The 72089-nt window shown below is 45.2% G+C and overlaps 1 protein-coding gene across 1 annotated transcript; it reads left to right on the forward strand.

Moving 5' to 3' along the window:
• The first annotated feature begins 22812 nt into the window (after window positions 1-22812).
• Window positions 22813-27974, forward strand: LOC144374610 (cerebellin-4-like). Its single transcript, XM_078037374.1, has 3 exons — window positions 22813-23132; window positions 26110-26226; window positions 27777-27974. Exons 1-3 carry the CDS (start codon window positions 22842-22844, stop codon window positions 27972-27974), a joined length of 606 nt encoding a protein of 201 aa, XP_077893500.1. The 5' UTR covers window positions 22813-22841.
• Window positions 27975-72089: the final 44115 nt, after the last annotated feature.

Below are 72089 nucleotides of genomic sequence, written 5' to 3' on the forward strand. Positions count from 1 at the left end.
AATCTGGTCTTGAGGTCTCCCAGGCATGGTGGTGTGTACTATGTGTGTTGCTTCATTTACTACAACAGTGTTGATATATATTATCTGTTATGTTAAATATATATTGTCTGTTTTATGAATTGTGACGATGGGGACTGGATGCTGTTGTTGGAGTTACTCAAATCAATATGCAGCTACAAGATGGTGGAATGGAGAAATGTTGGTCTTTATAGTTATGGTAGACTACAAAAATGATTTTAACAGTCTCTTCTCCATGGTGACAACCCTTGAATTGTAACGTTGAAACCTGTCCCATCGTGGGGAGGAGTCCACTATTCCACTATAAAATAGCTTTCTGGGATTTTGATTGTAATTACATTGAATATACAGTTCAATTGTAGCGAATTGACATTCTAATGATAGTCCATTTTTCAATGCTATCGTCTGAATATTTGTGTTTCTCGTCTTTGGAAAACCCTATGTTGAAAACATGACCCTCCAATATAATGTTATTAGGAGGTGGGTATTTTGGGTGGAGCCCTCATTAATGAGATTAGTGCACTTATAAGAATAGTCCCAGGAGAGCTTTCTTCCTTCTCTATGCTCCCTGACACGTGAGGACACAGCCAGGAAGTGAGCCCTCCGCAGGGACCGCTGTGCTGGCACCTTGATCTTAGACTTCCCAGATTTCAGACTGTGATAAATAATTATTGTTTGAGCCACCATCTCACTGTTACAGCAGCCCAAACTTTGATGCAATCCACGAATGTGGGATATCTCTCCATTTATTTATATTTATTTTATTTACATGTATTCCAAAGTATTTCATTTATTTTTGGCTGCTCTTATAAGTGCTATTATCTTTTTACTCAGAGTCCAATTGTTCATTGATGGTGTCTAAAAAAGCAATTTGACTTTTGAATATGAACTAACTGTATCCTGTAACTTTTCTATTATACTTGCTATTAGTTTCAGGAAGTAATTTTCTTATCAAGTCTTTAAGATTTTTCCATAGACAATCATGTTATTCCTGAATAAAGGCATTTTTTATTTCTTCCCTTCCAGTCTACATACTTTTTATTTCCTTTTCTCATTGCACTAACTAGGACTTGTAGTATGATGTTGAGAGAAAGTATGTAGACTAATCTCACCCTGTTCTCATTTTTCAGGGATGAGAACATCCACTTTTTCCCAATCAGCTCTGGTGTACATGTTCTCTACCAAGTTGAGAAATTCTCTTTTTACCTTAAATTGCTGAGAATGGTGATCATGAATGGATGTTGGAGTTTTCAAATGCTTTTGTGCATCAATTTATGATTATGTGAGTTTTCTCCTTTAGTGTGTTGAAGTGATGAATTACATTAGTTGACTGATTTTCAAATGTTCATCTAGTCTTCCATATCTGGAATGAATTTTATTCTTTTTATACATTGTTGAATTTGCTAATATTAGGTAAAATTTTTGCATCTATGTTCACAAGAGTTATTGGCCTATAGTTTTCCATTTTTATAATTATTTCATTTCAGCACTAGGACAATTCTGTACTCATGAACAAAGAAAGTATTTCTTCTTATTCTATTTTCTTGAGTAGATTTTAGAGTTTTGGTATCATTCTTTCTTAAATATTTGATAGAACTTACTAGTGAAACCATGTGAACCTGGGCTTTCCTTTTTAGAAGCTTATTAACTTTTGAATTAATTCATAGTTATAGACCTGTTTAATTACCTATTTCTCCTTGTGTAAATTTTAGTAGTTTTTATCTTTCAAGGAATTGGTTAATTTCATCTAAGTTATCATTTTGTGAGCAACTAGTTGTTCATAGCCGAAAATTATATTTTTGAGTTGATGTTTAAATGTAGTTTTTTCTCCTGTATTTTCTGTATTTTTTTGCATTTTTTTTGTTTTTTAAACTTAATTGTTTCTTCACTTATTTAACTAGCCATCATAGAAAAGAAAAGAATTTTAAAAAGTGACATAATAGTGGAGGAGAAAAAAAAATTGCTTTTAGTTAGAACATTTTTGAAGGCAAGTGCCATAGAAAAAGTGTCTTGCTAATCACCTCATTGTTTTACAGCTGTAAATTTAGCTTAGATTAGCCACTGCTCTGAACTCATCCAGAATACCAATGAATAAAATGCATATAAACTGGAAAGCAAAGGCAGTGCATTCATTTCCCAATCCATCCAGTCTTTGGTTTTTGACATCTCTGTGGCCACCCTATGAACTTGTCTTTCCCTTCCTGGGAACTATTTGTGAAGTCTTCACTTGGGCACAAATTAACTTGTGAAATTATGTACTTGTTAAGGAATGACTCAGGCCAGAGAGAACGAGGCTTGGTGGAGGGTAAGGCAAAGACACAACCCTTGCTTCTGAGAACACTGTCATCCCTCTCGTTACACCTGACACCCACAGAGGGCTCTGTGGAAGAGGCTTTAAAAAACCCACAAAGAAGTTTATGAGTAATATAAATAATAAATAATCTGGTGTCGAGGTCTTCCAGGCACGGTGGTGTGTACTATGTGTGTTTCTTCATTTACTACAGCAGTGTTGAGATATATAACCTGTTTTATGAATTGTAAAGATGGGGACTGGATGCTGTTGCTGAGTTATTCACCTCTATATGTAGCCACGAGATGGTGGAATGGAGGAATGTTGGTCTTTATAGTTATGGTAGACTGCAAAAATGATTCCAACAGTCTCTTCTCCATGGGGACAACCCTTGAATTTTGACTTTGAAACCTGTTCCATCATGGGGAGGAGTCCACTATTCCACTCTGGCTCTAGGCATGCTTTCGGTGTGCTTTGGTTATTGAAGGCTGTGTGACCATAGGCCAGTTCAAGCTCAGACTGCAAGACATATTACACACTTCCAAATCAGTGTTTTGGAACCCTGCTTCTGTCATGAAAACAAGCCAAGGCTATCTTATCAGAGTATGAATGTCCACATGGAGGCACGTGCCGACATTCTAGTTATCTTAAACCACATTAAGTGAGACATCAGCCAAGCAGGATCATCCTCTAAAGTTCAACTGATCTCAGAAGTATGAGCAGGCACAGTAGACCAGACTATTGATTCAGATGAATAAACAGTAAAAGCTTATTATTGGATTTGGGATGACTTGTTACACAGCAATAGCTAACTGATACAGCAGACTTCTTGAAATAGTGTTATTACTTAAGGGGAAATAAAAGTGAAACAGAGGTGACTCTGATTGTTTTTCTCAAGATAATTTAATAAATCATCACGAGTAGATTACCCTAGAGTGATCATGTCTTTGACTTTGCTTTTTAAAAATATTCAAAAATTTTGCATTATATAGTCTTTAAAAATTAAAGTGTTTCTATTCTATTAGGCCCTCCTTTGAATGATATAAAGCCTTTAGGTTGCTTGACATACTTTTGAAGATTATCTTAATATTTAATCAAACCCTTAGGTTTTATATATTCTTTTTATTTTCTCATGTTACATTTAAACTGAAGTAAAGCTAAAAGGGCCTTTTAAATTAACAACGAATGTACTGTGCTAACCTTTGAACTATCTTCCTACCATTTCTTTGAAATTACATACAACCATTAGATAGAAAATCCTATAGACACACAGAAATGTGTAGATGTGAGAGGCATAAATCCAGTTGGGTTAGTTCACAGAAAAGAAAGTTATTTTAAAGTAGTAGAGGCACTTAGAGAAACCAGTTTTCAGGGAGAACTTCTGTCTGTCTAAGTCTCTTGTTTCTTTCTCTCACTTGAGATACATGGCTCCACCTTCCACCGTGTGTCTCTTAATTCTCTCTCTGCAGACTTCTTGTCTGTACAGTGGATGCCGCGCTGTGTCACCCCTCTCCCTCTTTAAGGATGGAGGCATTCTTTCTCCAGCTCCTGGGAGTGTTGGAGGTCAAAGGTTCCCAGTCGAGTAGTTCTCTGGAAATTTCCTTTGACTAAAGAGAGCCTCCTTGCCCAGGCAGTGGCCTGCACCCAAGGACTGGTCAAGAGTAAAGGCTGGACCACATTTTATCAAGGTGGAAAACTAAGTGGACATCACAACTTCAGAGCATCCAGCATTGAGCAGGATCAATAGCAAGAAAAGCTCTGCAGAGGTCCAGACAGCAGGGCAGCTTGTCCTGATGCCAGGGCTACATGGCCTTCCAGTTCATGTGGCATTGAAACTATCAGGTGGGGAAAGATGCAGATTTGAGTTTGTGGCACAGTCTAGTAGGAAAATAATAGTGTGGAGTCCTCTACTGCTGGAGCGCAGCCAAGCCATTTGCAGGAGAGAATTACTTGCTATATTAAAATCAGCTCCTGGAAGTCTATTGGCCCTGGTGGACATGGATCCCTAACCACTGGACATCAGGTGACCAGATGGCTAGGACTACCAAAATGATCTAAGATCTATCATACCTAATAGTAGTGCATACAGTAAGATGTCTGTGGCCAGGAAGGAACAAGGCCAGGGGCACAAGTAAGCTCTGTTGGTGGGTGGTCCAGCCTCCGTGCCATTTTCCAGGGTTCATGCCTTGCTTACCTATTGATTCACAGGATGCCACATGAAGGCTCTCTTGCAACCTGCTGATGAAGGATGGAGGGGAACAGAATTGTTTCATGGGAGCACTGATTGGGCCTGTGGGAGCAAGCTGCTGCCCCCTCCGGGATGCCCCAGAAAGTAGAAGAGCAGGCTTGCGATGGCAGAGCTGTGCACGGCCACCCAGTTGTCCACTTTGTGTAGAGATGTTCCCTTCTGGTAGAGTAAGGACAGTGGGGCTTTGAGGATTGGCTTGGGTGGTTGATTGGGAATCTTAAAGGAGAGAGGTTGAAAGGATGGGATCAAATGGTTTGGGGAAGTAGCTCAGAGGTGACTTCATGGGAGTAGAGGTGAATTGTGAAGATCTTTGTGCTGTATACCAAGGGCCCCAGAGAGCAGCCATGGGAGAAGAAGTACTGAACAGCCAAGGAGAAGGAAGAGGTCCGCTAGTTGAGGTCATCCAGGTCTTCCAGCACCTGGTGCTGGCCTGAAAACTGCATGGGACATGGCTGAGATGGTGGGGTGGGAAGATACACGAAGCTCTTCAGTCCCCAAAGCTGCCCTCACTGTGCCCCCTCTGGATGTCTAATCTGACAGTTGCAGGGAGTGGACGGACCCTGAGCAGGCAGTGATCCCCAGGAGTCTAGCCAGCCACTGGATGTAAGTGGATGACCCAGTCTCTTTTCATAGGGAAAGCACAGCGTTTTGTCTTGACCTGTGTCACGGAGCCTTGGCCAGCACCATCATCAGCAGCGCTACAGTGCTGTGTCCCTCAGCAGAGCCGCTGGCCTAGCACCATGTTAGATCACTTCACAGTGGGGAAGGCGTGGCCAGGGTTCCCAGTCCTATCATGTTGTGCAACCCCCCACCCACAGCCAACCTGTCAGAGCCACGCAGTGGCCTTCATGGCTGACACTCTGAGCCCTTTATTTGTGATGAGTACCTCATTTCATCCTCATGCCACACCTCAGGGTAGGTACTATTGTTATCCTCATTTTACAGAAGGAGAAACTAAGTGCAAAGAGGTTGAGAACATAAGCAGTTTTCCTCCATTTTCAGTGCATCTGGCCACGGTGCTGAGTTGTCATGTTGAAACTTGTCAGTATCAACATTTGCCCAAGACAAAGGGGAGGCAAGGTCTCCACGTGGCTTGGGCACTGTGGGAAGGACAGATCTTAAATACGAAGGTGACTGCATTTCTCTAAACTCATAATATTAACAATAAACAATAACCTAGCACTGCATACAGGACTCTTCCAAAGTTTAAGTTGGATTGAAACTATCAGAGCTCAGTGCAAAACTTCAATGTCAAGTTTTTATACAATCTTCTTGACAACTGGGCCAGGAGGTCCCTTCTGCACTTTCTGTGGTTTACTTTGTTCTGATGGGAGAGTTCGTGCTGAGAAACCACAGAAGTTGTTACCAAAAGCAATAAGAAGTAAAAGATAATTATGCATTTCTACTAAATCTCTGTGATCCATATTTTATTAGTTGCTAGATTGCATAAATCAGTACCAGAGTGATTACGAGGAGGTCTCTCATATTTTGAGGCCTCGACTTTTAACTTGTCAGTTAGTCTGGGAAAGCTGTCAATGGTCATCTCAGTATGAATTGTAAATATGGATTGTATAGATTTTAAGTGTCTTAATGAAGTGGCAGAACTGTGCTCTGATAAAATTTCATGCCATATTTGATCTTCTGATCATAAAATACTTTAAATTTCTTTAAATGTGTTAGGGAAAGTTATTGTGGGGGGAAAATGGTCTCAAGAAATGTCTAAAACTTTCCACCTAACTTCACATTTCTGTCATTCTCTATTAAGAGGTGAAATTTACGGAATGCTTAAGTTTGACAGGACCCCATACAGGTTACTGATGAAGAAGCAGAGCCTCAGAGATGTGGTGAGTTTCCCAAGTCTCAGTCACAGAGCCTCATTCGTTCACTGATTCATTTGCTCATTCACAAACATTATTTTACTCTACACATCAGGCACTTGCACTGTGTCTTAGGGATCAATATTCAACAAAACAGACGTGACCCCTGAATTAACAGGAATAGCTGATTAGTGCAGGAAAGTGAAGATGTAAACAAACAATCAAAACATAGGGAATTCATGGGATAAGGTCTGATTTAAAAGTATAGGGCTAACATATATGTGGACATGAAATTCCAGGACAAAGAAAGGCACTTGAGCTGAATTCTAGAGCTCAATGTCCAATGTGGAGCCTCTAGTCACATGTGGCTATTAAAATGTATTAAAGTGAAATAAAACTTGGAATTCAGTTCCTCAGTTACACTGGCTGCATTTCCACCTGCATTCCACCTGTGGCCACCAGCTGTTGTATGAGCTGAGGCTGGTCTAGAATATGCCCATCACCACAGAAGGTTCTAGGGGACAGTGGTACTCCAGAAGAATAGAGGTGAGGCAAGCGATGGTTCTTCTGAGATGAGGGACTGTTTCATGTGAAGTTCTGCAGTGACAAGGAGTGTGGTCCCCTCAGGAACCCCAGGGAAGGACAGAAGGGCTGTGGAGAGGCAGGCAGGGGCCTGACCTGTAGGGCCTGTGGAGGAGGGGTGGGGGGCTTCCCTCAAAGAGCAGAAGGAGCTGCTGTCTGCACTGGGGAGAGGCATGGGAGCTTTGGGTTTTCCTTTGTGGACCATGAAAGGAATGTTTGGCAGAAGGCAAGAATGGAGAGTATGCTGTGGCATCTCAGAGTTGCCAAATAAATAAAAATCAAGCACTGACTAAATGCTTGAATGAATGGGAGCTCTAAAGAGAATTACATGGCAGCTAACCAATCACATCATGTTGTGTCAATCAACATTATCACCTTGTTATTATTTGTTCACTGTTTATTATGTGTCTGCCATAATGAAAATGTGGAACACCTTGTCCCTTGTAGAGTTGGGGCTTGGCTACTTTATGAACAAGAACAACCAGTTATTAAAAAGTGAGTTGGGTTATTTTTTCTGATGGCAGAAGTCTCAATTCTCCTTTGGGGTACTCTTTTTTTATATCTTAAAAATAGTGGACTGTATTGTCTTATTGCAAAGATGAAGAATAAGCTCTGAGCTATTTTTTGGAATGAAGGTTTTATGGACCTTTGGACCTCAGTTCCATAGGTATTGCAACTTGTAGGCTTGTGAGGTGTTTGAGCAACATGCATGAGATATAGGGGCATCCTCAGAGGACATTGATTGATAATTTTCTTATTTGACTCCTTTTCTTGTGGTTAAAGATAATTGAAAGATTTCCCATGAAATTGTATGTCCTTGACCAAGACTGGGTGGCAGATGAGGATGAAAGGCCTCCTACATAAAGTTCACATGAGGGAGGAGGAAGTTTGAAATTGTGACCTTGCCCAACCCCTAGCCTGAGCACCATTAGACAGCAGGGGTTTTTGGGGGACAGTGTGTGGATGATTCTAAAACTCTTTTTGATCCCATGTGTTGGAGAAAACAGCTCTATGTGTTCAAACAGAAAGGACAGAACACAGGTGACACCACCGTGAAGATCAACCACAGTGGCCAAAGCAGCAGGAAATAGGCCAGTGTGTCATGAAGAAGCAGAGGCTCTTGGGTGGCAGGTGCCATGGGCTGGGGCTTTGGTTCTTCAGACTGTACAGCTGAGGACACTCCCTGCACAAATATCTTGCTCACTGGATGCACACCTGGAACTGGATGAAGCTTCCTGGGATTCCTGCACACCTCATGGATGGACCTCCAAGGGAGAGAGGGAGAAGACTTGGCTTCTTTTGAATCTAGGCTTGTGGGAATTTGATATTAAATAATACATAGCCTCGGGACTAGAGGTAGTAGAGGCATGTGTAAAGCATGCTGCAATTTATGAAATCATTTGTACATCATTTATACAACCCGCACAACCATGCAATGAAACCAGAGTGAGAGATTAGAATTCCATTCTCGGTGTGTGAACACGGTGCTTCTCCCATGATGGGCAGGAGATACAGATGTGAATAAAATGGCTGCAGGGAATTTGTGGGCTAGCCAGAAAGTTGCAGTGTCAACCTGACCCAGAGTCAAAAAGTGCTGAGTGCACGGTCAGGGTGCACACAGTTCTCTCCCCATCTTTGGAGGAGGAGAGAGAATCAAAGAAATCAGCAAGTGAAGCCCAGCCTAATGAGGCTCCTCTAGGCCAACATTCAGGTCTCAAAAGCACGTTTTGAGAACTCGGTGACTACTGAGCCCAGTTAGCTACTCTATCCCTGGGTTTGGTCCAGAACCCCTTGTTGAAATCTCCTCTCCCAATAGACCAGATCCACTCCCCATGGCCACATGACTCCTGTTCCCGAATCAGCATTGTGCTTCAGGATCCTCCTGCTATGACCTTAACTTCCCTTGTCAAGGTCATGTTGCCCTTCTCACCCTGGCAGGGTTCTTCAAGCTGCCTTGGGTCTCATCTCTCCTGACACAGAGCTGGCATCTGTCACTCTCAGGTCTAAAGCCAATCTCCCAAAAAAACTCCTCCTACCTGCTCATTCCCCTGCCCCTCCTTGCAAGCAGAGGCCTGTAAATGTTTAACTTAGGACTCAAAAGACTTTTACATTATGGCTCAGGACATTTGCTGTAATGCATATTTATACTCATGCAATATGCTGTAGCATACAACAAGCCAAAGAACCAAATGATTCTCCCTTATGGGATTTACAGTCTGAGTGACAAGTTCCTGTAGGTATTAATTAAGTCATCCATTCATTCAACAACAACAACAAAAATTGAATTCCTACTATATACTAGATGCTGTGCAGGGAATGGAAATCATAATTCTGAGCAAGATAGATATGATCACAGATCACATGGAGTTTACAAACTATCAGGAAAGACAAGACACTGATTAGGGTAACTGTGACAACTATCAAGAAGTCAGACCCGATGGTCTGAGAGGTGAGGGCCTCCCAGGGTGGGAGACAGTGATGGACCTTCGGTGGAAGTGGTCACGGGGGAAAGTGAAGGGCCATGTTTAGCGTCCGTGGCTGGAAGGAGCCAGGGGTGCGCTGAGGTGTGGAGGTGGGAGACAGACAGCAGAGGACAGGCAGGACTATGGGTTGGACGGGGCATGGGTAGCTGATGAGACATGTGCATCAGGAGCATGGTGTGGTTAGATTTGAGATATAAACTCAGCTGGTCCTGCAAGGAGAGTGAAGGAGACAGCGGCCACCTTCAGGGGGAGCAGACAGAAAACGCTTTGCTTCTCCCAGGGACAATGTTGGTAGCAAGACCAGAAGCTAGAGTGGCAGTGGAGGCATCAGAATTCTGGAGAGTTCTATGGGGTCACCGAGGAAGATGCCTGCCTCCCGCTCCCAGATAAGGCAAGTAGGTCCATGTTGTTTCTGCAGAACTTTCATCTTAGAATTAGGAACCGACTTGCAGAAATATTATACCAAGGCTTTATTTATTCAGAAAGTTATACTTTCAGAACTTTTCTGACCAAAGAGAAATAAAAGAACGGGGACTTGAAGCACTTAAGAGGAAGGGGATGTTCAAGGTCATGAAGCAAGTATTGAAAACCCAGGAAAGAGAATTGGGAGAGGAGACTAAAGAGCAAGAACGCTTTGTAACACTCTTCTCTTTGGCGTTTCATCTATCAAACATGACCCCCCACCCTGGGACAGCAGAGGAATGACTCCTGTAGACCCTCTTTGTGAAGATGCTTCCAACCATTTCTTTTTGGAAAATGCTGCCTCATGGAAGTGCACAGCCAAGGACGAGCCCGTGTTGGCTCTTCCAGGATGTGCTGCACACGTAAACCTCACACACGTGCAGATCCAATGGTTTGTTAGAATTGAGAATAACCTCTGTGTGTGTTTGTGTTTCCTGTTCGATGTGACAGTGTTTCCATAGCAATGCAAACTTGGGTGTTGGAGAGGATGTTTTGATGGGGCTTTGGTAAGTCACAGACAACCATTAATTGCATATGAGTCTGGCTTCTTTGGCACTGAGTTTCATAAAGGAATCTCTGGAGAGACTGGATTGGTAATTTGGGGGATGAAATCTTTAGGTCTCGTATACATCTGTAATGGGAACACACCCTGCCCCTCTCAATCCTTGTGGCTTAGCTTTGTCTCTGTGCCTGTCCAGCCTAGAGGACAGAAGCACTGGAGCTGCAGGCAGTAAGGATCTGCTCTGCTCCTTCAGTCGACAACTGAAGACAGGAAGGGCTGTGCTGGGCTTGCTGTTCTTTGCAATGCACCATTTTAGTGTTTTTTTTTGTTAAGGGCATTTGTTACCAGCCCACTTGGCCTAAAGTCCCCACTTAGTTGCGGGAAAGGTCACTTTGAACCTTCAGAGTTTTTTTAATGTCACTGTGTGGGGTCAGGTTGACTTCTTTATTACTACTTTCTGGTAAGCTTACTCAAGGCATGCTCTTGATTAGAGCTGAGGATATTAAGAGAGTAGGCAAATGTTCATCTTACTGATCAACCTTACCAAATGCAAAAACTCACTTGCTCCCATATTCTCTCATTGTTTTCTGTTCAAAGCAAAGACCCCCTATTACTCCAGATGTTTTTGTTGCAATGGGAAGAAATACAACTTGAAGCATTCCAAGTGTAAACAGGCTGTTTGGGCTTCATTTGGCAAAGTTCAGAGGCTTCATGTAGGAGTGGGCAAAGACATTTTAGGAAGTTTCATCTAATCTGTTTCTTAGCTATCTTTTTTTATAGCTATATTGCTGATAAGGAAAATCACCACCCACTGGCTTCAACTTATGCTGTCCCTAGTGTCTGACCCTAAAGGTGATGATAGAGTTTGTTCCTTTTTTTACCTCCAAATATAAAAACCTGATCAAACAAGTCAGACTGATTTTTCTTGGGTGGCCTGCTCATCTCTGGGTCAACCACGATGGCTAAGAGGATGAGGCATTGTTATTGGCTAGGCCAGGCTCCCAAGCCCATTCCTGGAACCAGGAGGAGAGTGTTATGACTAGCATTGTCCCTGTCAATCATTAGACTCAAGTGGACTGAGAAAAGCTTTCCACTGGAAAGACATGTCCTTTCAAGCAAAACAGAATGTTCACTGTGCTGAATAGTCTCAACTAGATCCTAGGAGTTCTCCTACATTTTCAGAATGAGAAGATACCTACACCAGCTGAACAGTAAAATTGCCAAGGAAGCTTAGGGCTGATGTCCTCAGTATGTGATGCAGGGTATCTGGACTTAGAGTATTTGTAATGCCCCCTTGCTCATCCTGAGAAGAAGTCTACTTTGGGAAGCACAAGTGGGCATAGTTCTAGGAGAATGTGAAATAAATAGTAAATTGGGCTAAGTGTCCTTTCATAATTCTATATTTATTTGCACTCCAATTCTTCAGAAATCATAGTCTTTAGTAGATATTGTCTGATTCTCCCTATGTTGATGGAGAGACAGGAGAGAAGGAGAATTGAGGAAGAAACCAGAATGCAGTCTTAATAAGTGTACACAGAAGGGCGAGGGAAGGATGGGTAGTGGGGATGTGCATGATCTTCCACTTTAGGTGCTGAAAATGTCTTGAACCCTTTTTTCCCAGTCTTCTCCACAGCTGTAGCTTAGCAGAAGGTCCTACCTATGAGATGCACCATCCTAAGACTGGGTTTGTGACACTAAACAACAAGGCCTGTGGTTGATTGGAGTAATAAAACCAGGTGATGACGCCATCTTCTGAGATGGATGGTGCCACCTGAGGCTGGAGATCTCGTGTTGCCACAGTCTTGGCTGGGCACAAGAATCACGAGCCACCACAGCTTTGTAGATTCAAACAGCAATTCTTTATTCCCAAACTCACACCAGCCTCCACACACGCTCCGGGGAAATCCCAAATCTACCCGCACAATTCACCTACTCCACGAGGCTTATTTCCAAATCCCATTTGAATCTCACGAGAACTCAACGGGAACAAGCAGCAGGAACACCCTAATCCCAGCAGCAATAATCTTCAACCTCCAAATTCCCTAAAACCCATATTGTCTTAAACCAGGAACACCCTAAACTTGTCTAAAACCGGGAACACCTAAAGCTCAAGGAGCGGGAAACTTCCTCAAACCTGATCAGCTCTAACCCCGGATCCGCCCTGGTCTTTGAGCAAGGTCACCTTACTAAAGCATACATTCAATGTCCCATCGAATGTCCTCTAAGCAACATGGGGTACGCTGGCAAGGAAATTTTGATGCATCATTCCTGCTTGGCAATGGCCCTCAGCATCGTGTGATTCCAAACATTTTGATGAGCTAAATGGGTTTGACCAGAAGGGTATGGGCAGCAATGGTGATTTGCTATTCACATATGTTACTTTTCATTCAGACCTTCTTGGTCCCCTACAATTTTCTAGTAAAACTATTAGGTAACTGAGTCATGGTAAAACGTACAGCTCATATGGGATATAGGAAAGTTACTAAAAATAAGTTCAAGTCTCCAAGGGAGTGTAAAAGGGCAGTCACGTTCTGGGTAGCCCCCACAAATTTTTGAACTAGTTACTAACATCTGATAGTGGGGCTTTCACCAAAATATCTAAATTAATCTTTCTACAGAAAAGTCAACTATCTGATATTATGAGGTTCACATTGTATAAGGTTTAGCAGTAGCTGCCTGCAGGAGGTGAGGTGCAGATTCTCCATCTGTTCAGTTATTTTCTCTTGGTTTTACCCCTTTATGATCCCTTATTGGCCTCACTATGCATTTGGATTCTTATTTCCAAGTACTAAAAGCTGACTCTGACAAAACTCAACAAAAAAGAAAGTCTAATATGGTATATTGTTTGTCATTCAGTAGGCTCTTGGCCAGCTGAAATAGCTCAATGCCAACTTGTGGTTCACAGAATCTCTTCAAGGGTTGAGGAGCTGGGTTTAGGTGATGCAGTGAGGAATGACACTCAGCTCATGCCATCACCGTGGGACCACTCCTACAGGAGGGTTTGGCCACCTTCACTAAAAGGAGTTCTGTGAAGTCCTGGATCCCTCTGAGACTTCTAATCTAATCTCCGAGGTGGGCGTGCCAGATTTGCAGAGCTTGGATCATGTGCTTGCCCCCTAACTCAAGGGAAGCTGGCACATGAGTATCTGGACTGGAAGCTTTGCTGGTAGGAGACAGCTCTGCTTTATAAGGAGGAAGAATCCCCAGTCATAAGAAGGGGTTGTGACATTGGACAACCAAAAGTACAATAAGCACGCCACAGGCCTGAAGGCATTTGAGTCTGCTAACCTCACATGGTCCTAATTAAATATTGGCTGAATGGCACAGAGGACAAGGATCTTTAGGAGAAAATAACAGGAATGAGGGTAGAAAAGAAAAAGCAAATTAGAAGAAAAATGAGAGATAATGAAAGAGCCAAAGAGGCTAAAATAAAAAATGACTCATGCCTTAAAATGATTTCACTGTAAAGCCTCGTCCATCTATTTCCTCAATCATTTTTTCTTTTTTCCCCTCTATTTTTACTTATGAGGACTTTACAAAACTCATGCAAAGCCCTATGAAATTCATTTTTTTGTGGGCAGGAAATATTGGACGTAGACCAGAAGTGGTTCAACTCAATCTACAAAACACCAGCTGCCTAAGTGATGAGTTGGTCCATCCAAGATGAGTTATTTAGCCAACAGACAGATGGCCAAGAAAGCCAAGTTAGTTGGTATATTGTTTGTCATTCAGTAGGCTCCTGGCCAGCTGAAATAGCTCAAAGCCAATTGATGCAGAAGCCGTAGCCCACTATCTTGGATTTGCTTCTAAAACCTACAGCTACCCAATTAGCAATAAAAAAACAAAGCAGGGCAGGTTTTGCTTCACTGAGCCCATAGCCTAGTGAAGAAGAGCTGCTCTCATAACCCCAGTGGTAAATAAGAGAGGGGCTGAGCAGGTAGCTTGGCCAAAACTGAGATACTCATCACACAGCACGAAGAATGTGAGAACCAGGAAAAGCTGTGGAAATGCGGGTCCTGGGAAGAAAAGGGATACTCACTGTAATTTTTTCTCTCCAAAACATGTTAAATTTCCAAGTAAATTGTTCATCATCAATAATTAGTAAGAATTAGAGAAAACATAAGTTAATTTTTGAAACTATCTGGTGTTATAATTTGGAAATATACTCTGAAACTGTAGCCAAAGTTAGAATTTGGGCCACAGCACTTTATTCATTACTTCAACAAACATTTACTCTATGTGCCAAGAACCGTTCTTGGGAATCATTTATGGAGAGCAAAAATCAGCCCATTTCTCCCTCATGGACCTTATGATGCCATTAGATTATAGTTAAGTCAAATAAGAGGACAAACGAATGTGGCATTGCCTCTCTGGCAAGTAGAATGGCGAAAGGCATCTGAAGTTATGCGAAGATCATCTGGCCGTCTCTCTACACATTCAATATTTTACATGTTTTAATATATACGTGTGTATGTGTATTACATATATTTATGCTTCATATTGGTTTATGATCAAAATTTCTTATGATTAAAATTTCTTTGTTCAAAGCTTGTCTCCTTCCTGTGCCAAAAGTTTTAGTTCTAGCATGCCCAGCACTGATGTTAATAATTTCAAGAATACACTCAGGTTCTCAGGTTTGGTGTCATCAATTGACAAACAAATAAATTAAAAATACATAAATAAAAAATGTGCACATTCTAGAAGCCCTTTGCATTTTGTTTGCACTTTTCTTGTGAGATCTAAAGTAAAGGTTTTGGGGCATAAATATGGGTGTCCTGAGGGTCAGGTTCATCCCTGTTGCCCACCAGCTGAGTACTGTATGCCACAGCTTTGCAGACACTTTATGTCCTCTTCTACAAAAGATCTGCCTCTCTTTCAAGTGATGGCAATTAAGTGGGAGAAGTCATAAGCAAGGAGGTTTCCCCAAACAAAACAACAAAAACAAAACAAAACCAGCAGCAGAGTGTCATCATCTTCAAGGTTAGACCTGGAAGTGAGTGCACAAGAGAAAAGTTGCCTAGAATTGAACTCACCCTTGAAAGTCCTTCAGAAATTGTCCCCATAATGGCTGCCACGCTGGCTCTCAGGGAGCCCACTAGATCCAGTTTTTCTTCAGAGTAAAAACAGATTGCTGGTTCTTCAGCTGAATGCCAAATCAAGTGGTTGGCTTCCTTTTCATGGCCATGTTGTAGAGAAAAGCTTCTCTCTGAACACGAGACTTGCACACAGTGGTGCACCATAATTATTACTGAGAGGCTTTCTGTGGCAGGCTCACAGCATACAGGAGCTCACTGAATGCAACGGTGAGGACAGTTACCTGTTGGATAGAAGCCGTTTCCCTTCCTTTCCCCTAAACACATATTGTTAAAGTCAGGAGAATTAATCTCCTGTGACTATCCAGCTGCCAGATCAGTGGTGGACTACCAGATTCTATGATGCCTGTGTCTGGTGCTAGGTGCCCCTGTGGATTTAACCACTGCCATATTTTCTCCCATGCCTGCCTGATTTTCTGGATTTTCTGGATCCATCTGTTGCTGTGATGAGTGTTTCTGCTCTTGACTGTGTATAATTTCTACCTGGAGAATCCATCTACTTTTCTCAATGCTTCTTTCAGATGAGACCCACTGATTAAGAGAGTAGGGAAGAAAGAAAAAGACAATTAAACCTTTTATCCATCCCTGCAGGGAGTTCACAAATCCGCTTGATGCCTTAGCTTCATTCAGCAGCTTCAGCTATGCAGAATTACAGGCATTCATGCGCTGGGCTTAGGTTTTTGTCTGGGTGTCTAAGCTTTGATTCTCTCTCGCACTTGGGCACACTTCATTCTCCCCCATTATTGTGTCTGGGAGATTAAGTTGTGGCCATTGTTTGCCAAAGGTTAATAGGCCTTGATCCTGGGTACTGTGCTCTGATGCTCACTTTTAGTTATTAGTGGATTCCACAAATTAATGATAGTAATTTCTGCATCAAATTGGCACCTTCTGTGTGCAGGGCACTGTGTTTAGTGCTCTGCTTACAGTTCCACATTCAATGCTCTTGGCAAGCCAGATGATTATGTTTTTTTTTTTTGATTGTTGTTTTCTTGACTGAAGGAGTGTTTGTAACTTGCACCATGGTCACAGGCTAGTAGGAAGAAGAGCTGGCCCTAAGTACTCTGTCCTCAACTCTGGGCTAATCAGCCTGATTTCATATGGCAGATGAATTTCACAGAGATAGCCACAAAGTCAAACTTCTGACTCATCCAGTGCTGGTTAATAAAACAGATCTCCAGTTCATGGCCAGAACATCATCTCAGAGCACCCTGAACAGTAATTAGCTTCCCAGATCTCACAAGTAGGAGCTGTTGGTCTGGACCCCACATTCAGTCCCTCCTGTCTCTGCAGTGGAAACTAAGGGTGGCCAGGCTTGTATCACATACAGGTGCTGAGCTAAGGCTTGCCTGGGTGCCAACGGGTTACATAACAGCTGAAATGAATCTGAAATATAACCAGACATTTCAGTACTATTCCCAAGTTTTACCATTTCAATGTCTTTTTTTGTAATTGTATAATATGAAGCTTTATATGTGTGAGCATCTTCCTAAACACTGACTGAATAATCTTATATTGATGAGTTGGATCAATATGACCAAAGAAGGGGAATTTCTGTTCATCCAGCACCACTCCTGAGAAAGAATGCTCTCCAAACTTTATGGAATTTGAATTATGGAGAAAAATGCTAATGTAATAGACTGCTACTGGATGATTTTTCAGGAAACCCTTTCCTTTATTTGTAAAAGTATTTTAAATGTGCATCACAATGTGATGAATGGTCGCTGTGGCCATCCAAATAATAAACATCTGAAGTGAAATTAATGTTTCCTTGTATTCCATTCCTCTAAATTTGACAATTTGCTGCCTAGCTTTTCATATTCCTCCTCTTTTATTGGAATATAAACATTTGTACAGGTTTTCAGGGAATTAAGATGTAATCCCATAATACAGATCAGTCTCTATCTTATTCTTCCCCCCTCCTCCACATATTATGAGTGCCATGGATGAAGAACTTGTTCTCTCCCCAACCTGCCCCAGTTTCCTATATCCCTTGCTCTGGGAAATTAAATACATGATGTCCATCTGTTTCTCCAGTCTGTATGGTTGATTCATGTGGAGCATCTGGACCCTGATGGGGCAACAAGCCTTTTCTTTAGAATTCTAGGACATCTTCTGGGTGAATGGGTCTGTGTGTGTGAAATTTTGGAATGTTAGCTGCTGTTTTTCATCATGTGGGCCTCAAAGAAGGGAGAATGCAGAGAGCAAAAGCATAATGCAGATGCATCCTGGAAAGGGCAGGGTGAGGGAGGGAGAGAGAGGAAGAGAGATGAGTAAGACAGTAATCTGGGTGATCCCCAAAGTTTCCTTATCATCCCCAGGTTCAGCTCTGCCCTTCCCTTGGATTCTGTCGAAGGAGACCCTTCCAACAAATTCTCTTTATGTTTCAATTTGCTTCCATTCTTAATAACAAAGGATAGACTATACCTTTCACACTCCCCCAAATTTCTGGCAGAATTTACTTTTCCTGTCATATACATATATCATAGTGGTTTATATTATATTGTTACATTTAATGTATTTTCCTTATGAGAAACAAGAGCAATAGTAAGCTACTTTATTCACTCAACATTTATTATTTATTCTTTCTCTTACTCTCTGCTAAATTCTATGTTGATAATCCACAGTTAATAGTCTCTGGAAAAATACAACAAAAAATAGAACCTGGAAAGCACAACAAAAAATCATCAACTTTTTTTTTAAGTGATGTATGATGACTAGGGTAAGCACAGTGTATTATGGGAAGGGCAAAAGGCAGTTGCTACTGGATCTATGTGCAACTTTGATCAAGAAATCTTTCTGCTCCTTGAGGTCTCAGCCATGGAGCCTGTTGGTAAATGTAATGAGGGGAAGAAACGATGTAGAGGAACTGTCTCCAACAATTTTTAAATTCTAGAAACAACTAAAAAGATTTTAAATCATCATTTAATTTCCCCCACAGTGCCATCTTTATAAAAGTCCGCAATTTGTCTCTGAAAGGAGCCCTGAAGTTTTCTTCAATAGCTGGTCACTTCCCAGTGCTCCCATGTAGGTTTTCCTCCTTAAGAGACTTTTCCTCCTTAAGCCGCTCATTCTCCCTCAAAGAAGAGCATTTGCTTGGGGAGAGCTGTCCCTGTAGGAAGGAAGGGTGATTTGAAGAGGTGAAGACTCAAAGCCCTTTGCTGGCCCTGGTGTGAGCCTCACTGCTTGCTCTCCAGTCCCCACCATTTCCCGCCACCAACTGTCCATGCCACTAACCTGCACTGTCTCTCCACGGGGTGAGGTGGAGTCTTCTTTCATTCATATCCAAGCCAGGCCTTGAGCTGAATAACCGTGTGTCTGTCTTTGCTTTTTGAGATGTTTTCTTCAGGAGAAAATTGCTCATGGACGCTGACTGCCTTGGCCTTGCTGGAAACTTGGCTTCTCTGAGGATTGCTGGATAGCAGTTCACTGATGCTAGAGGAGCTCACCCCCGCAAGATCAGTTCAGATTCTCATTTACTTTGAGACTGAGCCCAACAGCGGCGAGGTGAAATGCATTCTTGTCTTACCTCTAAGGCCTAGCAAAAAGAAAAAAAAATCCTTGGACATCAAATACAATCTGTGAACCTCAGAAAGGGAGACATTTGGGTCACAGGGTTTCTCTAATAGCACATTTTTAACTGGAAAAATGGGGGGGGGCAGATTTTTGCTATGGTTGGAGAAAATCTTGGACTTGATCCTTTTTTCCTTTCTTCCAAGGAAGCTGGAGCAGGAGCAGTGGGTCAGGAGCAGGTGATGACTTCTTTCCCAAAGCGTTCAGGGTTGGATTTCCTCATTCTTCTTTCAGGACATGCACGGACTTTGGTGGTAGGGTTTCAGGAATGCTGCTCCAGGGAGGATGCTGGATGATAAGGAGCAGGAAGGTTACTAAAAGTAGTTGAAGTGAAAGGGGTTTATTGAAAGGATAGAAAAGGATCTAAGGAGATCTGAGGATAGAAGAAAGATGGCTGGATTTCTTGTGAGTAGGAGTTCAGGGCTAGAAGCCAAGGATAATTCATGTCCTTGATCCTTTATCTCTCCAAAGTGCTCAGTGTCCAATCTGGGTGTTGGCCTTGTGGTGTGATCAGTCTTCCCTTTTATTTCAGCACACTTCTCTGCTTGGGCTTCCAGGTGACTCCTCAGTGGCAGTCTCCCAGTTTGGGAGACCACAGATATGGCTTCCTTAGCACCCACTGTCTCCTAGAAGCAACTGGGCATCTCATTCAGATGCCAGAGAGAGAACATCTGGCAGCCCCAACTCATCCAAGTCAGGCCACGAAGGTCATGGGAGTCTGGTACAAATGAATCAGCAGCCCTGGAACCCAGAGGCTGTCCCTGTTCAGTCAACTGAAAGGAGAAAGAAACAGGACTCCATTATTCACAGTATCAGAGAGCTTCTCCTAGCGGAAGACCACAGATGATACCATGTTCCTCATCTTGAGATCACCTTGAATAGCAGAACACCCTCCAGTAGAGGAAAGAAGACTTTCTTCCCAAATGGCCAGGAGGGTTTGAATTTAAATCTTACTGAGATTCACTTAAAGTAGCTTATTCAACAAGATGAATGACAAATAAATTACATTTCATTTGAAGGTATTCAGTCATTCCTTTCTCAATTATTGAGGCCTTAATATGATCACGGTTAGCTTTAGGGGCTACAAATGAAAACTTTCAGTAAGGGAAAGAGGAGAAAAGAAGAAATTTATAAAAAAATCTGAGTTCTTGGAGAAAGGAAATGCCTAGAGGAGAAAAGGATGCAGAGAGAATATATTGTGGTTGATGGAAAAGACAGCTTATTGCATATTTAACAATCCTATAGTCAACAGAGCGTTTTCTTAAACTCCTCCCAGCTGGACATCAAACAGCCCAAGGCTTGGCTTAGTAACTAAATATCTGTCTTGAATAGGGAAGGCAGAGTGCTTGCCCCTACAGGAGGAAAAAGAGGAACCAAATTTGATTCAGCACCTGCTCTCAAGACAGCATCAAATGAAAAGACAATTTCAGATGTCATCCAGGAAGCCTGTGGTGAAATCTGAAAGGGAGTTTCAAAGTGCAGAGAGGAGTCAGGTGGGAAGCTGTGAAAGTCTAGGGTGGGCATCAGTGATGGGCAGATGATGGCCATCTTCAAAAGGCACCAACCAGTTTACCTGTTTGGTTCCAACTTAGATTGGTGACATTTAGCATTGTAACAAATAGCATGGTAACTGCCACTCAAAACTGACACTGTCCCACTGGAACAGAATCTGGAGGCCCTGTGGTGCCAGGCATCAAATCAATAGTTGCAAGATTCTAGGGAGATGGGAACCAGGGGATGACCAGCTTGCAGGAGTATCTTCAATTTTAACAAGTGGAATGGTGGCATAGTGCTTATGACCCAAACCTGGCCTCAGAAAGGACCTTAATAGGGTAGAAGACTGGAGATCCAGATCTGGCTTCTGTTTGGATGGGCCTGAATGCCATGATAAGGAGAATGTTTACTAGGAACTTAGTGGAGAGTGATCCACCCCAGGGACAATGACTCAACACATATCTCTTCAACTGATAAGTGGTCAATACATTTCAAGAAGCTCCACCTGGCTGATGTTGTGGATGAGGATGCTGTTTTGACTTGGTGCCTTCCCTCTGGCATATGGAAGTCAGGGAATTTGGTACCGAGAGCCATGTCCCCAAAGCTCATAGACCTGGAAAGTGGAAGAGACTCTTAGTGCAGTTACACCCTCTCAAAGACAGTGACTTGGTCAAGTTCACATTGTCCATCACAGAGACAAGCTTCTACTTCTTCTTGGTGGCTGCGGAAGAGGAAGATAACGCTTGCCAATCAGAGGCCAAGATGGCAGTGGGGTGGCATAGGGAGAAGGGAGGCACATCAAGACCGGAGAAAGTTGCTGTGTTTATTTTCTTCGATTTTTTAAAAGAGGTACAGTTTCTGAAGACTTATTCTGGCTGAGTTGCCTCCCTTTCACTTTTTCTGGCCTTGCTAGGGCTGAATTAGCGGTGCAAGTGGAAAGGCGCGCGCCCCTGCGGCTTCAGAGGCGCATCTTCCCTGAGCAGAAGGAAGGAATCTGGCACCTCCTCCTAGCCGCCCCCAAGGGCCGCGGTCTGTCCCCAGGCTTCCCTAAGTTCACCAGGCCCGAGGGCTCTATAGGACGGAATTCCGGCTAGGCACGGTGAGGGCACGGGTGGGTCCCTGTGTTCCAGGCAGCGGGCCCGTGAATCCGCGGCGCAGCCCATCTATCTCCGCAACCCTGCTGGCGGCGCCGCGCTCGGTTCGGAGGGTGCTTAGAGACGCAGTGCCACGCTGGGGAGGGCGACCTGGCGCCGAGCTGGGGAAGCGCGGGGCTGTGGGCACCTCTCTCTGGGCACACACATTCAGCGCCGCGCGATCTTGGGGGGTAGGTGGCCTCAGACCTTGTCAACCAGCAGTGTTGTGAGTCCCGCTTGCTACCGGGTACGTTAAACGTCAGGCAGGAGCTGCTTAGCTGGGGTCGCTGGGGTCACCGGACGCCTTCTGCTCCTTTACCCCGGAGCCGGCGGGTCGAGCTTTAAGCCAACCCCAGCTGGACGCTGTGCTCCTATAAATAGCTCGTGGGTGCCCACTTCGCCCTCTCCCGGATGCGTGAGGAGAGAAAGTTGTGCACAGGGACTGGGGAAGAGAGACCCCGCCAGCCCAGCTGCCCTGCACCTTGGAACTGATCCCAGGAAATTGTGCTTTCAGTGCGGTCTCGCCGCTGCCTACCTATGTCGGAGTGACTCCAGGCTTCGGGGAATTTTTGACCAAAGGAAAGCGAGAATGGCCAGCATCCTGGCTGCGAACACAGGCTCACGTTCTTCTCAGCCCAGGAAACACCTCCAGCCTCTGTAATTCGCCCCTGCGCAAGCTAGACTCACACAGGACCTACACTGCACCGCTTGGCCCCCACCGCTCTTGCGGCTTCTCTGAGTCCTCACGGTCTTTCCTGCTCCGGGGTTCATCTGGGGGTGCTTGGGTTGGAGCTAAAATTTATTTATTTATTTTTCTATTGAGGTGTGATTGTGAGAGCTTGGAGACTTTTAGATGTGGAAGAAGAATAAGGGTGGGTGCAGGGGCCCCAGGCAGGGCTGATTCTTGGGCTGAGGAGGGTAGATAGGGATTCTGCATGAGCTCCTTAAAGGACAAAGGTAACAACAGAGCCAGCGAGAGAGCTCGAGGGGAGACTTTGACTTCAGCCCACAGAATTGGTGGAAGTGTGCGCGCCGCCGCCTTCGTTCCTGCAGCGCTGTCCATCTAGCCACTGGCATCTTTCGGAGCTCCAGGATCCCAGGGTTGGAGGCGACGCCGGCAAGCAGAAGCCCCAGCTGGCTGCCGCTGCCATGGGCTCCGTGCGCCAGGGGCTGTCCGTGGTGCCGGCCGTTCTGCTGGCCCTCACGCTGCCAGGGCTGCCCGTCTGGGCGCAGAACGACACCGAGCCCATCGTCCTGGAGGGCAAGTGTCTGGTAGTGTGCGACTCGAACCCAGCCATGGACTCCAAGGGCTCCTCTTCTTCCCCTCTGGGGATATCTGTCCGGGCGGCCAAATCCAAGGTGGCCTTTTCAGCCATGCGGAGCACCAACCACGAGCCATCAGAGATGAGCAACAAAACGTGCATCATTTACTTCGATCAGGTTAGACCCCAAGGGATTCGGGGCACCCGGAGTCGGGTGGGCGGTTGAGTGGGTAATCTCAAGGAATCTCAGATAGGGGCTGCCTGGTGGGGCTAAGCTCCTTTGATTGGGATGTGCGGATTCATTTAGACACCCGCCTTCCCAAATATGTCGGAGCCTGAAACTTCTGATGTGACACCCCTGGCCCACCCCTGGCCCTCATTCCTTCTTGGTCTCTAACTGAGGCTGCAGCACGGTGGGGGAGAGGCTTGGGAGCGCAGAGGCCGGCCCCTAGAGCACAGGACAAGTTTAACAGCAACAGGTCAGCGGGATCCTGGGGAATCTGGTCCCTGGAAACGGGGATCTCCTGGGCAGAGCTTCGCCCCTTGGCTCTGGCTGACTCCGCTGCTTGTGTGGCACAAGCTGTTCTGTGATGCCCTCGCGGACTTCGGATAAATGTTTGACTTGTTTCTCCAGGTGGAGAAGCTTCTCCCCCAAGAGAGATCCGGGTCTCCACACCCTGAGTAGAGATCTGGCAGGTGGCCGCAGAGGATGGCTGGGGTGGGGATTGGGGGTTCAGATCTCACTTCTCAGTTGAGAGGCTGAGGTCCTCTTTCACGATCTGGGCGCAGCTGTGGCTGCTTAGAGTAGGCTACACGCCCTTCCTGCGGACCAGAGAAAAGTTGCTCAGGAAGGAGGAAAAGGAATGGGGAATCCACAAGGATCCCCCAGGGAAGCGCTGGGGAGATGGTTCCCGCTTCCTGGGCTTCAGTCCTTTCAGCGAACTGCAAATCACTGGGCAAAGACAGACAGTGAGGTGCAAGGCAGGGGATGGAGGCGAGACTCCTGAACGCTGGGTCTTCTGTTTTGTTTTGCCGCTTGGTGCTCTGCGGTTTGGCAGTGATGAGAAACCCCAGGATATCAGCTTAGCTGGAGCAAAGCGTCCTAAGGAAGAAAACTGACTCCAGAGTTTTCATTTTAACCCGAAGGGTACCCAGACTCTCTTAAAATTCCAAAGTCACACTTCAGTCGTATGCAAAGCACTGTGTGCTGGAGCACAGGTTAAACAGTGCTGTAGGATGTGCCAGGAAAGGATGAGGTGACATTTGTGGTCCCTACTCAATTTTCCTAAGTGATGCCTTCTCCATCTGGTCAAAGACAGAGTATGTCTCTCTGGGGAATTACTATGGAATAGCCATAATTTGTAACTAATTAAGTAGCCCTTTGGGCGTTTTGGTGCTGTATTTTCCAGTGTGATGGAAATAAAGTGGAGCACCATTGCTGGTTTGAATTTTGATGCATTAATTAAATGTTGGAATACTGTGAGCATCCTGCTACCCTCTGAATGGAGTGTGCTTTTCAATTACCTTCCTGTCAATTAGAAGAGGAGAAGGGTTTGCTCTTCTGTGCAGGGAGCCACACATCTTGGAGACAACAAGACTCATTTAGTTATAAATTTGATGTGCCTGGATAGTCCAATTACCATGTAGAGTCAACACCCTGCTTTACGTGTAGTCAACACTAATCTGCTATTTCCATTATTGCTAATGAATTATACTACTTATATCTGAGCCAGGAAGTTCCTCCTAAGCACCTGAAATTATTTTAAATGTGCTTGAAAAAAAATTCTTTGTGCAGCCTCTGTTGGGGATTATTGCACAGCAGGTGACTTGTTGAAAGATCATCCATCATCAGGTCAGAGAAAAGAAATTTGATGCTTACTGGGAAGAGGGTGGAATCTCAATAAAATCACACACCTACATGTATGTTAAGGCAGGCGTTGAGCCTGGTACACCTGCCTGACTGTCATGGCACTGTTGCTCAGAGCCAGTAGTGCATTTTTAGGAAATTATGCAAGAGGCATGAAAATGTATTAATTTTGACAAGAAAGCAGCCTTTAAAAGACATTGTAGCATATTGCCACTGATACTTAGAGAATGTATCTTTATAGGGATTTCTGATTTTTTTTGAATGCCACTTACAGATTGTGTCTTGGAGAGATGTGAAGAAGCCCTTGTTATTTTACTGCCCCCCTTCTCGTAGGAAGCGACTGACCTATGTGGCATTGCAAACCTAGCTTATGAGGTCACTTATGGAAATTCAGAGTTAATGCTCTAACCAGAAGAACCATGCTGAACATCCTGGGCTACAAAGCCCACTGCTGCCCTCTTCAAAACAGAGCCTTGTTCCACTTTTCATTTTTCATTTTTTTGGGGGGACATTAAATAAAGAGCAGATGATTGATAGGAGGATAAGGTGTGACACTGAGAGGAACACAGAAAGGCCACCTATCCCACTGTGCCTCATTCACTCTCTATTCTTTGGCACCCGAGAAGGGCTGACTCATTGCCAAAATATTACAATTCAGGTTTAGATGGCACATGAAAAAATAAAATGGCCATGGATCTTAGGAGAGCTCCGGTAGAGGCTCAGGGAAGGGCCAGGCATTCATATTACTTTATGCACCAACCGTTCAGTGTCAAGGATTATGTCACACAGAGGAGGGGTACCCATGGCTCTGTGTGAGATGTCCAGGGATGACTGCGGAGAGACCACAGATGTCGATTGGCTGGCTTGGAAACCTCATTTCTGGATATTGCAAAGACTTGTGGATGGTGGGAATGTATCTCCATAGCAGATGCCCTTTATCTGATTCTCAGAGCAAAATTAATACTTTAAGCCCTCATATGTTTCTCAGATGTTTCCAGAACCATTGAACCCTGCTAGAAATTGAGGCACAAATACAAAACATTTACTTTATTTTTTTTTTCTGTACTGTTTAAAAGAAAGAGGAGCCTTCCAATACACAAGTGTGTGGTCCAAGTCTCTTAAGAGGAAAGATGTTTTATGCTCTGTGGTTACTGAAGTTAGTTTTTGAGGAAAGAGGAGGGAGGGAAGGAAGGAAAGATAAAAGGCAGGAAGGGAGGAAGGAAATATATTTTCCTTATAGAAAAAAGTATTATAATAATTTACTGTTATTTATTATTTTTGTTTATAGATCCTAGTTAATGTGGGTAATTTTTTCACATTGGAGTCTGTCTTTGTAGCGCCAAGGAAAGGAATTTACAGTTTCAGTTTTCAAGTAATTAAAGTCTACCAGAGCCAAACAATCCAGGTATGTGTTCTGACCCATTCTCTCTGTCTCCCTAAACAACTGTGTTTATCTCTAGTGGGTTATGTTTTTAAGTATTTATTCAAAGATGTGTTTTCATCATTAAAATAAACAGCCATATTTATAGTTTGTTTTTTAAAACACTTCATTTCCAATTTTCTTCTTTATATACAATGCCTATTGAGGCATGTAACAAAAAGCACGTAGAAAAGCAAAGCTATTACCTAACTGATATCCAAACATTTAAAAAATATGGTTTGGTAAAAATTTAGTGACACAAATCTCTTTAAGATCTTGATTTCATTTGGTGCATGTAAAAATTATTTGAACTTGTAATGAAAAAATTTATAAAACCAGCAGAGCTTTGCAAGTTCATTTTAAGTAAATAAAACAAATTTGTTCTCGTTTAAAAAATTATGAGATATAGTTAACTATCCACATAAACTTGTGGAAGACAGCAATTAGGTATTCTTTTTAAATGAAATGTTGCATTTACACTTTAGTTTACCCTCTTACTTTGGTGGTAGTGAATTCTTATCAGTTGCGGGTACATGATTGGAAGTAGGCCTGTGTTGTTCTAGATAATGGGCTTGCCCTCCCACTCAAAAACAGCAATGGAGCTATTTTCCTGTGATATTGAAATATGCTAATGACAAATAACAAGAACACATTTTAATGGAATTCTAGGGTAACATTTTATCTTATGCTTGATAGTTATTTAATCTATTATGACCATGGGAATGGTAGATTACACTCCATCTACTTATCCTGCCTAGAGAATGGCTAACTTGGTCAGTCTTGGATTTAATTCATTTCATATTACTTCTAAACTAAAAAGGAGTGACTCTCTAGTAAGCAAATTTACTTTCATGGGAAAACTTTTTCCAAGCTCCAATATTTAGAAATCTATGTAATGTTTGACACACAATCAAAATCACAGTATGGGGGAAAAAAGTTAATACAAGTCTGAATCCATTCTTTTGCTAATTATCCATCATTAAGCTTTCTTTTAGTGGCAGTGGTGATTATTTTTAGCCCACTTTTCTTATGAGGGAAAATAGAAGAAGAAAACACTCACAGGCACATTCATGTGCACGCACTCTGTTATTTCAAATGATTTTCAGAGCTGTGTAGGTTGTAGTTGGTGGAAACCTGCAAAGGAATTAGTAGACTCTGGCTGCGTCTGGTCTATCAGGTCCAAGAGCACTGGAGGGCTCCAAGCCCCGCCCTCTTCATCCCAGAGGGTCTGTGGAGGATAAGGACAGGAGTAACCTTAGTGGGCATGCTGAGAAGCCCATGTTCACAGGACTTCCACAAGGTTGCTCTCTGGGTGGTATTGTGTGTGTGTGTGTGTGTGTGTGTGTGTGTGTAGGAATGTAAGGAAATTTCTGTGGGAGAAATAAAAAAAATCAACTCAGTAGATACATAATCTGACCCCACAGTCGACTAATTTGAAAGAGGGGGGATATGTTTCCTGGATACTTCACAGTGGGTCATCTCATCCCCTCTTAACTTTAAAGAGAGCTCCGTATTGATTTTGTTTTTCCTTGTAGGTGAACTTGATGTTAAATGGAAAACCAGTAATATCTGCATTTGCTGGGGACAAAGATGTGACTCGCGAAGCTGCCACAAATGGAGTCCTACTCTACCTGGACAAAGAGGCCAAGGTTTACCTAAAACTGGAGAAAGGTAACTTGGTTGGAGGCTGGCAGTATTCCACGTTCTCCGGCTTCCTGGTGTTCTCCCTATAGAATCTGACTTCTCCGTTTATCCAGGTGAGGGGCAGCCCACTCCTGAGTTATTGGAAGATCATTTTTCATCCCTGGATTCATGTCTTTTATTGGTTTCTCATGGGTGAATATAGATTCTCTTTAAGGATTCTAGACCTGTCCGAACCAACACAAAATTTCAGATTATTTTCATGTGTGTGTATGTTTGAATATATTTGGATTGGGACTCAAAGCAGATCATGCTTATCTATGCTCACCTGTAACAGTCAAAAGCTATCTCAAGGTTTGTTCTGAATTTAAATATTTCCTGGAATTACTGAATTCGTTGCAGATGTGAATTTTTATTTATTTATTTTTAAAGACTGGCAACCGGGTCTAGGAATTAGAGCACTCTAAAAGTTCTGGCTTCAGTCAATGGTTCATGTGATGCTGCCAAAGAACTGTACTCTGTGTGGATATATTGATTATGCTTTTTTTTATTTCTTTGGAATTCGTCTGTTCTGTTTTCTTAAAGAAACTGGGAATGGGTTTTAGTGACTGGTTTTGTGTTTTTTCCACAAAGAAGGTAATAGATGGCTTGCCTGGAAACTTACCTTGGCTATGGGATCACCTGTATGGTTTCCTTCAATGAGAAAAGAGAGAAAAGAAAAAAGAAAAGAAAGAGAAAAGAATGCTTCATAATTGTATTTTAATTATATATGTGAAAGAGTCATATTTTCCAAATTATATTTTCTAATAGGAAAAATAGATCATAAATCTGACAAGGAAAAAGTTGCTTACGCAAATTCTAAGTGCTCGGTCCCCAAACCTTGGTAAAACAGCTCTCCTCTGTGGGAAATCTTATTCTTTATTGCTCAACTTTAATTAACATGATTGATAATAACTACTTTATTAAAAACCTAAGGGATTTTTTTTTCCTTAGACATGATGGCTTTATTAACTGGAGATGGGATGCCCTTGTTTTTAATCACACCTATTTTTCAAACCTTCTGTCATGTTTGAAGTATCATCTGGTTTTGCCTTAACTCCTTAAATTGTATATATTTATCTGTTTAGCTGATTGTAAATCCAAATATCCCATATCTAAATTTAGTGCAATATTTTATTTTGTCTTTTGGATAGGCCATATGAATTCATAAAATTATTTATGTCTGTTATAGAATAAAGGTTAATATATGTTAGTTGAATTGTTTTGTCCTTTCAGATTTGAAAATATGCACTTCTATATGATTCATTTCCTTCCCTCCCTCTTTTACTCCCTCCCTTTTTTCCTTCTTTCCTCTTGATTCTTTTCTCCTGGAGTTTAAGAAAACAGAATTTTCAGGTAATGTCCTCCAATTTGATATTGGAAATCTTTACTGGGTTTAATCTGTTCAAAGCCAAGTGTTGCAAGCTTGCCAAGAGAATCAATGAACTCAGTAAACTCTTCTTTCAGAAGGACTTACTGTTAGGAAGTTAGGTGGGAAAGATGCCCTAGAATATTGCAGGGTCACTCACCGTGTGAAGAACAGTGGCGAGGATGAGGACCAGTGTCTTCAAGGTGAAGACTTTGGGGAACAATTCTGCCCTACTCTCAACCAGAGACTCCTTTGAGGTGGAACTGTGGCCACACAGGTCTCCTGTGGAGACTTGGCTCAGTTTCCAGGTTTGTAGTCAATGAAAGCAAAGGGGGAGGGAGAGTTCTGTAGCCGGTGACAGTGAGGACTGGTCCAAAGAGACACGAGGAGGCACACCTGGTGTGATTGTGACTTATCTCCAAGTCAAAGTAGCCGTTTGTCTCCAGGAAGCTGCTCCCCCCTCCTCAGGAAATTGTCTGGAGAGTGGCGATGGGGCCTCCATCCCGGGTATCCTCAGAGAGCTGACAGTCAACAATTTTGATTTTTAATATGAAAACGCCCAGTGACACGCAGAGAGGCAGGAGAGGGGGCTTTCCCCTAAGTGGGAGTGGTGTCCTCTGGCCATGCACCTGCTCTGACGTGGGTCTCTCTACTCAGTTTGTGCCTGTACTTCACAACAGGGCTGGCCGTGCTGGAGGGTGTTTGGTAGTGGCCATTGTATTGACTAAATGATTCAGGAGTATAGGAAGCACCTAGGGGTACCTATGAAGGGACCTAGAGAGACGATGACCAAGGAGAGCAACGTGGCAATGCCTTCCATAGACGAGCCCCCGGGCATCTTTTGGTCTTGTTCTTATTTCTCTTAGTACTTATGAACATAGAATAACTTTGGCAAAGGGCTCAGCTTTAACTCCTACTTCCATTGTACATATTTTGGAAGACAACATCCATTTGAACCTTCAAGAGAAAGTCCATTTGTAAAGGCACCGGGGCCCCATCTGCGCCACGCGGGAGGTGCCTGCAATCGTGGGTTCCCAGTGGAGAGATGAGGTCTGAGCAAGGTGCTGTCTGAAGCCAGCTTCTAGGAAGGGGAGACCCCCAAACCCACCGGCCAGAAAAGTAAGGCTGATGGGAGATGCTGGCTGGAGGATGTCAAAGGAAGGTTGTGGATTTTGGACCAACACTAGCTGAATTCCTGCAGACTTCATTTGCCTGTGACAGGTGTTTCCATGTGTCTGAGCTTTAAGTTATTTTATGTGTAAATAAGAAATGGTTGTGAGGATTAAATGAGACCCGTGAAGTGCCCGGAACACAGTAGGAGTGCCATCAAGGGCCTACAACCATGACTAAAATTGGAAGCCCTAACTTAGGACTGCAGCAAGTCAGCCCTCAGGAAGATCTTCCGAGTGGCATGAGGAAGGGAGGAGGCTGAGATGGAGCGGGATAGGCTGAGGAGCAGGAGTGGAGACGTCTGAGTTATTTCTTGCAGGAAGGCAGACGCTCACTGCGTATTCTATGACCTGAAAACTGTTTTCAGAAATCGCTAGGTTCACAAAAATGCTAATTGAGCAGAGTATTTGCATTGGCCCTGTCTGCATTCATCAATGCCGGTGCCTTCCCTTCCTAGACGGCTTCTATCTCTTTTGACTCTTCCTTGATCTATTGATCAACAAATGCTAGAGACTGTCTGTAGCCAGCAGTTTCTTCCAGACCAAAACCCACCAAACAAAGCTGAAGGAAACCAAGAGCTTGTACGTAGGATCTTACTGATCCCGATTGGGTCCCAGGTTTGGCTGGACTTTCATTATCTAGTTATCCTCTATTACGTTCCCCCCTCCCCCCGCAATTAAACTTGTTTCCTACTTTTCTTCGGGTTTCTGGCCACCTGGATAACGTCCTGTTTTCTTTTAGGCTCCACTTTTAGCTAGTTACTGCTTTAACTTTTGACATCAACATTTTTGTCTAAGAGTGACAAATTACCCTTACCATGGGTACTGACTGTGAGGTACCTGGTGTACAGAGGTGGTGACACTCCCTTTTCCTGGATGTTTCATGTGGAGTGGTTGAAGGGTAATGGCACTCCCACCTTGCCTCTGATGAGGTGCTGGACATGAGGGATCCACCTTCCCCAGGTAGACCACTTATCCTGTGAATGGCGGTGGCCACTGAGCACGGTGAGGTCCCCAGACTGGTAGACCTAACGACCGTGAGAGGTGTTGAGGGCTTGTGACACCTGCTAGCATTCAGAGCTTGGGAGCTACAGCATTGAACTTGCTCTCCGAATGATCTTCTTTGGAAGAGGGGCGTGGGATTTAAGAAGCTATAACATGGACCTGATTTCAATGTGCATTTCAAACATCTTGCAATCAAATATGGCATTTTTGCTATCCCCGACCTTTCTGATAGAAACTGGCTCCTTTGTGGATTTGACCCTGAAGTTCTCCGTCAGCTTTGCAGACTACCATGCAAGAGTTACCTGGGAATCTTGACAGACGCAGACCCCAGGGTGGAGATCTAGGTGGGACTGGATTCTGTGTTTCCAATGAGCTCCTGGTGATGGCCATGCTACTGCCCTTGACCTCAGAGGATGTGACTCATTAGGGTAAAGAGTGTGTGTGTGTGTCTGTATGTGTGTGTGTGTGTGTGTGTGTGTGTGTGTGTGTGTGCAAGAGAGATCGTATTAGGAAGGATCCATGACACCAGCTGTTGCTGGGTGGCCAGAGTGTGTGTTTAAAGTTCCTGCAAAGGAAGAAGACTTTCTGCATAGTTTTCAGGCCCAATTATTGATATTTATAAAGAGAAAAATTTATTATTATATGTACCGAGCCTGGGAGGCTTTTACTTCCCATGAAGGTGCCTCAAGAACATACATTTTGACTTTCCAAGAACTGGGGCTTCCTGGAACAGGGAGTGGTGGGGGACTCCTAGAGGTCATTGGTCTGGCCATTCCTGGGGAGTCAGAGACACCCACAAACAGCTGCCCTCTGCTCAGGGTTTGGGGTGAGGGAAGCAGGTTCCCCCTCTGCTCCTGCTTTCTCTCCACCTCTCACTGTTTTTCTGTTTTTGTCCTGTTTAAGGTTTGTTGTCAAAGTGTAATCAATAAGAGGAGAAAATGTAGGAAAATGAATGCAGAGTGGCTAGTGATTTCCATATTACTACTTTTTAATCTTCATGACAAGAGGAAAAAATGACTTAAAATGGCCTGTCCACCCAGTAGAATATTTTCATGCTTCTTTTTCCATAAATTTCCAATCAAAAAGGAGAAGGAAAAGCAAGAAGCAGCCAAGGGTCCACTTTGGGATGGAGGGGTGAGGAAGCAGGTGACAGTGATGAAGGCAGGTGAAAACCTGGAAACAGGTATGGAGGGTGTGGAGGGCTGCTCAGCTGCAGGGCTGTGCTCTCCTGGCTGGGATGGAGCACAGGAGAGCCACTGGCTCCACCGACCCAGCAGTGGTAAGGACACATTTGCTCTGCATGCTCAGGTTAGAAAACACCTCCCAGCCCTGAGTTGTGCAGTGAAACCTCTCCATCTCTCTCCTGTGTCTGCAGAGCACCGTCTCCACCGAACCATTAATTACTCCATTTCTCCAAGAATGATGGCCAATCTGGATGATTCCACTCTCGGAATGGAGTTGTGGGGGTTGGATAATTTTCTGTTTTCCTCTGTGAATTGTGAGAGTCTATTTTCTCCCCAGTTTCTTTTCCTCGGCCATTTAAAAATATATAAACAGTCACGAGTGTTCCTTTTAAAATAACCCAGCTCTTACTTTGAGTGCTAGCATTTTTTACTCCACCGTGAAAAACCACCATGATTTTTCCCCACTGAAATGTACAAAGAAAAAGGAAGCAAATTCTAACATGAGAAGAACCCGATCAGAAAAATAGTGTGCAAGGATAAAAGAACAAATTCAACAACAAGACGAGCAAGAAAATGAATGGTAAACTTTGCTGATACCTGACATGACGATTCCGTGGAAAAGAGTGAGATTGATTTGGGTTGGGTTGAAGTGTTTTTCTTCTTTTCCTCCAAGTGTCAATGTCAATTCCTGGCAGGCGAACGGGTACTTCTTCACCTGCAGAGACCTGGCTCCTCTTCATGAAGGGGGCTTTCTGAACCCCTCTGCCTTGGGGAGTGCCCTGCATCCTGCCTCTGCATTTCTTGGCTGGGCTCATGGGAAGGGAAAATGCTCTCCAAAGAGTCTGGTAACTTCTCTCCAGGGAGAGGAAAGCCCCAGGTATCAGTATTTCAGGGAAGCCCCTCCTGCTAGCTCTGCCTTGGAGGGAGCCTCAGAGTAGGCCCCGTGGGAGTGGGGCGGGATTTCCAGATTTATGGGCCACATCAGAGGAGCCTGGAGCCGGTCTTGGGGGAGACAGGACTGTGCCCATTTTTGCTTCTTGTGAGATGATAAGACAATATTATATAAGTACCCATAAAGGGAAATGTGCAGTCCATAAGAGCCATCAAAAAGTCCTGTTTAGCAAGATTTCCCTTTCTCTGATTGAATTGGTTGTTAAAAGTAAAAGATAAACTACCAAGGTCTCCTTCACTACTAGGTGTGGGTGCAGTACCCCGAGTTGTTATTGAACAAGTCAGAAGATCATCTGCGACCTTTGAGAGTTAGAGGTCAATACTCTTGGGGAGAAAAAAAAATGATAGGCCCTCCGTCAGGGTTTGGGTGCATCCATGTTTTACTGAAGAAGCACTCATACACGCATCCTCACCTACGCTTTGCCCCACCCTCTGCAAGCCTCAAGCTTGCTTTTGCATCATCCCAGTCTGTTTCAAAGCTCTTGGCGTATGCCTCTCCGCTTTGTGGGTGGAAGCTTCTGCAATCTGAAAGTAGAGCTGAGTGTTAGCCTTTATGGCGCTCAGTGATCAAGTGTTTCAAAACAACCACCAGCTGCAATGACCTCCTCACTGCTTATATCACAATGTTCTTTCAGAGTCAAATTTTGTGAAAATGATGAATGATACAGGACTTGTATGTACAGTTGGAGGAGTTGTACACTGCACTCTTCTATGGGTGTGCTATTTCTATTATAGACTTCAGAAAATTTTGTATATTTGTTATCACACTTTTCCGCAGAAAACATCAAATACCATAGATTTCTTATGGCTTCCCTTTATCAGATGGAAGAATTTTTAGCAAAGAGGTGTCTTGCCTAACTTGAATAGAAGTGCTTTGGGGTTTGTGGTACCATGGCAGGAAGGGAAAGATCTGCCTCCTGAATCCTGTCCATCGAGACTGATGTTTGAAGAACGTCTTTGGTTGTGGGAAATGGGGCATCAGGCCTCTAATGGGGTCTGTGTTGTTGATTTGGTACCCAAGCATCAAAGCACATGAGGAGCCCTGACTCTGGAGAGATCCAGATCACAGGAAGTCCCTGTGACATGTGGAGCGGGAAAGCAAGGAGAAGAGTTTCTTCCTGGACATCAACTCTTTCAGCACCCAACTTTCCTAAAAGCTTGGCAGGTTAAATATGGATCTATGAATGTAGGTTTCCAAGGAAAACAACTCCTTAAAAATATGTATAACTCTATTTCTTTGTCTGCGACCCCTATTCCCACCCTCCAGTTTGAATTGGCTGGTAGAAAGTTTCTCCTCAGCTGTTCTTGCTCCCAGTTCCTTCCCCCTCAGATTTGGACAAGGGTCCTGGGGTCTTGGGAACTGTGCCTGGGGGTAGTGCAGTGGCTCATGGAAGTGCATCATGGAAGAAGTCTTGCAGCCTGTTTGCTTTGGGCCCCACATTTCCTCGGAGGAGAGGAGTGAATTGTGAAGCACGTGTTGGCCAGGTAAGGTGGGAGGGCAGGGACGAGGGAGAAGGAGCCCTGTCATGTGTCTTCCACCCCACTGGCATGCTGCCCACTCCCCAAGGGGTGTGATGGGTGCCCTCTGTCCTGGCTATAAGTCACAGGCTTGTGCATGCATGCCCTGCATCCCCGCCCACCTCTGCGCCTTGGGGCCCTACTGCTGTCTTTCTCACCAAGTGCACTTGCTCTTCTTGCCACTTGCATCCTGCGCATTGAACAGAAGCAACAAGGGGCTTGGTCACCGTGCAGAGCCCTGCTCTCAGAAGACCCTGCATGTGAGGCAGCTAAAAGGGCTTCCCTTGAATCCCGGGAGTGTGGCTCAGGAAGAAGAAGACTTGTGTGGGGTCAGAGAGAATAGCTTCCTTTTTCATCTCCCTCAATAGGGTCTGGTCTTCTGCTGCTGGGAGGAAGCTGCAGGGTCAGGCAGGGAGATTCTCCAGGACCATCCAGGGTCCTCACCAGGAGCTGTGCAGCCCTGTGGCTCTGAGGGCTCTCTTGAGCTGCCAGGAGTGAAGGTCACCAGGGCACTCCTTCATGATCTTGACCAAGTCCACTACTTGCCTTGTCTCCCAAGGGGGCTTGGAAGCTCTTCTGCTGTCTTTAAACATCTCCCTGCATAAGAAGCCCTGGGATACTTGGTTCAGATGTTATATTATTTGCTGTTCCCAAGATCTGACTCCATAAGACTAGGGTGGGACTCAGGAAACCAGCGTCCTCCCCAGCCCCACAGGGGGTTCTCATATAAGTTGTTTTTATACTGCCATTTGAGAATTATTATTTAAATAAAAATACCTGCTGGGGCTTTGCAAACCATAAAGTGCCACCCTAATGCGAAGAAGATTGTTCTTAATATTATAATTAGGAATGATTGTCTTTTCATTGCCTGTTGTCTTCCTAATGCAGCTTCTAAATTTGAGCCAAATGGATGAGTCTCCAGGTTGGAGGTTGCTCTTTATATTCTCAACTTAAAAAGCCACATCTGCTTGAAGGGTTTTCATGGTGGCTTATATTTTCCTCCTTGTTTTCTGAATTACTAATTTAATTTATACGTGCTTAAAAATTGCCCTGTAGGGGACAAAATCCAATAGGATCATTCTTACTCTTCTTGCTGAACTCATGAGGGTCTCTGGCTTGTGGGGTACATGGTATGCGGGTGGGAGCATCTGGCCTGTTTTTCACAATTTCTCCAGGTGACACTAATGATGAGCCACGTAGAGACACTTTTCAGATATTGCCATCATTCAGTCCTAAAGAAGAATTTGACTTGGGACTGGGGTGTAGCTCAGTGTTAGAGCACTTCCCTAGCGTGCAGAGGCCCCAGTGGATTCCATCCCTATCATCGGAGAAAAGAGAATTGGACTTCAACTGTTCATCTTTTCATTTAAGATGCATTTACAAATCTGTTACAAGTTCCAGAGAAGAAGCATTGAGGTTTGCCATGGTGTCCTCAGCAAAGGCTGCAAGGGATGACAGAGGTGGCCACGCCAGGAAGCACCTGCTCCACTCTGCACACCTGGGAGCCCAGCCAAAGGCCGTTCTCCCCAGCCCGCCTCTCTGATTATGAGTGATGGGCGCAGGGAGGAGGCTTGTTAACAGCTTGCAGTCCTTGGCCTTGGAGATAGGCTGACTGGAGGCCCTGAGAGAGTACCCACCTCCCGGCCTCCTACATACTGAACTTCTTGCTGAATATGTACCAGCCTTAAATTGCTCTGAGCAAAGCCAAGAAAGTCAGTCTGGCTGCCAGTGATTAATGCTGGCAATATACTCAGCAGCCAGCTAATTTTGAGGTTAAGCGTCGCCAGTGCTTCCCCTTGGGGGATCTTCAAGAAACTTCTGGGCAACAGGCAAAGTGAGAGGAAACTCAGTACCCAGACATGCAGCGTCATGCTCTCTCCTGAAGTTTCCCTGTCCCAGCCTCACCATGCAGGTGAGGCTGGGAGCTTGCTGTGTAGGGCTGCAGTCTCATGGTGCCGGGAGAATTCACAAAAGCCTCAAAAACAATCAACCTTTTTTGCCATCTTTTCTCATCGCAGTAGGAAAACACGTTTCTGACAGTGGCTTTTGGACAACTCAGAGAAGCAACAGCAATGACTCCAGACTTAATTGTCCCACCTGGAGGTGACTGCCATTCACTTTTGGGCTTGCATATATGTGTGTGTGCACACATGTGTACACGTGTGTTTGAGCACACACACACGTGTGTGTGTGTGTTCCTTGTTAAACAACAAAATTGGAGTCATACTATTCAGCTTTATAACTTTATTATTCTGTTAATATATCATTACTATATTCTCATTGTTTAGTATAACTTTTAATCTTTTTGAAGCAATAAAAGCTCATCAAAATTGTCTTTACAGTACAGAACTGTACTGTGTTCTGTTTTACCTAAACCCTTAGAGGGATGTCCCCTCCTCCCCAAATAGTTCAACATGAATTTCTTACATACATGGTAATTGTCTTACAAGCTGTTCTGTAACCATAAAACCAGGAAATTAACATTGCTGCATTGTTACCATTTAGTCCTTGTGCTCAGCTCCATTCCAGTTCCACCTGTTGTCCCAATAATGTTTTTGACATCAAAAGGTTCTCCATGGAAGGCACCTGTTGAATCTCTCATCATGTCTCTTGTCTCTTCTGACTCCTTTAGCCCAGGACACTTCCTCCATCTTTGTCTGACCCTTGTGACCTTGACTGTTTCAAGAACTGCAGGCCAAGAACCATGTCTCTCATCTTGTCGAATATCTTCTCATCATGGATTCAGATCCTGTGTCCCTGCCAGGGACATAGCAGACTGCTACAGTCTTATGTGCTAGCAGTAGACACATGACTTCATTTAGTCCTGTTACTGGTAATGCTCCCTCTGATCACTAGTCTGAAGTGGTGCCTCTCAGGCCTGTCCACTAGTCTTACTCTTGTCCCAAATGGAATTAGGAGGCATTTGGGGGGAGGATCTTTGTGATTACATAACTGTCCCATTTTCCACCAAACTCTTGTCTGCCTGTCCATTTATACCTGTATGTGCTTCTCATTTCTGAGTTTATTTTTGGATTAGAATTGATTACTGTCATTATTTATGTAAATGCTCAAATTGTTTCCCCTTTGATCAGAGAAACCACTTTGGTTTGGTTTCACTTGTGAAAACATGCTTTCATCATTCTCGGAGCACCTTTTTGCACTAAAGGATGTTCTAAAATCAGATCATACTTTTTCTTCCCAACAGAGGATAAACAATTTCTCCCAGGTTCTGGTTCATTTTAGTGGATATTGGTACTTAGAAGCCAAGACCCAGGAGCTAGGTATGTTTGCTGCTACTGGTACTGGTACTCCTAAGCACCTCAGAGGGTACCTAGGGAATATAAGTGTGTATAACACACACATATCAATCCACCATCCATCCACCCATCCATGCACCATTCACCCATTCACCCATCTACCCACCTACCCATCTACCTACCTACCCATCTATCCATGCACCCATCCACCCACCCATCTATTCATCCATCCATCCACCCACACATCCACTCATCCACCCATTCATCCATTCACTCATCCATCCACCTATCCATACACCCCTCCACCCCTCCATCTATCCACCCATCCATCTGCCCATCCATCCATCCATCTACCCACCCACCCTTCCATCATCCATCCACTCATCCACCATCCACCCACCAATCCACCATTCATCCACCATCCATCCACCCATCCCCACCTGTCCATCCATCCCCCATCCATCCCCCCACCAATCTACCTACCTACCCACCCATCCACCCATCTATTCATTCATCTATCACCCATCCATACACCCAACCATCCATCCATCCAAACATCCACTCATCCATCCATCCATCCATCCATCCATCCATCCATCCATCCATTCACTTATTCACCCACCCATCCATCCATCCACCCATTCACCCATCCATCCACCCATCCATTCACCATCCACCATCCAACTAGGAATCTGTCCCAATAATCTCCAATTCCAGTTCAACAATACAGGTCTCATTTTCATTTTCTCTTTCCATATTTGTACATTGCTTCTTAAAAATAGAAAAACTACACTCCCATGTTTTTTCATTCAGCTAATGATAAATCCTATATCTAACCAATCTCTTGCTTCAACTGCCACCTGTCCCTTGAGAGGATGGCTCCTTTGCTTCAATGAGTGTCCAGCTTCTCATGCTGGGCCACCCTTACATTCTGTCCAGTGCAATAGTTTTCACCCCACCTGACATCGGGCTGCCTTCTCCATATGACTCTCTCCTCACCACTGGGCTGCAGCCTGTCAAGGTGGGTTTCCTGTCCATGTGGCTGCCTTCCTCAGCCTACATGGGCACCCACGATGCAGTGACCTACTTTTGAATATTGGGTTTCTATTGACTCATTTTTCTTTCATCTATACTTCTTTTTTAAAAAAACATAACCTCTATCATCGAGTGGTTTTCTCTCTTGTCACTGCAAGTCTTACCACAGGAGGGTGGTGGTCAGGATCCTCTAGAGAAACAGAACCTGGAGGAGATGTGCATATCAAGGGGCTGATCTGCTCGTGCCCATTAGAGACCTGGGCAGCTGGTGGTGTATCCGGAAGGCCTGAGAGCCCCCACACCAGGGCAGAAGATCCATGCTGTAGCTCAGCAGTCAGATAGAGAACAAATTCCACCTTCCTCCACCTCTGAGGCCTCTAGGGCTTGGCTGCTGCCACCTATACTGGTGAAGCCATCTGCTCACTCAGCCCACCCATCCAAATGCTCATCTCTTCCACAAACACCCTGGTAGGCACATGCAGAACTGAGGCTTAGCCAGCTATCCGGGCATCTGTGGCCCACTCAAGTTCACACATGATGTCAACCCTCACAGGGGCCAAGAATCCACTGAGTAAGACGAGGTGTGCTAAAGCCACTGCCTACACTGACCATGTCTCTTCTTACTGTTGGGGGTCTTGAGAAAGAGGCTGACCCTTCCCGTTGTTGGAGACCTCTTCCTCATGGAGATCATTCATGCTGCCCACTGCTATTTCTGCTGTCCCTCTCAGGCACAGAAGCCAAAACAGTGACAGAGGAAGTGACGGGTGCCACTTCTAGGAAAGGCAGGTGCATTCACCTGTTCCTATCTTTTCCCTCTAGTGACTGTGGAAGAGAAACTGAACTATCCTCAGCAGTGGGGGGACCTGACTGATCCTAAGCGTATCCCCCTGCTGACTTCTGTTCAGCGTGTAGCACGTGCAGGAAGTAAACCCCTGATGTGTTCAGCCCTGAGTCTTGTACTCAGCAGCTGCAGCTGGTGCACACTCTAGCCCACCCTGGTGATGCATGACTCAAACAGAGCAAATATGACATTTTACTTCAGAGTAACACTTGACTTCCACCTGTGAGGAATAGTTTGCAGATGAGAAGGGAAGAATTTAAACTATAGTGTTTGTAGGAGAAGGAAGCCAAGGAGCACTTTTGAACCCATTCCTCATTTTCTTTAGGAACAGAAATCGTTTCAACCAGGCATTGCTATAAACCCCACCAGATCGACAGGAGAGCTCTCTCCCATCCAGGTAGGAGATGGGCTGCATGACCTGCCAAGCCTCTCATTTCTTTTTCTAATTTCTGTGATTATCAGAATGATGAAGTATGGCCAGTTCATTAAAATCCCTCTTTGAAGCTTGACCTGCAGCTCTTCACACGTCTCTGTCTCCTTGCTGTGTCCAAGTGACAAATGCCTAAATCATCATTCACATGATTTGGCTCAGAGGCCAAATAGTCACATCTCTTGCTGCTGCCTTATTTGACGAACCTCTCAGGATTTCAGTCTCATCTTCTCTGGCTTCTTTCATTTATTCACTCATTCCTGAGCCAGACATTTGGTGAATCAGCAGGGGAAGAGATGGATGTGGCAAAGCCCATCCGATGCTGGATCTCCTCTCCTGGAGGACAGGGGAGTGGGGCTCAATGAGAGACAGCTCTGGGGCAGCTCCGATGGCCAGCTGGGAGGTGCTGGTTATCTTTCTTCACATTTCATGCTGCTTCTCCAAATGAGATATTCCTGTACTCAAGCCAGAGGGTAAATCCACAAATTTCCTTCTCTGTGTGAAGCCTTCTTATCTCATCCCACATATAAAGTCAACTTAGTCAGCCAGGAGGACTGGATCTACACCCTTCCCCTGAGCTCCAGCCTAGGCTGCACTTACAGACAGCTGCCTTTCAATAGGACGATGCTTACCAACTTCAATGAATTCCTGTTAACCTTTGGATTCTGTCATACCGGTCCTAGAGTGGGACTGAGACTCAACACACTCCCGAAGAAACCCACCAGCTGATACTGATGTTGCTGATTCTCGAACCCCACTTTAAGGAGCAAAACTTAAGAGTGATGTTTCCTGATGTGATGGAGATTAGTCACCACCTAAAGTAGAGACAGAACCACATTGGGGGGAACGGAGATGGAAACCAATGTTCTGTGCATTCCACACACGGTCCTCAGGAATCGCATTTTAAACAGGGCCTCCATAGCAGCGAGGCCACAGCTTGGGTTCTCAGGAAGTGCTGAGGCAGAGTTTGGGATGTGGAATATTTATGAGAGATCAAGTATGGAAAGGAAGGCAGAGGAGGCAGGACTGGGCAGACGGAAAAGCCAACCCGAGATGAGGCAGCTCTGGTGCTTGTACCCAGGGGGAGCTGGAGAACAAGCACGCCTGTCAGAGCATCTGCACGGGGCCCCGTGGCCAGCTTCTAGAACTCCCCCGTCTTGCTCATCTGCCTATTGCAGTATCCCAGGCAGGGTAAAGGAGTCTGCAGCCGGGAGGCCTGCCCTTTCCCAGGACAGTGGTGTGGGGGGGTCTAGGTGCTACACTTCTGTATTCGGGACTGCATTCATGGGGAACTCCCCAGCCAAGTTGCAAAGTGAAATATCTAGTGGTGTGTTATGAAGATGCTTGGGGACAGATCAATAGAGTGACTGATAAATTGGCGAAGTCGATCTTTCCACAAAACATGGCTGCTCAAAGCCCTGATTATGTGGACTGCTTGGGCATGAAGAATTTATTGACTACTAGGAAGTGAAATGATCCCTTACTTGGAGTAGGGGACAGTCCCTGGGGGGGGGTCACTCTGGCAGAAGGAAAGTGGTCTCCCACAATGTGCACAATACCACAGGCAGGAAGCAGCTTAAATACAACCTTAAATGATATCTGTGCACCTGAAGCCTTCATAGAAAAATAATTCAGAGACCATCAAACTTAGTGGTCCAGGGTTTCTTAGGATTTTGGTAAGATAGTGTAGGCGTGAGGAGCTGTTAGCTCCTCATTTTGTGGAATGTGACTTCTGTGGGTCTGTTGTTCAGCTCAGTCAGTGAGATGAGAAGGGAAAGTCTCCCTTGGACTTTAAATGTGATGGAACCATCAGGGGAGTGGAGTCCAGCACCTTGAGTCACACTGCTGGTGAGTGATGGTCCCTGGAGGAAGATCTCCTTCTCCAGGCAACTAGTTTCCCATCCCCATGAAACAAATCGCCACCATTAGTGGCTTAAATCCACGCCCACTCTTTGATCTGCTGGTTCTCTGAGTCAGTAATGGAGTGTAAGGTAGCATGTGCTCCAGCTCAAGGGCTCTCAGAGGCCGCAGTCAAACTGCTGGCGAAGGCCGTGGTCTCTTTTGAGGCCTCACAGGGGAGGTGCTATCTTCTGAGCACTGCAAAGGGATTCATGGGATTCATTTTCTCAACAAATACAAACTAGAATCCTTAGCTCTTTGCTGGTGGTTGAGTGAAAGTTGGCCTAAGGTTTTGGTCACTTAGAAGCTGCTTCATCAAGATGTGCTGACCAGAATGTTGACAGAGGTCCAGCCAGGTGGAGCCATGCCCTTGCCACCTGATCTGAGAAGTGTTGTCCAATGGCTTCTGTCTGTTCTATTCGTTAGTCACATCAGCCATCACTGGAAAGATGAAATTACAGAAGAGAATGCTAGAAAGGGTGATCCTCATAGAGTGATAAAATAATAAGTGCAAGCTTTTTTGGGGGGGGAGTACCAGGGACTGAACCCAGAGGCATTTAACCACTGAGCCAAGTCCCCAGCCCTTTTTATTATTTATTTTGAGACAGAGTCTTGCTAAAGGGCTTCACCAAATTGCTGAGGCTGGCTTTGAATTTGTAAGCCTCCTGTCTCAGCCTCCCCAGCTGCTGGGATGACAGGCATGCACCACCGCCCGGCTAATGGCAAACATTTTTGAAGCCTTCTGCAGCTAAAGCAAACCATCAAAAGAACACTCTAAAGGATCCGAGGACAATGGTATCTGGCATAAAACAATTGGCCCTCAGGGTTAACCAGTTCTAAGGCTCCAGTCAACAAGGGTATTCAAGGACACCCTTGGGCTATAGGGGTGCTAATTGCTAAGATTGAAACTGAAAGGTTACCAACCAATAAAATTTGATGTACCAGAACCTCAATCAGGGACAGAACTTGGAAATTTTGAAGACAGATGCTGACAGCATCAGAAATAGAGAGAGACTTCTCTTAGTAAGTGGTCCACAAACTGCCCGAGACAGAAATGCAGATTCTTCTCTGAGGAAAGCTGTACAGTGTGATTCAGGTGCAGATCTGAACTGCTCAGGGAGCAGAGAGGCAGAGCCATATCAGACAGATACCTGAAGAGGGGTTGTTCTTTGATAAAGGGAGAGGATCCTCTTCACATATATGTCCCCCTGGCAAAATCACCAGGGGACTTCCACACGGATCCCTAGCACCTGTGGAAAGGGAATCTTGCAGGAGAGGCCAGAAGGACAGAGGGAGAAGAGGGGTGATGTCAGGCACCCGTAGGAGGGACAGTGGGAAACGGCCCATCGTCCACTTATTCACCTTTTTGTCCATTCAACAGGTGGACTAGCAGTTACCTGCCACTGAGTGCTGAGGGTAAGGAGAGACGCAAGACCAGTGCAGTGGCACCCAGAGTTAACCAACGTGTGAAGAGACCAGAGGAGATGGCCCCAGCACCTCAGATCGCTGGGGAGGGAGACTGGAAGGAGAGTACCACAGCAAGACAGACTTAGCAAGGTGTGTGTGTGTGTGTGTGTGTGTGTGTGTGTGTGTGTGTGTGTGTGCTCACCGCCCACTTGTGCACTGGTGAGGCTGAGTGTGCCCGGATCTTGCCCACTCTGTCCCATCGGCAGGTGCCGGTTTGCTTGAGCAGGGGATTGGGCTCGGGGGAGTGGACTTCTGCTGCTGCCCCCAGGGTCTGCACAGCCTGGTGTTGACTTCCCGCCCCTCCTCTCTGGAAGGCCGAAGTCATACATTTTTAATTGGAGTTTTTCAGCCAAATAGCAAACTGGCGCACTGCCCAACTCGTGGGTGAAGATGTCGAGAGAGAAAGCCTCACCTTCTGTCCTGCTGGCAGCAAATGAAAACAAACCGCTTTTCTTCCTCTTCCAGCTGCTTTCTCTCCTCCGCTGGAGGAGAGAAATTTAAAAGCATTGTTGGATCCTTAACTCGTTTGAAGCCAAGTGACCTTCATCTGCGGCTGTCTTTGTCTTCCTCTGGTGAACCTCATCCAGATTTTGCAGAGCGCTGTTCCCCCAGAACCCTCACCTGGCTTCTGCTTCTGGTAAGTTCAGCTGGGAGAGCCTGGAGTGTGCATGCACACACGAGTACACACACACACACACACACACACACTCACTCACACACACACACACGCAGTCACACAGTCACACAGTCACACACACTGTGGGGGGGGGCATTAGGGCTCCCCAAAGCAATGTGTCAGCACCATTTAAAACCACAGTTGATGACATTCATTTCTAATTCTTGAAAGTTTTCTTTAAAAGAAGATTAAGGCTGCAACCTACATGGCACCCCCACAGGGACAATCTTTCCTTGGCTCTGTTTGGTAATTCAATTGTGATGGGAAAGGTGTGCAGTTGTAGCAAAGAGCGTGGAGAAGAAAAAAAAAAACAGAGAGGAGAGAGAAAAAGCCTTCAATGCTGTCATCCATCTTGTGAAAAATAAAAAGTGCTTACCCATGCCCAGATAGTAAATCCTACCTGCTTTATTAAATAAATGTAGTATTTCACCCAAGAAAGGAGGCCTTTGGAAGATCTGGAAAATCTTGCAGGCTTTGAAATGGAATAAAGATTGATTTGTGGGGAGGTTCTCTCTTGTACGTGTTTTTCTTCCTTCTGACATACAGAATGGTAACCAAGACACAGAATTCATTTTAAGAGAGAGAGAGAGAGAGAGAGAGAGAGAGAGAGAGAGAGAGAGAGAGGGAGCGAGCGCTGGGTATTGGAAATTTGGATGTTTTATTTATGTTACTTAAAAAATAGAGGACTCAAGAGATGATTGGGTAGCCCCAAGTTTTTATGGCAGAGCTGTTTGAAGGAGCGAGGGTCCTAGCCTGCTTCCTGTCTCATAGTAGGTATTTGAAAAAGGTAGCTGTTGAGTGAAAAAGGATCTGTAATCCACCATTCTGACTTTCCTCACTTGGAAATGAATCTACCTTGAAATGAAGATAATTTAAAATTGTCCTCATTATTCAGGGTCATTTCAGTTGCAAGTGATAGAAATCTGTGTCACACTGTTTTAGTTACAAAGACACTGCCAAGTTCACAGGGCTCCGGGGCTCAGGTGTGGCTGGGTCCAGTTAGTGCTCCAGTGGTGGCAACAGGATTCTCGTTCCACCTCCTAGCTCTAATAGCATGGTCATAGCCTTGTTCTGCTCAGTCAGGCTTCCTCTTGTCATGGCCCCAAACAATCCCAGGTTCCATCCTCTGGGTTTGCGCTTTCTCTGGTTCATCTCCAGCAAGAGAGAACAATCTTAAGGCAGGCCTGTGAGGTCTGTGGACTCACTGTGGTTGGGTGGACTTAGAGTGGACAGCCTGCATGTCATCATGGCCGGTGGGTGGGATTATGCTGACAGCTCCAGATCCCTCCTCCAGCTCCAGATAGTGTGCCCCACCCCAACTTCCTTGGTTGAGGGGGAGGGAGGGGTGGCTCCCCAAGGAAAACGGGGTGTGAGGACCTGAAAAGGGTGACGGTAACATAGAGATCACTCCAGGGGCTGAAAGAAGCCCTGGGGACGTCATTTCATCCGTCTTCTTCCCACTCTATCTATGCTCCTCCATCTGATCTTCCATTCAGAGCCGGACATTTCCCCTCCCTCAGTTATTTGATAAGCTGATACACTCTCACTATAACCACAGTCTATGGTCACACCTCTGGGACAACCCAGGGCCAGGTATGGGGGTGGGGAGAATGGCCCAGCTCTTGCTCCCCACACCCTAAAGAAGCCACGCCCCTCTGACCCCCTGTGAGCAGCCTTCAGGGCTTGCTGTGTGTGTCTCTGGCCTGTGCAGAACACTGTATCACTGTCATTATCACAGGGCCCCAGGTGTGCTCTGTTATGAAGCTCATTCGTGGATGAAGGGGTGGAAGGTCACAGAACCCAAGGAACTCGGCCAACCTGACCCAGCTAGTAGGCAGTGGGGCTGAGTTCCAGTTAGATCTGACCACCACCCTACACTATTTTACAGGTAATTCTCATTCTCTTTCTGCATCAGTGATTTTGGTTGAGTGAGCAAACTTTATTAATTCAACACACACGCAACAGAGCTGCGCTGTGTGTCAGCATGTGTCGTGGGCAGGGAAACAGTGAGGAAGACAGGCTCGGCCTTCACCACTCTCACTGGTTCTGGTGAGTACTGACCCGGTCCCTGAAGGGTCCTGGTGATGGGGCAGGGGGGAGCAAGGGCAAGGAGAAGAGGAGACAGAAGGCCAGCCCTGCCCTGGAGCAAGACAGCAGCCCCAGGAAGAGAAGGACAGTCCTGCAGGGTAAGTCCACACCACGAGAGGCCCTTCCTCAGAGGTCATGGGGACTCTCTCCATCTTCAGGGAGCTGCCCTCCCCAGCACTGCCTCGGAGCAGGCGCTCGGCAGCGTCTCTGACTGGGCTCCCCCTGGGCCTGCAGGGCCGCAGTGGACCAGAGAACCCCAGAACGACTTCTGGCAATGAGGGGTCCAGGGGTTGTATCCTGGAAGCATGAAGAGGCAAAGGTTACGATCGTGCATTTCCTCACGACATAGTGTCAGTGTGCCCTGGAGGAAGGGTGGCATTTTGTTTCCCCGAGGCCACCACAACAGAATGCCAGATGCTTGCTTCTCATAGGTCTGGAGACAGGGGTCCAAGATCCAGATGCCAGCACGGTTGGTTTCTCCTGAGGCTCTCCCTGGCCTGCAGATGACTACCTTCCTGCCCTATCTCACAGGGCCTTCTCCCTGAGCCCGCACACACCTGCCGGCATCTCTTTCTCTTCTTCTGGGGACACTGGTCCTATTGGATCTGGGCTCCACCCTTCGACCACATTCTGACTTCATCACCTTTTCGAAGGCCCTAGTCCCACATGAGTCCGATGAAGGACTTCGCCATTGGAATTCTGTGGGGACACAGTTTAGTCCGTGACAGAAGGCATGAGGGCAGAGAGGCCTTGATCCTAGGGGCATGTGTAGATGTGGGGGTCACATGTGTGCCCCCCGTGGTATAGCGCTGAGCAATGTGCCCTTTCTAAAGTGTGTCCCACAGACCCCAGTCCCACCAGAGCAGAGAAGACAAGCATTGGTGAGGACACAACACACCCGGCAGGAAAAGGCGAGATCAAGGACAAACAGGGCTCTCTCAGCCTCCTTCATGGTCCCACTCCCGCTAGAGAGGTGGCTACAGAGAAATATTCCTCACTGTAACAAAACAGCAGGATGATGAGTGGAAGTGCCCTGTTGGCTTGAGTTAGTGATGGAGGGACATTAACAGGGTACGGTGGACTGGAGAAAACTGGACCTTGGAGCCCCATCTCTAGGGGTGGAGACTGGGGGGCTGGGCAGAAATAAGAAGGTCCCAGCAGAGGCAGGAGACTGGGGGAGTGTCCCTGTTGCCCTCCAGTGATGGGTATCTAGGGAACAGTCCTTGTTGGATTTTGCCACTTGAATCTGTAGGGATCTTTCTTTTAAATAAAGCGGCTAATCACAGGCGATTTCCAAGTGTGTCTTCTATTAGGGTGTTTTCCATAGCAGTGTTTGACACAGGATTTTAGAGCAATGGAGTAACATTAGCATATCTAAAAGAAGTTCCTTTGGGAGTGGGTTTGAAAAGTCATTAATGGAACAGAGAGGAGGTAAAAGACATTTCAGAGCCTTTTCCCATTTCCAATCCCTGCTTCTGCCAGCAGAAATTTTGACCTTTCTGTTCTATTTATTTAAAAAATTAAAGTTTTGACTGGATCCAGTCCTTCACAGTGGGGAGCTGGGTATTGCTGACCCTGTCAAAGCGTCATGCACTCTTTGGCCCCTTGCTCTCTGGAAGTCCCAGTGATGGAAAGTGAGAACCCGAATCTCTTTGGCAGAGGTCCCATGGCTGTGCTCGCCAGCCCAAATACCCCAGGCCTAAACAGTGGCTCTCCCCACTTTGAAATGACGTGCAGACATCCGCCTGCACGGAGCCTGGGACTTCTCTTTTGCTTCGGTGCCTTCTGGCCCATTCGCCATGCAGCAGCGGCAGGAAACATCATAACAGCCCACCTTGCTCACATCGTCTCTCCCCTGCAGCTCTGTTGTGGCTTCCCATGGCTCCTCAGAGCAAGAACCAGTTCCTTAAAATGGTACCTGAAGCCTTCTAAAGACACCTCTCCTGCCTCTTCATACACATCTTTAAGCTGTAGCCACATGTGCCTCTCTTAGTTCCTGTGATGGGACGTATTTCCCCCAACTCAGGATCTTTGCACATAGAATTCTCCTGACTTAGAGTGGCCAGCCATCCAGTTTGCCTGGAGTTGTGTGTGTGTGGGGGGGGGTCCCCTGAGGCTGTGGGGATTTCAGTGCTAAAACCAGGAATATCTTGGTCACAGCAGGACCCGAGGCCCCTGGCAGCTGAAGGAAGAGCTTTCCCAGCCCTCTTCTTTCCACTAACTAGTGCTCTGCCTCACCTTCTGCTCAAATGTCACTTCCACCATCAAGATTTCCTTTCTGCTAGCACCGGATTAGACTGTGTGCTTTGCAAGAAAACTATTGCTTTCCTTCAGAACAACCATTTGACATTTTAATTTCATGGGCACATAAATGCATTTAAAATTCACAGTTGTCCCCCCCCCCGCCCCCGCTCCAAGGGTGAGCCCTGGTGGGGTTGGGTCTTTATCAAGCATAACAGTAAGGGAAGATGATGGCACAGGGCCTGGTACAGGCCTGATGCCACATAAGCACCTGTGCAGGGTGGGAACACCTTGTGAGTGGTGCGGATGTGTCTCACACACGTCTCCTCGTTTCAATTCTGTTTCATCGAGTTGCAGTGGGTACTGCACTGTCCCCATTGTGTAGATGCAGAAAGTGAGACTGATTGAGGCTAGGGATGCATTCGTGGCCACCCAGCTGCAAAGTGGCAGACTGTGTGCTTCTGATTCCAGAGTTCGAAGGACAGTGAGCTACAGTCTCATGGCTACAGTCACCATCAAAACCCTGAGAGCTCAGAGGCAGAAAGACTTTATCCACACATCTATGATGATGATGTTGCCTATATGCCTGGAGCATATGTGCGCATGTGCGTGGGCACACTGTGTGCACAGCGTACCCAAGCCAGGGCTGCTTCCTGGCTTCCTGCAGGCCCTCCCTGGCCTGCCTGTAATACTGCCCAGGGGCATTTTGGAACTTACTCCCTTACTGTGACTAGGCTGCATGGGCCAGAGCAGGACTAGCCAGAGTGCCCCTTGAGCTCCAGGGGTAACTTGGGCACCTTGGAAACTGGGCTTCCTGTTAGGTGACAGACTGCCCATCGGTCTAATGCCCAGGGCGGTGGAAACAGGGACACCTGCCCTCAGAGGCAGAGTCAGGACCTGGAGTCCTGAGGGGAGGGAGTCCATGCACCTGCTGCTTCCTTCACACAGGTGTGGACTGAGGTCCTACTATGTGCATGCCTAGGGATACAGACGTGATCAAGCAGATGAAAATCCCTGGCCTCAGGAGCTGCTGCTCAGGTGGGGTGATGTGAACAATGAACACAGGAAACATTGGTCTGAGGGGACAAAGCAGCAGGGAAGGGGGAGGGGCAGGTTGTGCTGCTCCAGTGCCTGTGTGTGTGGGAGAGATTTTGATGAGTACGGTCAAGGACAGCCTCTCTAAGGGCAGAGAAAGCCATGTGGACAGTTGGTGGAAGGGCTCCTGGGACCGGGAAGGGGTGTGAAGGGTCTGGTGCTTGGAAGGATTGAGCAGTGTAGCCAGAGTGGAGAAAGCAGGGGAGAAAAGCAGGGGATGGTCTTCAAGCTGCTGCAGGGGTGCAGAGGGGGTGCACTGTGCAACTTTTCAGGCCATGGTAGGGACTTTGGCCCCATCCTCTGATGAAAGTGGAAGCTACTGGAGGATTTTGGGCAGAGAAATGGTCAAGACTGAAGAATTTAGAAGGAGAAGGTCGATTTACTTTTGCTCTTCTGTGCTGGTGTGCCTGCTTGACTGATTCTTTCCTTCTTTGAAAACGTGTGTGCATGCCCTCTGGGCACGGGCTTCATGTTGGTGCTGGGGGCACTGAAGCCTGGGAACATCCTGACCTCCCTGAGTCCATGATCCAGTGGAGGGGACAGATCTGAAATAATTGTCCCAAGAGAAGCAGGCAAAGGGACAAAACGTGACCAGTGTGATGAGGATGGTGACATGGGTGCTTGCCTTTCCTGGTGGGAATATAAAATGGGACAGCCACTGTGTGGTGGGCTCCCCAGGAAATCTAGCACAGGATTACCACGTGACCCAGAAGCACCATCCCTAGGCATACACCAGACCAACAGGATGAGTGCTCACAGAGACTTGTACACGAATGTCCACAGCAGCACAAGTCACAGTGGCCGAGAGGTGGAGACGACCCAGTTGACCATCCATGAGTGGATATCCAGGCAAGGAGCCTGGGCTGCAGCAGGGTGGACCTGGACAGCCTCTGGGAAGTGAAGGGAGCCACACAGGGAGGGCCACACATGGAAGAGATCATATCAGGGCTTGGGGAGAGAAAAAGAGAAGCCTGTTTAAAAGGTGTGCGGCTTCCTTTTGGGGTGGTGAGAATGTTTCAAGGTGGTGGGTTTAGAGCCAGATGTCACTGGGGCGTGCGGGTTAGAGTGTTAATTTTATGTTACGTGAATTTTACTTCGATTTGAAAACCTTGGCAAATCATTGTGCCAGCAAACAAAAAGTTTTCTAAGTGCTTGAAGGAAATAAAATGAGGTGACAGATGGTAAGGGGGGTGGGAGCTGGGGTGGTGCATACAGGGCTGGGGAAGGCACAGGGGTTCTGTAGAGAAGGCAAGGGGAGAACCTTCTTCAGCAGAGACATGGAGAATTTCTGCACCAGTGCTCAGGAAAATGAAAAGTGGTTGGGGAAGAGAGAAAGGGAACAGATTTGGGGTGGGAGGAGGGGATTTACTTTTCATTTCTGTGGAAATAAAGGGAATTTTTATTTAAAGGGAATTGTTTATTTTGAAAAAAAATATTAAATTCCTACAAAAATAATAGAGTCCTGTGGACCCTGGGCACAACCACCCAGCTCTAGTAGAATTCCCTCTTCACCACCACCCCCTCACCTACGTTCCCCCCAGCCAAGGTCGTGCACTTGGATATTTTGAAGCTAAACCTGCCTTGCCTACACTCATTCTCTTGATTCCCTTAAAATACTTGAAGACAATAATGGTATGGTTAACAAGAATCTTACTTGTTAATGTCTAGACATTTTCAATGTTATTGTCTAAATAAGAGTTCTTTTAGTATTTAGTTTTTTGAAAAAGGTGATGGGATTCTCCTTGGCCCTTTGACTCTTTCTACCCTGTGTGAGTTGCTAAGAGGCTGAACATACATTTTAGTTGCTGCTTCACCCCTCCGGCTGCTCATTTCAATACCCCAGGAGGTCACAGGCTTAACCTATGGATCTGTGGGGTTCAAATCCCATCTCTTCCATGTGTTTTTTTCTCTGACCTCAGACAAAATACTTTTCCTCATATACAGTGGGTATAATGAACATCTAGCTCGTTAGGTTAACTGTGAGATTAAATAAAGTTTTAATCATTTAAAATTTAAAACTTAATCACTTAACATCCACCTAGGTGAGAATACCAGCCTTTGGTATGGTGGCGAGTCTTAATAGACACTCCCCAAATATTGGATCTTATTTGTGTTCTTATTTTTCTTCTGTGGAAGGGATCATAAGAAGTGAATGGCAGTTTCCTTTGGGGAAGTTTTGCTCACTTTACCATATAATTCTGTCCCATTTGTAACATTTTGGTAGTCAAGAGCCCATAGCCATTTATTAGCCGGTCACTCTTTGCTTGAAAGTGTTTTAAAAAATACTTATAAAGTATTCATCTCCCAATAGGGCAGGTGTAATGATTTCCATCATTTAGTATCAGCTTTGTATCTGAAGAGCATAGATGTTCCCTAGTTCAGGATGGAAGAGCTCAAGGTTCCTGCAAGATGTTGAGGTTCAATTCCCACAAATAGCATTGTTGGAGTGAAAAATAAGAACACACGTTCACTCTTGACTGGAGTCTATGCTTGAACTCCTAGAGATATGAGAGAAGAGAGGTCAGGCTGACTCCCACAGCATCCTAACCAGCTCCCCTTTCCCTCAGGGAAGGGTCAGTTCAGGCTGTAAATGAAAGAATCTTTTTTTCTGTACCTTTGATGTGCAACGACTGGGAGTGATGCTCTAGGGGTGAAGATTCTGAAATTCTGTTGAACAGTGAACTTTGGGGAAAAGTTATCTTTTTTTCTGTCTTCAAGCATCCTTTGAGCTGGAGGGCTGCCTGCCAGATGGGCGATAATAGCATCACCCATCACAGCTTTCAGTGAAGATGCACAAGATCACTTGGCACTGTGCCTGATGTGGCATGCTCAAACAGAAAAAAGCTAGTTTTTCTGGTGTGCCTGCCATCGCCATTGTGATCATCACTGATGCGGGGGTAACTCTGATACAAGGCAGAGGATGTCACATCTTAGGACTATGCAAATGAGATGGGATAGTAGAGAAGAGTGGCCTTGCTCTCCAGATATATGTTCAAGGCAAGGGTCTTGAGGAAAGGAAAGGGAAGCTACTTTGTGCAGGTAGGATGTCAAGTGGCCCTTGAATGATAGGCAGTATTTGAAAGTGTGATAAAGAGAAGCGGAAGCAGTTGTTGTGCGCAGAGGCAGTCTGGGGTGTATATAAGAATTTCAACGTGGCTGGAATGTGGATTCCGTGAGACAGAATTGCAAGGGTTAAAGGTTGTATCTGAGCCAGTGAGGGCCTTGAATGAAATTCTGAGAAACATGAGATTTAATCCCTGGGTCAGTGGTTACAAATATCTTCTGTTTTGACACATCTGATGGATGGTCTTCATATACACAGCCCCTCTCTGTGGGTCGACCTCGCCTTCTGCACAACCCGATGTCATTCCAGTCCTTTTGCTCCCATTTGAGAGAGCACACTAGAAACAAATGAGAATGACATGTTCATAGTGGTAGATCCCATCTGGTTCACTATGAACAAATCCATCGTTCTCAAAATTTGAGCCTTCAGTTACAATGTAGATGAAGGGAATCATGTAGACACACATTATCTCAGGGGCCAGGTTGGCTGGGTCTGCTTCCTAACTCAATTCCCCTCTTCACCTCCTTTGGCCCATTATGTAGTCCAACCGTGTCCCCATGTCCTCCTCTTTCAAATGGGGGAGAACATGTCTGATACGGTTTGGATATGTGTTATCACCCCAAAGTGCATGTGTGAGACAATGTAAGAGATTCAAAGGGGAAATGATTAGGTGATGTGAGGTGTCACACAATCAATGACATTAATTCCCAGAAATGGGTTAGCTTGGCAGTAACTGTAGGAAGCTAGGGTGTGGCTGGAAGAGGTAGGTCACTGGGGGCGTGCCTTTGGGGTTTTTATTTTGTCACTGGTGAGCAAAATTCTCTCTCTGCCTCCTGACTGTCATGTGCCAAGCTCCTTTCCTCTGCTGTACCCTTCCACTATGACACCTAGCCTCACTTTGGGCCCAGAGCTCTGAAGCTGGCTGTCTATGGATTAAGACCTCTGAAACTGAGCCAAATAGACTTTTCTTCCTTTAATTGTTCTTGCCAGGTCTTTTGGTCACAAGCTGACAAGAACAACATCATAGGGTTGTTGGGGAAGATGAAATATTATGTGTTACATGCTCAGAGTAGAGTAAGTGCTACAGAAATGTAGCTGTTTGAATTTGTAACACATTGAGACTTCACAGGTGTTGGAAGTCATTGCTCTTAGCAGAGAGGAAGCCACTGAAGCCCCTTTGATGACAAGATCAAAAGGGCAGAATGGGCAAATTTATCAAGAACAGGTGAGAAGAGGGAATCTGGAGTCAGCCTGTATTTGCATTTTGACTTTGCCATTTACTGATTGTATGTCATTGGGTAGGTAGAATAAATCTCTGCCTCAGTCCCTTCCTTATCTATAAAATGATTAAGAAAATACTGATGCCTATCTCATGGGCTGGTTGTGAGGATTTAAGGCAATGGTGCACCTATCATTGCCGCTGATAATTGTGTTGGTTGTCAATTGCCATCTAACAAATTACCACAATCTTTGCAGTTTAAAAGAAACACAATGAGCAACTTAAAGCAACAGTTATTATCTAATGCTTTCTACTGGTACCAACTCCACAGATCCTCTGCAAAAAAGTGATCAAGTTGCTAGCCAGGCCTGGGTTTTTATCTGCAGTCTTGGCTGAGGAAGGACCCCCTTCCAGGCTTGTATGATCATTGGCAGAGTTCAGTTTGTTGCTGCCTGTCAGAAGGGGGGCACCCTAAGCTCCTAGGCTGCCCTTAGTGACCTGGCACATGGGTCTTTCTCAAAATGACCTCCATCAAAGCAGCAGAGGAGGTAGTTTCTACCCAAAGAGGGCTTCACCATCTTATACAGCAAAATAACCCACAGGTCTTTCCTGCCCTGTAAGGCAGGGATCACATTATGGTATGAGTTTCAGAAGGCTGGGATCAAAGGGGCCTGCCTTAGAGTCTCTCCACCACAACACAAGTACTTCATATGCTTATCCTTTAGGAAATTAGCTTGACAAGCAGAGTATCTGGAGGAGGAGTGTTAGCTCATCTCATCTTTGTGTCCTGTGGCACAGTGCCTCACATGGGGGAGGTTCTTACTGTATCTCATTTGGGTCAATGACAAATGTAAATTTCCAAGAGTGCTTTCTCTTTCCAATAACTAGGCAAGTGGGGTTCCAGACAGGGTTATGTAAGTTAGTATAGTTTCAGCATGCTGTCATAACAAGACAACCTTAAATATCTCAGTGGCTTAAATGCTAGCAATTTATTTCTTGCTTGGTCTATGTATCCTTTGAGGGATGTTTGGGTGAGATGCCTATGGTCATCACTTGGGCCTTTGTAGGGTAGCCAATGTCTGGAACATGGCTGGTGACTAAGATGGGGTAAAGGGATCTTTGGAAGGTCTTAACTGAACCTATAAGTAATTGCCTACAAATTGTCTCAGATTACCCCTATTCATGCTCATTGGCTAGAACTAAACCCATGGTCCCATTGACACCAGGAGACAGGACAGTGAAATCCCATCTAGTGTTCATAAGGGAGGGATCCAGGGATATTTGGTGACTGTCATTCTGGACCACGCATATGGATCATGTACAGATAAATTAAAGAGCAGTAGCTGTAACTGCTCAGAGTTACTCCTGACCTGGACACTCTCCATCGGTGATGCCAGGAAGACTCACTCCCTACCCTTCCCCTTTGCTCCAAGCCTTAGAGCACGTCTTACAGAGAATACATTACCCAGAATCCACCTAAATTTTAGTTTCTAGTTGAGTTCACCTGAAAGAGGCATCTGTAGGAGATGAGGAGGAGAAAGAACTGTGGGCTGAGGATCATCCCTGCTTCCTTCTCCTCCATCTCCGCCCATGGCTCGTGTCTGGCAGCCCCTCTCCCACAGCCAGGGCATCAGGTGGGTTCTGTAAATGCTTTCCACATATTCCCCTTCCATCTTCAGGTGGCCCAGCCCTACCTACTCTGCTGAACCTGGAACTTCACGACCCGTGGTCCTTCTGAGAAGCCCGCCCACAGCTTTGTAGATGGTCTCCTCATGGAATTCACTTCCCTTGTTCCTGTGACCAGGATGCCCTCTGCCAGAGCCCTGAACATAACTCTGACTTACCTTTGGGCAACACATAATGAAGGGAGCCCTCCAAAACTTCCGTGCAGTTGCATTCTGTGCAAGGGATTTGCTACAGAATTTGAGGGAGAAGACTAGAAAATGGTATGCCAAAGATATTCCAGAAGACACAGAGTTTAGAAACTGGTTCAGTCAGTGTTAGATCAAGATTTTGTTTAGTGGGATAATTGCTGATGAGCAAACTCATTCACAAACTTATCTGTTTCTATGAAGCGTCTCTTGTCTTCGCAGGAAACTAAATATTATACATCTGGACTATGTGTCTGACTTCTCTGAGCTTGGAGTCAATTGGAAAGAACCAGGATCAAATGAAAAACTGTTCCTGGTCCTTCTTTACCCTGAATTCATGCTTTCTTGTGCAACATTGCAGTCTCTTCTCCAAAGGGACAGAACACATTTTCTTTCCCCTGGACCTCAGGTCGGAGTATGTGATTTGTTTTGGTTAATAAAATATTTGCATTCATAATGCATGTGAAGTCTTAAAGATGCCTATGTGATTTGACTTGTCCTCCTGAACCTCAGCATTGCCATGAAAACACATGCATGGTGGTATTGACACCAAAATAGACTGTTAGACCAATGGAACAGAATAGAGGCCACAGAGACAAACCCACATAATTACAGTTGTCTTATATTAGACAAAGGCTCCAAAAACATATATTGGTGAAAAAGTAGCCTCTTCAACAAATGGTGCTGGGAAAACTGGAAATTCATATGCAACAAAATGAAATTTAGCCTTTATCTCTCCCATGCACAAAATTCAACTCAGAGTAGATCAAGGACCTAGGAATTAAACCAGAGACTCTGTGCCTAATAGAAGACAAAGTAGGCCCAAATCTCCATCATGTCAGATTAGGCACCGACTTCCTTAATAATACTTCTGTAGTGCAAGAAATAAAATCAGGAATCAATAAATGGGATGGATTCAAACTAAAAAGAGTTGGAGAATATCATGCTAAGTGAAGTAAGCCAATCTCAAAAAACTAAATGCTGAATGTTTTCTCTGATATGAGGATGCTGATCCATAATGGTGATAGCGGGGAGCATGCAAGGGATGGAGGAACTTTAGATAGACGAAGTGGAGTGAGGGGAAGGGAGGGAGCATGGGAGTAGAAAAGATGGTGGAATGAGATGGACATCATTACCCCAAGTACATGTATGAAGACACGAATGGTGTGACTCCATTTTGTGTACAACCAGAGGCATGGAAAATTGTGCTCCACATGTGTACTATGAATTGAAGTGCATTCTGATGTTATATATAATAAATTAGAATAAATAAATTAAAACAAATAACTTGTATGGGTGCCCTGTTGTCCTGCGAGGAAGGAAACACCTGGAGCGCAGTCACATTCCCCTTCTCTTCCTCAGACCCCACACACGCAGGAGAGCTTAGCAGGTGGGTGGAGGCACCTGGCAGAGCCCTACCCTGTGAAACTGGGTTCTGGCCTCCTGTCTCCCAGCCTCAGCTTGCTCACCTCCATTAAGATGTGGCTCAGCACCACCAGGGAAGCCACCAACACTTGTGTGGCATTGCCTCGGCCACCCTGCCCTTTCCCAGTGTGGCTGCATTTAATTATTTTTTTGAAAGTGAAAGCAACCCAGTCCAGTTGACTGAAGGGGAAAGGAGGCTTATTGACGCACGTAAATGAGAAGACTAAAAACAGACGGTGAAAGGCCCGGCTGGGTTCAAGTGCCACAAAGACCCCGTCTAGGACACGTGTGCAGCCTGCCTTCTTCTCGGCTGTTCATCATTTTCAGGTTGGCTCCGTTTCCAGGGAGACATTTAGTACCTCATTTCTGCACTAATAACTCCCACAAAAGTCTTGTCACTGGATAAATATGTCACCTGCTCCTCTCAAAATGAATCTGAGGTTGATGGCAATGCCTGGGACATTTGTGCATTCTTAGAGGCTGGGCAGGGTGGTGGAGCCACCAAGCTGCATCATCTAACTGTCGGTGAGATGGGTTTACCATAAAGAAGAAGAAAAGGGAGGAGCAGAGAACCCAGATGCTGGAGTTGCAAAAGCCGTAGAAGCCCACTAAGTGGGGCATGCCACAGACTTACTTACACAGTGATTTATGTCCCCTTCCTTGTGTCTGTCTTTACCACTGAGCCTGCAGGCTCCATAAAGGGCAGTATAAGCATCTACTTCACTCAGGGACAGATTCCCAGTGTCCTGTACAAGCTGTACATAATAGGAGATCGATAAATAGGTTTCGAATGAGAAAGTCAAACTCACAGCTTGTTGGGAGGAGACGAAGGCAAAATATGGTCAAGCCCAATGAGTTAACTCAGATTTTAAATGGCAAGAAAGGCAGAAAATTGTTTATTATCATTAAAACACCAGAGTGGGATCAGATTTAGCAATCTACAAACCTGGGCAAAAAGTCCAGCAGCATCAGAAAAGATGCCCCAATATCTCACTCTGCGTCTTGATAAGATAACTTGTGGTGTAGACAAAATGAGGATTCTGAGACCAGCACACACATCTTTGCACAAAGGCACCAGAACCAGTGGCAGATTCAATCACGTCTCATCTACTCCTTTCACCTGCTCTTGTTTATTACATCCACTGGGATGTGCCAGTATTACGCATTTTAAGAAGAGCAAACAACCATCCTGACCATCATGAGAACCTGGCCATCAGCTGAATTATAGAGAGCATGGCTTCAAGGATGTGGAGAATAACAGGCATCAGAAGAGCTGAGGTTGGGAGGGAAAGCCTGCCCTCTGCACCGGAGAGGCTAATATGCGTGAAAGGCTGGGCTTTCTTGTACAGAGGATTGTTGGAGTGCACTGCCTTCAAGGTCACAGTGCTTGGTCAGTCATCTTCCAGGGGAAACAGAGTGGGTGGGGCGAGGCATCACAAATGATCTCCAATTTTACTCCTTGCAGCCGTCCTGCTAAGACTAGATGAGTCTCAGCAGAACACAGACCATGTAGTTCACAGTTTACTACAAATAATCCCCAAAGGGAAATCATATTGACTGCACAGCACTTTAAAAAGAATATTCTACCTTAAAAATGGCCCACTTCCCCTTGAAGATGAATGTCACACATTGTATCCAAGGATTGCAGCAAGAGACACTGTAGGGTGAGGCCAAGAGAGAAAGTTCTAAATGGACACTTCCTCAAAGAAGATACTCAATGGCCAACAGGTGTGCAAAACCACTTAACTTCACAAACTTCAAGGAAAGACAGCTCAAAACCACAGTAAGATCATCTCATGCAAGTAAGAATGACTTGTATAAGAAAAGCAAAAAAAAAAAAATAGCAAATGCTGACAATGATTTGGATAGAAGGGGACTCTTGGACACCACTGGTGAGAATGTAGGTTTGTCCAGCCACTGGGGAGAGCAGTGTGGAGGTTAATCAAAATCTAAAAGTAGAACCACCATATAATACAACTCTTTCACTACAGAGTATATATCCAAAGGAAATCAAATCAGCATATCAAAGAGATACCTACACCCTATGTTTATTGCAGCACTATTCACAGTAGCCAAGATATGGTATCAACTTAGGTGATGGATCCAAAGGAAAATGTTACATATATAGTTTATCTCAAAGCAAAAGACAATAGAATAGTATTTATTAGAATGTAGGAAGGGTAGAGGGTGGGGAGAGTAGAGAGTGATTCGGTAATGGAAGATGGAAATACTAATTATCTTGATTTGATCAGTACATATTGTAAATGTGTTGAAATATCATGCTGCACCCATAAATATGTACGACTATTACATGTTTGTTATTTCTTAGGTCTAGGGATATTCCCTGAATAGCTTCTGTCTTGGAAGCAGTATCTCCATTCAGCAGGGTTCAGAAGTGGACTTTTAGACAGTGATTAGGGACCTTATCAGCAGATCACTCCTTTCGATGGATTAATAATTTGAAGGGACGACTGGGTGGTCACTGCAGGCAGGTGGGCATGGCTGGAGGAAGTAGGTCACTGAGGCCTTCTGGGACTATATCTTGTCCCCGGCTCCTCTTGCTCTCTCTGCTTCCTGGCTGCCATGAGCTGAACAGCTTTCCTCTACCATGCCCTCCACCATAATGTTCTACTTCCCCTCAGGCCTAGAGCAAGGAGTCAGCCAATCATGGACTGAGGTTTCTGAAGCCATGAGCCAAAATAAACTGTTTTCCTTTTAAGTTGTTCTTGTCAGGTATTTTGGTCACAGTGATGAAAACCTGACACGATGCTAAAAGAAAACAACACATGAGATAGCAGGCGTGAAACTAGTGTCAACCCAGCTTTCCTTTGTGCTCAATGTAGGACCTGGGCCAGCTACTCAACCTCTCATGCCTCTCATCTGCAGGAGAGCACTAGTGCTAGTGAATCTGTCACAGAGTCATCGTAAGGAATAGTGAGTTTACGAGCGTGGCACTGCTAACAGCACTGGGCAAAGAGGTGGCACGCAGGGCAGCTTTGCTCTTCCATCAGTGCCCGTCATGGAGGGAAACACTGGGACTTCCCCCACTGCTCCTTTGCTCGGTTTTGGCCAACTCTTCCTCAAATACAAGAATAGAAGAAAAAGTGGGTCAATGTGAGGAGGCCCTGCTGAACATTATTTGTACAGAGAAATGAATGAATCCATCCCTTTATTCCCATCCTTTTATTTCCAGTTCTTTCTTCATGGTCTGGGCAGTCATGCCACTCATCCCATCTGTGGCCTTGGTCACCTAACCAGAATCCTCATTTCCAAACTTCTCCTCCTATTTTCATCTTTTAGCTTTGGCGACGTTTTTACCTATCCAAAATCATCATTGTATCACTCACTGCTTTAAACATAGTGAATATTTCCCCAGTGCTCATCAGTTGGAATTCAAACTCCATCACCTGGCATTCAACAACCTTCGCAGAATGGACCCAGCCTCTTTCTTCTTCTGGTCCTGACTCCTGTAATCCATCTTCAAGCTTCAAACATTCTCATTGTGCTAGAAATACGAGACCCTTCCTGAAATGCATAAGCCTTTATTCTTCCATGTCATTGCCCTCACTGTTGCTTTTGGCTAGAAGGAAAAATAAAACCTACAACAAAACAGCTATAACACACCCATCCTTATAAAATATAACCTGGTGTCTTGTGAGATTAGCCTGAACCATGCATAGAGTCTGTACTTTGCCTTTATCTAAATGAATTCTGTTATTGTTTCAGGTTGGTATTTCTTTGTCTGAAACAGAAAACTGATTAGTGGAAAGAATTTTTTTTTTTACTCAGGTTTGAGAGGGTGCTTGTCTGGTGACATCACTACTCCTTTCACAAGTGAATATGCTGTGGTCAGGTTAAGCCTCTGGCCTTCAAAACTCCAGAACCAAGACTAGAATCCAGGTCTTATTCTTGGTCCAGTGCACTTTCCACTCTTCAGCCTGGAATAGAGGTTATGGAATCTTCCAGAAACTAGGAAATGTAACAGGACAGGAGTGCTGCTCAACTGTCTTGGCCATTGGGTATCGAGGGTCTCTAGTGTCCTCTGTTCTCCAGAGTTTATAGCCTATAAGGGATCAAGTCACCCAAATGTGTGGGACAGAAACACACATTCAAGACCAACCATAGAGAGAAGTAAGAATCAGTCCTTGCTTATTCCCAGGTCCACAGATCCTAACATTTTTATTCAAATCCAACCTTTTCAGGAACCAGAACATACATAAACAACTGGGAAAAGTGGTATTGGACGAGTGGTCCAGAATAAGGGCCCTGGGCAGACAGGTCTCACTTTAACTCTCAGCTTCAACGCTCTGTCTCCATTGCATGTCTCCATTGCAGTGGATTCAACATCACTGAACACAGAAGCTGGTTTTCAGGGGCGAATAAAGAGTTCATGTTTGGCCTTTACAATATAAAGACAGTAGTTCTCATGATCTCTCTTCTTCCCGGAGTTTTTGAGTCATGAAGCATCTTAAGTATCTCAAATTCATTCTCAGTAAAAATTATACAATCTACATAGTCACCCATTCATTTCAGAAGAGGCTACTTGACTGAGATGTGCATAACATTTGTCTGGTCATTTCCATAACTGCCAATCATTGCAGGTGAAGGCTCACAAGTCAAATCAATTTCATTATCTTAACATGGCTGAATTCTACTTTTTTTTAGGTTGAAAAAGAAATATAGGACCTGGCAAAAATCTGGGAAGTCTGAAATGGAGCACTGAAATCTTGCTTACATTCTGACTCCATCGTCCACTCACTAGTGGGGCAACCAGGGCCACTCTAATGGAACCTAAGGTGGTGGTCAAAGAAACTCTCAGTCCAATCCAAGTGTGGGAGCTCAGTGCTGTCCAAGCCATCAATAACTCACCATTGCATTCTTTTCTGGAACTGAATGCCAGGGGGGCCTCTTAGCGGGGGGTGATAGCTCGTGAGTCAGGAAGGGCCAAGACAAATGTTGGCTATGATTTTATTCATTAAAAGTCCAAGAACTTGGGCCAAGTTCTTTCCCTTAGACACATCTTAGAAAGTCATTGAATGAAGTCACTTAACTTCACTGACCTCTCCAAGGTCCTGAGGATATTCTACAATAATATCCTGTAGCCATGGTTCCCAAACTTGCCAAAACACTGAAGTTCCCTGCAGGGAACTCTCAGGGGAATTTGCAGCATGTTTTAAAGGTTGTCACCAAGCAAATTACCAGCCTGAGTTAGATCATGGTTTCAACCTCAGGTTGTGCTACCTTTCTTTCTAGAACATCACATCTTTGTGGAGATGGGGTTTTGGCAGTTTCTGAGATAAGAAAGAAGTATTGTGCACAAAAGAACATGTCACAGGACATGAGGACAGCAGGTTAAATCTGATTCCAAGGCTTGAGATGGTGTGGGGTTCCCAATAGGCACAGACAGCCCATGAGCAAGCAATGTGGTCACTTAAAATAAAGCTATTACTTTCAAATTTCAAGTTGTGTGCATTATTTTCTTCAAATGGCTACTAGGGTTGTAGGACATAAATAGTTACTAATTTGTTTGGACCAAACTACTTAATGAGTAGAACCATTTGGTTTTCCTTTGGGCTGAAGCTCACTGTGAAAAAAACTCAGTGAGACCCAAGGGAAGGTGCCTTCATCCTGCAATGGGTCAAGGGCAGCCTGAGATTAGCTGCCTCGTCCCTTTGCTGCTCCCCATGGCTTCCCATTGCCCCTGCCCTGTCCTGCAGCCCTCCCTCAGCCCACAGGACTAATTGCTTCTCTTTCCATGAGCACCCTAACCCTGGCATTGCTGACTTCCCTTTAGTCTTTGGACAGATCAAGCTTCTTCCTAGGAAACACTCTCCTCCTCTTAGGGCCCAAAGTCTGCTCCCCGTCCATCTCCTCTAGGGGGAAGCCCCAGTCCTCCCTGACTTTCTATAGTGCACACTGCTGATTACCTTTCAGCCTTTAACGACACTTCTAATTTATTTGCTCATGTGTTTTCCCCACACTGGGGACAGGCTCATGAAGGTGATGTTCATGATGGTCTTCTTCCATTCCTTGCCTAGCCAGGGCTTTGTTCATTGTACATGTTCAATATATGTTTGTCCAATGAATGTCCAAGGTGGCACGAGGCTCACCATTCTACCCTACAGAAACACAGCCGCACCAGGTTTTTAAATTTTACTACTTTAAAGATTTTTATATGGGATCTGGTCACTGAAGAATGAGGACTGCCTCAAAGCAAGTCTGCAGCATTTATTTAGGTCTTGGGCCTTTGACAAGTAAAATGTCTGTATCTCATTTGGAGTTAAATAATTTGGGGTTAAATTATAATTCAATCTTGTCTTAATTATTGAAGCTCTTACTTTAAAAGAATGAGGAAAGATGGCCCTCCTCGCCTCTTTGCTCCACCATGAACATGGGTGTGCTCCTGCTTTCCACCCTTGGCTCTCTCTGCCTGAGACGCTCTTCGTTAGGCATCCTTACCAGAGTTAGGAGTCAATGGCAGAGCAGTGTGATCTGTTTCTAGGTCCTTGGGTGCGATGCTTAAGATTAGGACTACATCAGAGGCAGAAGAACAGCCAGGCAAAGAGAGCATTGAGATCAGGGCTCCTGCCAACGAAGGAAAGGCAGGAGGAAATGGGGGCCACCCTGGAGGGTAGGGGCAGAGGAGAGGCTAGGGGCCCCAATGTGCAGGATGGTTAGGATTCTTGCTTCTGTTTGTTGTAGCAGTGTGAAGACTTGGTCAGGCCTCTATGCTTCCCGCAGCTCTTGTCGGCTCCAGGAGGTCACAGGCCGAGGCTATGTGAAAACTGCCCTTTCTGGCCTACCCACCTGCAGAAGGTTGCATAACAATCACCTCACCCTTGGAGTGGCTTGTGGGCACATGTGTGACCTTGGAAACATGACGTTTGCCCAAGCCTATGGAGGAGAGTGCTGGGCTTCTTTCTGAAGGTGGCTGAAGACTGTATCTTGGGGTCAGTTCTAGTCAGGGGCCTTTTACAGTTGCTCCCCTCTCTTGCCCCCCCTTCTCCCCTTCCTGCTCACCTCTAGCTGGTCTACCTGTGCCAATAGTGTCAAGATGACCTGCTTCCTCCTCGCATCAGACCTTGTTCCTGATGCTATTCCTGACCACCTGTAGCCTCTGGGTTGCCAGGTGTGGATGTGCAACTCTGCTGTCTGCAGAAGAGGCTGAAGTCCTGCCCACTCTGTCCTTCCTGTACTCCTGGAGAGGGGTGGGAGGAGGGCCCTTTTTCTAATGAAGCCAACTGGGGTTGGGGTGGAGGCACCTTAGTGAAGCTCTGAGTTGCTCTTTGCAGCCCTTGGCGACTCTAAGAGCTGCCTGCTCTCCTTGCTGCTTTTGTGTGGTGTGCCCTGCAGCACCTCAGGGACCCTGTCTGTTCTGTCCACCGCAGCTTCCTCAACATTGAATGGTACCTGGCACACAGTAGGTGCTCCCCAGATGCTCTGTGAATAAATGCACGAATTTAAATGAATTTTTAAAAAGGAATCGAAACAAAGGTGGGCTGCAGCTTTATTTCTCTTATTTAGTTTTTATTTGTAGTCTGGCTATGCAGCTCTTGAGATAAATTCGCCAGGATCCCGGGATTTATCTGCAGTGTTACGGTTTTCATCCTACTTCACTTTCATTTAGAGATATGAAAATTGGCTGTGGATTTTCTTCAATTCTTCTTTCAAGGGCTCTCTCTTTTCCCTGCATCAGATTTAATGGAAACTCTAATAATGGGGTGAAAATATCTCCAGGTTATTTTACTAGGGTATAAGTAACACAAAAGCCCACACCTCTACGTAATGGACATAAACTTGAAATTCTATCTCAAAGCCTCATGTGGAAAATCATTTCTTCTCTAGGCTTCCCAAGGGCTCACTCTTAGGTACGAGTTTGCCAGAGTCATCACGACTTGAGAATAAATATTTTCCAAGCAGCTTCTGGTGCCTGGCTTGGTCGGCTTTTCCACATCTGAACTACATTCCAAAATAGCCATTGTATTTTTTGAAAAAACAAATCTTTATGCAACATTTTCAACTTGCCATTGATGCTTTTGTTTTTGCATAATTTATAGCTACTCACATATTTAAATATCTCAACATATACTGAGGCTGGGAAGGTAGATTCCCCTTTTAATTATTGAACACCAAACTTCCCGAGACTGATAAAACTATTGGATCTGAAATTCAGTGCTAGTGGGATGAGGATGCTACATTTGAGCGACACCTCCAGCTCTGCTGACCTCCCTGTCTCTGTTACACTTCCTCCTAATGAAGAAAGTGCCATTCTCAAGCCCAGCTGTCCGCACACTCAGGAGTGCTTGCAAAATCAGATCTGGAGCCCTGTAGCCTAAATCCCCCTAAACCGACTGCTTTGGTGTCTTTTAAGGTCTTGGTACTAATTTAATTGACTGCTGTGTGTAACTCCAGGAAAAGAGGTGAGAAATCCATTCAAATCCTCACTGTTAAATAAAACCCATCAGCAAATTATTGGCAGCTGTGGTGTGTGCCAAGCTAGGATCTTCAGCACAGACCTCATTCAAGGCAGTTGCACCCCATTTCTTGATGAAATAAGAACGTTTTATCTTCCCTGTTGGGAAGCCCAGTTATCATGTTTGGCCACAAGACACTCACACTGACTTTTTTAATATTTTATTTCAAAACAGTGTTTTGCAGCAGTCAGATCTTAACGTGTTCATATGTGGCTGTTCTTATTTGATTCAATCAATGCTATAATATTTGTTAGAGCTGACTTCTGAAAAAAAAAATGCCAAGAAGTTGTGAGTTATCTCTGTCTCTTTTTCTCTCTGCTCCTCTTCTGATTCCTAGGTCTTTAGCGTTCTTGTACTTACTCCAATGTAGGGAGCTCAGTTTGCAGAAAAGTGAGTGTCTACTGAGGAGGAACTAAAGAGGAAAAATTGAATAAAAAGAGCTTTTTTAAAACAAACAACCACATAGCAGGCATATCATCTTACAAACTGTAAACACACTTGATAAATGATCCACAAACACACTAATAGAGAGGCTTCAAGGGCCCAATGGAGAATGGCCCTAGCAAACCAACTTCTGGTTGACAAAGGGACCTTAATTATATGTCAGGTATCAAGGACTAGAAAGAAGCACTTTCCCTTTTGTGTGCTAACAAGTTCGTTCATGCCACCATGGCATGAATGCTGTGGAAGACAAAAGACTCCTGGGTCAGTGACAAAGGACAGTTTATATTACAGTAATGGCAGCATTCAGAGTATCAGCATTTGTGTCGGTTCTCTTAGCTTCAGTACCCACAGGGCCAGGCCATGCCTGCACATGATGCCATGCATTGTGTTGTGGGTTGTGTTACAAGAGAGGAATCCCAAGCTTAGGGAACTCAAATCTTTTATAGTGGGCAATTCTTGTGTTTGCACCAGTGGGAGACATTATCTTACTTATTTTAGTCAGTAAATAAACCTGAACTTTGCTCCAGAAGGATTACTATCTCTACTTTTCAAGGTCATTTGCTGTATAAAATCTTAGAAAGAATCGTAGGTCACAAGAGCAGCCAGTGCCTCTGCCCACAGATTTAGAGAAATGCAAGAGAGTCGTGGAGAATTGTCTCCCAACTCCAGTATTTATATTTTGCATTTTCATTAGGATCAAAACAGGAAGCCAAAAATGTGCTATTCCAGAGGAACTTGCAGCAGTGGCAAGTGAGCAAGCAGATGACATGAAGAAAGCCCTGGTTCTGTAGCCCTCGCCAGAGTCCCCTTTATGTTCGCTTGCTTCAGCCCATATCTCTGTTGGCTTGCTTTCCTGGTTAGAGGTCTTTTTATTTTGTGAAGGGTTAGCTTCACACACCCCAAGTTTGGAGAAAGACCTTTGTTGTAAACACACTTGATAAATGATTCTCAAACATGCCAAAGAGTTCCACCAAAGAAGGAATCACTTTTGAAGAATGCTCCTGTAAAATGTTTTGGGAGAATAGCCTCTCTTGCAGACCTGGGTGTTAAACCGTTACAGCGTTATCATGAGTTATTGGGCTCTTTGATTGGACATAAGGAAGTTGTGCTGCTGTGTGGTTGCCCTGAGTCCTACAGCTTCAGTGACATGAGCTGTACTCTTTCATCACAAGCCATTAACAAACCAGGATTTCTAGGGAAGTGTACAGGATAAAACTCAATTAATTCATTTTTTCTTTCTTTTCTTTTCCTTTTTTTTTCTCAAAGAAGGTGAAATACTCTTCATATCAAGGATTCTGTCTTGAAATTTTAACAGGTAACTAGTTGAGGATGAGTTAGTCTTCGAATATTCGAATACTTGAAGGCATAGAATAAATTTGATTATTTTTACATCTTAAGGGTCTATGCCCCAGACCGGTTTATCAAGTGGTATAGTGAAGGTGCTCAAAAAATGGATGATGAGATGGATAGGTTTTTTTTAAGAGAGAGAGAGAGAGAGAGAGAGAGAGAGAGAGAGAGAGAGAGAGAGAGAGAGAATTTTTAATATTTATTTAGTTAGTTATTTTTCTTTTATTTTTATGTGGTGCTGAGGATTGAACCCAGCGCCCCGCACATGCCAGGCGAGCGCGTTACCACTTGAGCCACCTCCCCAGCCCAATGGATAGGTTTTTGCTTGGCAGTAAACAAACGTTTATTAAGTTCCTACCCAATGTAAGCCAACAGAAGCATGGCTAAAGTGCAGGCTTGAATAAGGCAAAACACCCCCTTGGGAGACCAAGTTACAACAGACAATTGCCACACAAGCACTATATGTGGTCATGGTGGTTCTTGAGTTGGATCAATGACCTAACAGATATAAACTGTGCACCTACTATGTGCAAGACACTTTGGTGCTGATGATTCACTGGAGAGAAGACAGCCATGGCCCCTGGTTCCCTGAAGCTCAGAGTTTAGTGGAAAGGGAGAGAGGAGGGTGGGTATCAGGAGTGAGTGTGTCAAGTTATTTTAGTTAGGTTCTTGGAGGGAAACTCGATGGACTATGAATACTGAGCTTCTACATTGAAATTGAGCAGAAAAAGTCTGCAGCGCTCAGGAAAGTCATGTATTGTTAGAAGAATAGGAATGAGAGCAGTATTGTTGGGGTGGAGGAAACAGAGAAAAGTGGCATCAATCGAGGTTGGGAAGAATGGAGGGAGCAGCCAATTGGGCACTGGGTGCAGGCTGAGTGTGGGGCCTTGGGAGCTGGAGGACGGTTTTGACTGGCACTTCGCTGCTCAGATGTGGAATCACACAGTGGCATCCGAATGTAAGCATGGGGGAGGTTGAAAGTGGCCTATTAAAAATGCATCCTTCATTTTTTCTTATTATAAGAGTTAAATTTAGATTTTCTCTTTGACTCTTGAGCTAAAAATTTATATTCCCCAGATTCCTTTTTTTTTCTACCAGTTCTGTCAATAAATGAGATGTAAGCAGAAGCATTGGGGCCTTACTGGGAGACACCTTTTTGCTTCCCCCACCTCTCTCTACTCCTTGAAGTACAGATGTGATGGCATGCGTTCCTGTGGCTGTCCTGTACTACGAGGTAAACTGGATGAGGGAAGTCACATAATAGAATGGTAAAGCAGAAAAAAAACAGAAGTGTAGACCAGGGTATCGGGGACAGTCTTACTGGCTCTGGATTTTCTACTCACAGCTGTAAATATTGAAGGCATTGTTATTTGGGATAACTCAGTCAAATTTGGCTCTTACTTAGAAACCAACTGTGTTGTTCACTAGCCCTGTAACCTTGGTTTGCTTCAGTTCTCTTCTCTGTAAATTAAGGGAAATAATAACAACATACGCCTCTATGTTTTTATACAGTTAAATGTGTCAACGTATACGAAGTGTCTTAGGATATTTCCTGGTATGTAAGTGCTGGGTGTTCTAATCAAGCTCTGGGAGACGAAGGCTTCTGCATGGAGGTGGGCTTGGAGAAGGACAGAGGAGTTGGATGCACTGGCCGAAGACCAGGGCAGCTGCACAGCAGAGAGGTAACAGTGGCCTGAATCAGAGTTGTGTTCAAAAGGGCCCTAAACCTTCCCGAGGGGGTGTCACGAGAGGCTGCAGGGAGGGAGCACTTGGAGAACAAGGAGGAGAGGGGAAGGCATGTGGGGACCCGGCCACCGTGGAGAGTCGTGCTGTGGAATTACTGCTGAGCATGGTAGCAGCAGGTGGTCTGGGGTAGTGGCAGAAGGATGCATGGAATGGTGGGAGGTGAGGCTGGTCCTCATGCAGGTGGGCCAAGGAGGGCCTTGTGTACCCTCCAGAAGTTCAGAACAGGCTGTAGGAGCTGGTGGAAGGTTTGGGTTTAGAGACTATAGACTTGAATAATGTCCACAGGCTGTGTAAAGGCTGCCTGTGACTGTCTGGCACTTGGCCTGGGGTGATTGGGGCAGTTGGCAATGGATTGGAGCATGAGAACCTGACAAGGGAGGTGCTTGAGTGACTGGAATTTACATTAATTGGTTTGCACTTGGACAGCATGCCCCAAGAGGGACTCCTCCCGCAAAGGAGAGGAGAATTTCCACTGATGGGGGTGAGGTACTTTGTCAAGTTGAAGTAAGATGTTCTGCAGAAGTCAATACGCGAAATGACAAACGTCTACTGCAACTCTTGTAGTCAGAAAAATTTTAATATGTTCCTCATTAACTCAATTTTTACCATTATATTCTATTTATAATGTTAATGTGATTTTATTTCTTCTTTTTTTAACTTATAGTAGCACTACCTTATAAATTACGTTTATTTAGGTAAAATGGAGTAATGATGTACAGATGAGTAATAGTTAACCGTGTACAGGGGCCATGTTGCCGTGGACAGGTATGCAGTGATACTGAGAATCACAGAGGTAGGAATTGTAGCAACAGGAGGCAATGTCCAGAGTCCGAGCAGCTCAGCTGGAGTGTTCCAGCCCAAACATCTCCAGAACCTCCATTTTTTTGCACTCATCGCTATTTGTTGGGAAAGACTTCGGTTTCCTGCACCCTGGGGCTATGTGTCTAGAATCCAGCACATCATAAGGAACTGAGAGCAGACCATTCATGAGGTTGAGAGGGCACTGTGGGGCCTGAGTGCTCCAGGAGGGTTTTCAGCCAGTACCATTTTAACAAGTACCAAGCACTCTACTTGGTCTCACTCCTATACCTGCAATAACCCTCCTGGGGTTATTTCTCTTGTGTATTTGGCTATTACTTCAAATTCATCAGGTGAAGAAGCAAATTAATCCTCATGTCATCCCAAACCTCTATTTCCCCTGACTCTGTTGACATGATTCCAGCTAGCAGGCTTGTGAGCTTGGAGAATTCCGACTCCCTCCTGTCCAGTGGCTCCTCAGTGTATCCTGTTACCGCAGCCTGCTGTCCCCCAGGGAGGGTGGCTGTATCTTCTCTTCCCTTCCCCCATTGCCAGATCCTTCTAGGCTTTCACCAGCTCTCGTCCTCTAGCTGGCCTCTGGTCCTCACTCTCACTGCTCCAGGGTACATTCTCAATATGGTGACACCTGTCTCCTCGTCTCTTCACCATCGGTAGTGCTGAGAGGCGACAGGGTGAAAGGTAGCCCCTCATGATTTCCAACAGTCTCTGAAGCCTAAATTAGCAGATGATCTGAAAGCAAAGAATGTGCCCACTCTGCAAACCCAGCTCAAGTCCAGTGCTCCTGAATAGTCTTCCAAACAAATTGTCCCACTTCCAGGGTTCCTACATGAACGCTTTGGAGTCAGTCTTTCCCTGCATCCAAACTTTCCCCCTCTCTTTGTTTGGAATGACCTTCTATTTCTTGAACCGTGTCCTTATTAACCACACAATGCTCCAGTGTGAAAAGAACATCAGCTGTGAACTCAGAAGAGATAGGGAACTTTTGAACTTTGCCCCCTCCTCCATTTGTTTCTGGAGATTATCTTGGGGGATAGAAATATCTGAGAGAGGCTAAGCATTTGTGTTTTTATGTGTTTTCCCCTTCCTTTCCAGTTAATTTGCATCAGGATGCATCTGTTAAGCAAGCATGCCTGAGGCCTTGGACCAGTTACAGCCCTTGGTAAAGAAGCTGCTGAGAGTGAGGAACATCTGTTTGCCTTGAGCTATGACATTCCCGAGGTTTGGTGTGAAGTGCCAGCTGTCTTGCAAAGTCTCAATTTGTCACTACTTGTGGAAGGCTTCTAATGATCTCAACTTGACTAGAGCTATCAAGGACAAGAGGGGAGCCTTTTGGATAAAGGGCAGGGATGTAGCAGCAGCCTGTCTCTTAGAAAACCCAAATGTCCTTCCCTCCCTTCATCTTGAAGAAGATACAAGGGAGTGGGGACCTCCAGGAAGGAGAGGTGCACTGGGGCTGGGGCTCAGGAGGCCTTTGTGACTGTCTCATTGCCATTCTGAGCCAACCTGAGAAACTGGAAATTCCCCAGACTCCTTG

The sequence above is a fragment of the Ictidomys tridecemlineatus genome, unplaced genomic scaffold, assembly GCF_052094955.1.
Source record: "Ictidomys tridecemlineatus isolate mIctTri1 unplaced genomic scaffold, mIctTri1.hap1 Scaffold_77, whole genome shotgun sequence".
NCBI lineage: Eukaryota > Metazoa > Chordata > Mammalia > Rodentia > Sciuridae > Ictidomys > Ictidomys tridecemlineatus.

Bases quoted from the DNA above. Each gene is read 5' to 3' on its own strand.
- LOC144374610 (XM_078037374.1), top strand. From the start codon at position 22,842: ATGGGCTCCGTGCGCCAGGGGCTGTCCGTGGTGCCGGCCGTTCTGCTG. The intron at 23,133-26,109 runs GTTAGACCCCAA...TTTTGTTTATAG, and splicing joins GCATCATTTACTTCGATCAG to ATCCTAGTTAATGTGGGTAA. The intron at 26,227-27,776 runs GTATGTGTTCTG...TTTTCCTTGTAG, and splicing joins ACCAGAGCCAAACAATCCAG to GTGAACTTGATGTTAAATGG.